The sequence below is a fragment of the Beta vulgaris genome, chromosome 1 (assembly GCF_026745355.1).
Source record: "Beta vulgaris subsp. vulgaris cultivar EL10 chromosome 1, EL10.2, whole genome shotgun sequence".
Classification (NCBI taxonomy): domain Eukaryota; kingdom Viridiplantae; phylum Streptophyta; class Magnoliopsida; order Caryophyllales; family Amaranthaceae; genus Beta; species Beta vulgaris.
In genome coordinates this window covers 1,768,004-1,839,295 of record NC_079202.1, presented here as the reverse complement: position 1 = coordinate 1,839,295, position 71,292 = coordinate 1,768,004, and the positions used below count along the sequence as shown (strand labels likewise).

Genomic DNA, 71,292 nt, shown 5'->3' with positions numbered 1-71,292 from the left:
GTTCGTGATTGCTCAAACGGCGCTTCTAGATACTGTATTTGAAGCAGTTGTTCGAATTTCTTATTATATGCGATTAAAACAAGTTCTTGGTAATGGCAAAAAAGGTTTTGAATGTGCGGTTCGAGGGATTTGAATTAGCCCCACTCGATTGTATCTCTCCAGAGATGAAAGAAAAGATAGGCGGACTTTTGGGACAAATGGATAAGTAAGTAATCTGGATTTGGGGGAGTGAAAAATATGGGTAATTTTGGGTGATTAGGATGAAAAATGTATTAGAGGATATGATTGTGTTTATGATATAAGATTTGAGTTTGTGTTAGTTTGAGCAAGTTAAATTTGCTTGAGTTTAGAGATGATTATGATTTATAAAGTATATAAATGCACTGCAGTAAACAACATATGCTTCTAATTTTGATTTTAAATGGGTCATTTTGAAAGGCGATGATGCAATATGCAATTATGTGCGAGATAGTAAGCAATCATGTAGAGAAAACCATTCTTGTAACATGCACTGCTCGATAGTGGGAAATTAAGAAGGAATTATAATACTATCAGATTCTCCTCTTGTTTATAGGTTAACTAGTTTCTGGACCCGTGCAAAATGCACGGGAAAGGATTTGCTTAACAAGACAAAATTTCCAATGAAACAAATAATATAAAACAAAATTTCTAAAGAAACAATAAGTAAAAGTTATAATAACAAAAATTACAAAAATGTGTATGAAGTTATACATTTTGGAACACTTTCTTATAAACAACATTTGTAGTTGTTTTGCATATATTATTTTCTTTATCACAAATAAGAATATTTAAGTCCTTTTTTGTTCGTGACTCGGGAAATAGCGACATATAGCTGACCATGACTGAAAACAGGCCTTGGTAAATACAACCCGACGTGCCACAATGATTGTCCTTGACTTTTGTTTATAGTCATGGCAAAACACACAGTTAAAGGAAATTGCCGTCTTTGAAATTTGATAGGAAATTTTGTTGAGTCAGACGGTATTAGTGTCATTCGTGGGATGAATACCTTGTCACCAACATTGCTCCCTGAAATGACGGTGGCTTCATTCACTCGATTGCCTAAATGCTTGACTACCAGCCTCGTGCCATTACACAATCCAGATGTCTGATCAATATTAAGAAGCAAGATACAGGCGCACCAACTTTTAACTTAATACTATGTTTGGCAGGCCCGAACACTTTATTGTGTTTAAGAATTCAGTAGAATATTTCATGAGCCCCTAAGTTCCCTTCATCTTTACTAATTGCATCACAACTCAAGTAAATTTTCTCATCACCTGGAATTGTGGACAACACATGATCATTTACCTTCTCAACTATTTCATTAGTTGGAGCTAGAATTGCTCTTTCTTGGAAGTATTTGGCTTCACAAAGGTGATCAGTGAGTGAAGGGTATGTGCTGTCGACAATGATGATATGGGTCATCTCCACCGTCTATAAGAATATCTCAGTGATTTCAATATCATTCTCCATCATTGGGCCCTCCAGCTCTGCCATCACCAACGCTCAGTATCCATTCTGAGAATCCCTTATTCATTAGCTGACGAAGAAGAACATGATTGAAGTCTCATATTGCGTGTAAGCTTCAAAACCTTACATGAATCCCATAGAAACGAAGAGTTTAAGGTCGCAAATACTATCTTGCCTTGTACCCTTGGGTATAACAGCAAATATGTCTTAAATCACCACCAAAACAAAACTTTACCTCCAAATGGTCGATGCAAATTATCTCGATCAACAGCTTGCATAATGTCCTTTAAACTCCTATCAAGTGCTTCAAAGCAATATTTGTGCATCATTGGTGCTTCATCCCAGATAATTAGCTTTGTTCTCATGAGCAATGCAGCTAAGTCAGAACCAGGCCTAATACTCACACGTAGAGTTTTCACAAACATTCAGTGGAAGGCCGAACCTTGAATGAGCGGTTCGACCTTTTGGAAGAAGTAGGGACGCAATTCCTCTTGATGCCACAGGCAAAACAATTTCACCCATCTTCCTAATTGCAGCACACAATGTCCTCCAAATGTATGTTTTACCTGTGCCTCCATATCCGTATACAAAAAAGACACCTCCTGATTAGCCATTACAGAGTCATTATTTCGTTGAAAACCATTAGTTGTTCTTCGTTAGACATGGAAACATTTCATATTCCTGAATTAATGAGGGTATGTCATATGAAAGCTCATCCGCTATTAGCTTATTTTTTACCTTCAAACACGACTAATTCATCTGGAAAAGGCATCTAACTGAATTTTCGACGGCTACTACCATTACTTTGTAGTTTAGCTTCAATATTTGCCAGTGCAAAAGCTTGAATTTGTTCATCTGTTAGAGTTAAATCCGCAACACAATAGAGAAGATTTAATGTTAGTTGCCTTGATTGATGTCATCTTGAGCCTTTTTCGTTGCACAATCATTAAACATGCAAGTAAGTGATAAAAATGTAATTACGCAAAGTAGTGTAGCTTGTACCATTGTTTTTATGAATACAACGTTGTTTATATAGAATGTCATCAGATAGTAGGTGTCATGTCTTTTCCCATATGTCTTCTAGTTTAGATAAGCTACCAGACATAAGTAACATGCAAAATAGATTCCTTAGATAATGCCCCGTTTCTCTAAAGCTTGCCTCTGTTATGGCGTCTATGTATTTCTTGTCGTCATCAACCAGCCCCCTTGCATAGCAAGCTTCTTTGAAGGTTGGATACACTAAACCATCATCGATTCTTATATCCTCGTAACACGTCAGACCTTTGACAAAATTAAGGAGCGTTCTTAGATAGTATTTCTCACCAGAACCTGGAGTGACATGGTAGACCCTGCCAAGTGAGAACCCTTTCGACCTAGGTGCCCATTCTCGCGTAGGTTGTTTCCAAACAAATTTCGTGTGAAACTCTACATAAGTCAACTGTCTTGCTTCTTCATACTTTTGGTTGCATTCCATCCAGGATAAAAACTTTGTGCTATCAACATTAGGTCTTCAAGTACATCTCCTACATCCATCTGGTCAGTGTAGACGACAGTTTGCTCCCCAGGTAGATGGAAACTCAATCTCTCAACAGCAGGGATTCGATGGTGAATAGGAAATCCATATATCCTCCACACTGCCTCACAAGAAGATATGTAACGACAGTCGTAATACATTTTAATCTCATTAATTATAATATGTTAACACATAAAAATATGATTTGATTTGAAGGGTAAGAATAGTGTAGGATTAATTTGACTAAAGGTGTGAAGAACATATAAATTGTTATAGACGTGTAGAGTGGAGATATTATATAGAGTGTAATAGGCTAAAGTTTCCTTAGTAGTTTTATATCTTATCATATATATAGATACCATATATTTAACACATGTGATCTAAATTACCGTAAAATATCAAGTCAGAAAAGATAATTACAAATATCATATAATAGGAATATTTCAACTTATTTCCGAATAAACCAAAGAATAATTTCCTAGTATTATTACGCTTGTCAATATCTCTCAAATATGGAAAAAAAATTTAGTAATGACCATATAGTAATAACTCCTAGAGATATTGTATCTTATGTATCTCACTATTACTATAGTTACGGCTTTTTCTTAAATTTGAGGTGCATTGGACAACTTTTCTAAACGTGTATAGTAATCTAATTACGAAACCTAATTTATACAAATAAAACATGTATTTAATTGAAGTTATAATTTTGCACATGATTTGAAAAAAGCCCAAAACGCATAAGTATACATAATAGCTTACCATTGCTTTAGCTTGCTTGCAAGCTTTGTCCTAGGATTGATCATGATTTGTGTGCTTTCAAGGGCTTGTAAATAAATGCCTATGAATATAGTAAAAAACAAACGGTATCTATAAGCATCAAAGAAAAAAATTGTAAACCTATGTTACCCAAATCATTGAATTTATATGCTTACCATCGTCATTTTTCAAAACCACTCCTCTTGCTAAAATAACCATCGATTCTTGTAGAATATCACAACTAAAGTGTTCTACATGGTCAAAATAATTGTCGACTACACATAGTTTCATAGCAGTGTAACTGATATCCGTAGAATTAACAAATCAATATGCTTTAATGGCCAAAAAAAACAACTATGATTACATGAAATATAAATCACAACAATATAGAACTACCTCTTGTCAATTATTATGATATATTGTTTGTTGCATTGTCAATCTATTTTTGCTTGAACACGTCCCATATAGATGAGTACTCCAACAACAGCTAATATGTAGACATTTAAAGAATTCCACAGTCAAACATGTGTCTATTTCATATGTATTATAATAGTTAAATTAATACTTAAAAACGTGGAAAATGATAACAATGTTGTTGCAACAAATGAAAAAAAATGTAAGATTTTAGATTTATTTAAGGGGAAAATATACAATATACATATACCTTTCTCCATATTGTCAACATCAACTTGCCCCTTCAAAGAATTTAGCAATGTGAAATCCTCTTTTCGCGCTCTATTGGTATGAGGATGCATTTCACAAAAACTTGTGACAACTTAAGACAAAAAAAACTATCACAATAGGAACCAATTCCATGTATCCCAGCTTTTGATGAACAAACGTCTCCAATAGTATCCCATATAGGCGAATCCAAACATATATCTTGCGTGAATTCAGTTGACACTTTATGACATGAGAGACGACCCGAACGGAACAGGGTTAAAACCATTGCATCCACATCAAGGAAATTAGAATGTGCCAATTTCGGGTGCCACCCTTCTTCACACGTTTGTGGTTCTAATTTAAGAGCTGAATCTTCAATTGAGGCGGATTGTGCTTTACAGAGAACTTGATGACTTTCATCTTCAATTATGGACGTATCACATATATGGTTGTTAGATTTGTGTTGTTTTTTGATTTTTTTAAAGGTAATTTCGTAAATATGCACGAATAAGCTATAAAAAAACTGTTTTATGGTGTGACATGGCGAACCTAAAGACGCCATTTTTACTCTCTTCTAAATTTTTTCACTCTCAATACGCTAAGTTACTCATCCAAATGCCAAATTACCAATCGTATTTATACTAATTATGGCCATGTATAATTAAGTTCTTTATCGAATTTAGTTATTTATGTAATTTACTCACAATAAGAAAAAATTGTTTCCTTAATATTAGCGTGGCTGGTTTATTTGGGAGCCTAAATAATTATTTCCTTAATTATATCGATTACATATTAATTACAACGCTTGATTGACGTCAATGTATACTACTAAGTGGCATTATTTTTTTGAATTAAACGTGCAATTTGATTGTGAATCTTACTGATTTCCTAATTTAGTTCAATCACAAATCAATTATATGCTCAATTATATGCGTGATTAAGGGTAAGTTTAATATAATTGACCGGTTGGAATTATTCTTTGATTGCATTGCCACGTGGACCATCTCATTGAGCTTCGAATCAATCCAAACAATGGAACATGCCACATGGGCAAGAAAGTTCTAACTGAACACCACGTGGCCTGAAAGATTCTTTTTTAGATATATATATAGATAAGTTATTCTCTTGTCTCAAAAGTCAGCATAATTGGGAATTCCTTAAACTTGTCTCCTCCATTAAGAAATAAATACAATACTTGCATTTGAAATATGGATTTACAATAATTTATTATGAGACCTAGATCACTATTCTATTTTAATGGGTGATTTCTTACTATTTGCAATAATCACTTTCTACCTCACCTAAAATATGTTTAATGTTACAGCTTTTGGCAAAATTTTAATAGGTGATTTCTTACTATTTGCAATGATCACATCCACCAAATATGACCCAATAAATATATAATAGCCTAAACGTAACAAAAAAAATTCAAATGAAAGCTTCAATTTTACTATAATGATATTACGAGTGTACCACTCCAAAAAGTTCAAGGTAATGTATACTACTTCCAAAAGTTCATGTTTGATGCCACACTTGAACATAATTAAATATCCCCAATACCTGTTGTAAATCATACATGGTCCAACCAAATTCTCCTCAATCAATATTATTTTTATGTTTAATTAATCCCCAAACCCCCTCCCCCCCCCCCCTGGAGGTCATGAAAGGGTTGTATTACGTAGCACACCAATTGTATCAGAAAATTTCCACTTGTGGATAGCTTATTTTCAATAAGTTCCAAGATATTACAATCTACAGCAAAAAAAATTTGGCACACGCCTTGAACTGTCGACCTCGTTAAAGAACTGAACACAATGTAGAAGTGAACATGCAAGACAAATTTGGTTCTTAAAAGTACAATAAAAACTTTAACGAAACAGCACTAGGAATATCAATGTTCTTTTGCCGCAGCACTCTACATATTCCAAAGGGTGCATACAATTATTCTCCAGCAAAAGAAAGAAAAATGCACCATTAACGAACAAGGTAATAAAGCTTATAACAATGGAGCTTTACATCCTCAAAGAAACAGATGAACTCTAGTTTTCCTGTTTTGGAGGACCCTTCCACTTGAAATTGTCTGCATATGCCTTAGGCTGCAATGAGGGAACAGTGCACAACCACGTTTCATTATCCATTCAGGAAGAGGAAAATTTGATAGGAACAACTTAAGATTCTATATCTGATGGTTTGTTACAAAAATCACATATACACGGAAGTAAAAAAAAACAAGAAAACAAACTGCTTTTAATTATACATACTGCGGGAATCAATTTGTGCACGGCGGCAGGTTAAATCCAGAAAGGTAAAGTCAGGTAACTGCACTATGCTTAATGTAAGTTCTATTGAAGTTACCAAATGGGTATGAAGCCAGTGTATCCAGATCAAGGGTAAGAAATTGGATCTCTCTGAGACCAAAGAAAGCCATAGCATGCCATTCTATCTATCAATCTATACTAATATATTAAAAGGCGTGCATAAACCAGGAACGGTGCCACGTGGCGCTCTCCCTAAGGAGTTTTAGTTCATGTAATCCATGTACAATAAAAAAAATTAGAAATTGCATAGTATAGGTTTTGATCCCGTGACCTCAAGTTCATGTACTAAAGTTTTAACCACTAGACCAAGTTGTATTTAGTGTTATCATATCAAAGTACAATATTAATAAATGAAATTTTTTCTTACCCGGGGCATAGCCCGAGCCTAATAACTAGTTATTCATGCTGAAAGTTGGGAACTAAACTTCCCCGAGAGAAGAGGCAAACTTAGCTCACCTGATTGTCCCCATGCCCCCTCCAAATATTAGTGGTGCTATCTAGTTTCGACAAGTATTCCTAGATCAAAACTAATACTGTCATCCCAAATAAACCACTATAGAGTAGACCTTCCGTGATAGGAAATGATTGATAGATGTGATGCTCCAAGATCAGAATACAAATTGTAGCATACTAGTAAGTTGTGATTCAGAAAAAGAACTTGCAGAGAGTATTCTAGTAGAAGTCAAAAAGAGATCTGAAGGGGAGAAATTTCTATCTATCTGAAAGAGGAAGTTCAATATCAAAACTCCAGGTAGAGAAATTGATTGATCAGGGAATAAACTTCGTGAAGAAAAAGAATGGACCACAGTCCACAATACTACTTCAATATCAGAAACAAATAAAAAATTCCAGTCCTTCAGAGGGAGAGAAGGGTATCTTCAAACCAAACAAAAAATTGATGAAACCAAAAATCTCACCTTTAAAAGTGGTGTGTGGCGCTTCTTTACCTGCACAGAAATTTCACAAGCCAGTCTTAACCAGAGGCAGCCAAAGATTTAAGAGAGAAGCGAAATAGAGACAGGGGGCGGGGTGCAGAATAAAAAAGTTACAAACAAAAACCACTCCTCCAAGGCCACTTACATTGCATCAGAAAATAGACAGAATACGCACAACATAATACTATCTCAGCCAGACAAGACGTGAAAGGAACTCACAAGATCTTTAACTTACCAATGGAATAAACGTGCTACTTTTCCGTAAGTGATGAAGAAAAGGACAAAGTCCCCATGGCAGCAAATGTTTTCAAGAAATTTGAACACTAAATGAATTGAGAATTTTATATATACATATTACAAATTGCACTGAAAGTGCCTCAAGAGAGAAGACATGGATACAGCACATTTGTTCTCAATAAATAGCACATGTTATCAGAGAAAGCTTTAGTCAGGAGTCAGGACTCAGGTGAAGGCATTTACCTATGAACACTTATCCTGAGGCAAGCAAATATAAGTCCAGGAACAAAGACAAATTTTCATATATCAATAAATATAACATACCGCATATTGCCATCCATGTCTCGTGGCAAAGGTTTTTGCATCGTCTTCACTATCAAAAGTCAGTGCTGCTTCACCGACATTGGCATATGGATCTCCAGTGGATGTCCACCCCATCAGTGGATTCTCCCACCTAAGAAATATCAAGGACAAAAACATTATCAAACCACACAGCACACACAATCACCCATCCTGTAGTTCCTCAGAAGTCATCAAATTCAACATAGAGAAAACATCTGATATCCAGCATTAAAAGTCAAAACCTCTCAATGTCACGGGCTCACGGCTAACAACTGTTCACTTCAAGAAGAGAAACAAGTGAACACAATTACAGTATAATAGACCACATAATGGTTAGACCAGCTTCGTGCGTTATTTGGACACCATATCCCGCAGACTCATCTTCAAAATCTTTTCCACAGAAAATAAGATCAGTGGAGGGGTAAAACACCATGCACCCTCCCCTTTCCCCAGACATTAAAAAGATACTATTGATTAAAGAATAACACAACATAAACTTCGAGGACCAATGAGAAAAAAAAAATGAAAATGAGTTCAAGATTCAGAATGCAGCCAACCATACTGAATATCATTGAAAGAAAAGCCCAATACAACAGCAATAGCATGTGGGTTGCATTGATTGTTATCACACCTGTTTAATGGACAGGATAGCCCAATGAGCGTAAGGGTCGGATCAAGATTATAGGGTTTTAGTGGACTGCTTTTTGATGGATACAGCCTTTTTCGACTGGTTCAATACAGGGTCAAATTTGTTAACCAATAATTTTGTATACGACAATTCACGTAAGGTTGAGTTTTTACATGTGCGCATATCTCTTATCTCCTTAATCCTTACTCCTCTATCAGTTCCTAGGTTTTCCATAGGCAATTAACCCGCATGGCCTAGGCCACTTTGGCCATTTACAAGATCACCTACTAATGACCCAACCAGCTATGGACCTTCATCGATCCGCCCAATCTGCCCAATAACCAGGTCAAATTGTTATACACATGAACTTTTAGACCATTTAAGTTTGGCAAGGAATCATCTTAGTAATCAACTTCCTATTCAAAATAACTCCCCATGCTCAGCCATCGCTATACATCAACGTTAATTACATTAATTTTCATGCCCTAACTCTACATTATTCCGACACCTTCATTTACCTCAAAAACCGGGTGTGGTGTCGTGTCCGACACGACACTTCACTTAGATACTTCATTTTAAACTAAAAACTTGTCTTTTTTCTACGAAATAGCCGAGTCGGACACTTGGACATACGTATCCGAGTAGACGCTCAATCCGTGTCTGAGTAACATAGCCCTAATTTCCCTTAGGTACATGCGAACTAGTACACGATACACTAGACTTGTGGACTAGCTTTGACAAAAAACGAAGAAGCAAATTACATTTAATCCGATTATTAGACCACATAGCATTCTGGATAGCACTAGCATTATTCAGAACTAAATTTAGAATCACACATTGTCTAAAATTAACATAGGATCTAATGACCTACTTTTGGGTGGAAACGAAGTTGATCTTCCACTTTCCAACTTTCCCAGCACCTTGCTGTGTTGCACTACGAGCAGGTGAGTAAATTACAACCTGAGCTCATAAGAAACAGTCAGTAGGAAGGCTTAACATAGCTCACAAGACAAATACTCAATTTGAGACATGAAGATAAGAAAGTCCATAAACTTCATTATCTTATTGGTTACAACTTACAACAAGCACACCACAAAAACGAGAACATAGCCAAGAATTAGTAACAAAATTTAGAAACTAAAAATTCTAAAACCCCCAAATAATCACATGCACTTCGATTACAATAGACTCGCTATAACATGTTGCTTCCTAATCAAAAAATCAAAGTGACAAAATACATTTATATAAACTGGCAAAATATATTCAAATAAGTTTGCATGTGTTATGTCATCAAGTTAACATCAAATCTTTAGTAATTATTGTCATCACTATCGTTTGGTAAACTGAAAAAGAACATAGTGCTTAACAAGGTAATGAGGTCATCGTCATATGTAGTCTAGATATTGAGCTTCTATAAATACATTTTAAAAGCACATATTCATCTTCAATCCTCTCCAAACTGCTAGCCAAACCTCGCCACCAAACTCTGAATTGAGGAGAGTCATCAAGGTCTATTACTAAGTATCACATTACAGTTTAATAGGATGCCAAATATCATGAGAGCTAAATGACTTGATTACCAGTGTATTTGTTGAAAAAAAGAACTATTTGTATAGCTATCCAACAGCAGATGCTATACTGGTGAGGATAAAAAAAAAATAAAGAGACAACAAAGTTGGTTTCATCAAATAATAGGCTAGATTAGAATAGATTACAATATACTAAGTAGAAACTGAAGAGGACACATGTCACCCTCTTCTTCAAAATTTTCCCGCCTAAATCATATGTAAAAAATTATAGAAAATAGAATCTTTTAATTTATACTATCTTCTTTATTGGGAAAATTTAGATAATACTCTTAAATTGATTGATAAACTAATTTTGTTAAAAAATTATAACAATTTAAGAAGATGTAAATCAAATATTGAAGTTCAATCCTTAAAAAAACACATTCTAATAGGAAAAACTACCTTATGAACTGCACTTTTTGCAAGAAACTACCTAATAAAAAATGTGGCACAAAACTACCTTATATAATACTTTTGAGGCAAAAAGGTACCATTGGCGGATTAGGTGGGTTGACTTTTTCCCGACATTGACTTTTTACTTTTCTCATTTTTCCTCCTTTTCTTCTCTTTTTAACCTGATTTTTGTCAGCCAAAGGGTTTTAGTTACCCCTCCTTAATGGAAGTCCGCATTCACAAAGCTCGTTATCGGTGTTGCCGAGAAATATAACTCAGCAAATATTTGAAGAATTAGTCCTTTTACATAGCTTAACTAATGTTTCACTTAAATCTTTTCAATGATTGTGCTCTCTTGGTGTGTCTCAGCTTGCATCTTCCCAGTGAAATTGAGAGTTGGACCTATAGCCGGCAAAACAAACACGTACTCGTGACCCGACGAGAACACACGACATGAGACCCGCTTTCACCCGAAATAGAACCGGAACCCGAATAACCCGACCCGAAAGTAGATAGACCTGAATATGACCCGAACCAGAAGTGACCCAACCTGAAATTGACCCGATAACGATGACCCGAACCAGACCCGAAAAGTTGTCATGTTAGTTACTTTTAAACAAATTTAAGAAAAAACTTATCATGAAATACTATATCTGATTTAGCGAGTGTCCATTAATTATTTAACTTACTCTTATTACTCTTCTATGTGTTTTATTTATTTGCGACATTGGAAACCCGATTTAACATAACTCGTTTAACCCGACTCGATGTGACCCGAAATCTCATGGACCCGAACGTAAACCGAGCACAAAGTTGACCTGATTCCAACCCGCTATGACCCGACCGTACCCATTTGCCACCTCTAGCTGGACCCATGTCACCAACAACTGGTTGTGTCACTTGTGTGCTTAGCAAAATATGGCATGAATTTCCAGCTCCAGAAATTCAATTCACTTGAATGAACAAGCAAGAGTCTTTACTTCGCTGGGAGACAAGTATATATTTTTTTAATATTCAGAGCATAATAGCAACTTCAACTCTAAATTTTCATTGTTAATCAAATGCTCCACAACTACAGCATTTGAATAAAAATTGTAGTGATAATTCACCGCAAAAGAAAAAAGAAAAGAAACAGAAAACTTTTGATAAGAGGGAAGATTTGAATAACATTCAAGACCGAGCTCAAATTAGAGATGAGAATCTGACAATCCTCCTCCATTGCGGTGAGTTGACAGAAACAAGCAGGAGGGTTGGCAAGAAGGTTGCAAACATCAAAACGGGTTATTTGGCTGGAAAAGGTGAGAAGTCGAGTCAAAACGATAAGAGAATGAATGTGAAAAAATGTGCAAAAGTGAAAAGCCAACATCGGAAAACAAAGTCAACCCACTAAAATTCGTCCAACAGTACCTTTTTCTCAAAAATAGCTAGTTTTTTGCAAATTTCCCTTAAGAACATATGCAGAGCTAGCTCATACCAAAATATAGTTGCATATGTGTATGACAAGAACAATCCTAACACGGACTTCATTATGGTTTTGTGAACTGAAGTCCGTCTTTGATAAATTGCAAATTATTATGCAACGTCCAATTTGCTGTCTTGCTTAATTTATAGAAAAACAGCAGCTAGTGACCTGCAACAAGCAGCTCTAATTGAGTTGCTCCAATCCCAAATGTACCAAATGTATGGACATATGGTCGAACAAGGATGGAGACCAACACATTTCCATATATTACAATCAGGATACATTGATAGCAGATTCGACGAAACCAACTAAGCCATACATATTATCAGAGGATGTAATCAACAGGTGACTTATCTGCAATGACAAGCAACTTCTACATACAGCACCACCACAGAAAAACTACCACCATCGCTTCTGCATTTGAACCTCAGCAGCAAATATCTAACCTAGAAAATGACTTTTTCAGCTCGAGTTTGCCATTTTTCTTCAAAGTATTATATTTGATTCTGTATATGACTGTAGGCAATCTAACCCTAAGCCACCCTATTACATTTCAATTCATTTACAAATCCAAATAAAACATAAAACAAATAAAATTGACAATTAATGGCAAGTATCTATAAAAATGAAGGGTAAAACAATTCCTCAATCATCTACATTAGCTCACGAACGAATGAAACGTGCCGCAGATTTTCATTAGCGCCTCTCCTCACAAATGAATGAAATTACAACAAATATATCTAGCATTGCAAACTCAGAAGCCAAAAATCATACACAAAAACCGCTAAAATTTCCACTCCATCTCCAAGAATTTGAACATCGTTTCTCTAAATCGCAATCATAGGTATACAGAATCACGTATTTCAACCAGCCAGCAATTTATAATTTTAGAGAAAAAAAGGCAATTTCTCATCATAAAATTCATCAGCTAACAACAAGACAAAATAAAAAGCTCAAATTCGAGAAAATTGACGAAATAAGAAAGGAAGAATAACGAGGAAAACACATACGCGTCGACGAAGGTGTTCTTCAGGGATTCCGGAGACGGCGCCGATCTCGCCAGGACGAACTTCGACCAAAGCATCGGCTTGAGAGGAGAAGGACTTTGTCGAAAGGATTGCAGATCGGTGAAGTTGAGATAGTCTCAGACCTGCTCTTTGTAGAGAGGTCGCCATTTTTGTTCTTGTTTTTGCAACTTTGTTTTCTCTCTTTCTCTACTTTTTACAGGGATGTGCCTGCAATTGCAAAATGTTACACAGCCGAATCAATGGAGGGGGCCAGGGGGTAATTTTTGAGAGTCCGATATTATGCGATGGTTAGCCCGTTCTGGTGTGGGTTAATTAGCTCGTGTCGTTTTTGATTGGGCTAGTTTTCCTATGAGATGCACTTAGTGCTATGAAGTAGTCAATTATTGGGATTCGGGAAGTATATTTAGGTTGAGTGTTGCATTTCGGATACGGGTATCCTTTTGGGAAAGACATGAGCCGTTTTATTTGTTATTTGATGTATTTGGACTTCTACTTTTCCATTAATTAAGAATTAGGTAATACTTTGTGTTTGATTAGTGAGTATCGATATCCAACTCATTTCTCTCTCTTGGTTGTGTTCCTCCAAAAAGAGCTAGAGGAATATTAACCAACTTCAAATCCTTTTGTCACGGAAAGCTCCCAGCCTCAAAAGGAAAAGCGCAACAAGATAGAAACCACAAGGGGGCTCAACCACTGCCTGATCAGCCTCAGCGTTCATACCCGATGACCTTCGAGCTCCCCGTTTTCATTCCTTGTCTAAGAAAATCACTCAGGCGTCTCATATAGGCGCCTGAACCTGTGTTCAACCAAGGGACCATGCGCTTATGATAAACGTCCAACCACATGTACAAGCGCCTAACCACGGGAACATGCGCCTATCATATGCTCTTATACCTGTGGTTGGGCGCCTACCATAGATGTTTGACCACATGTTCAGGCGCGTATGGTAGACGCTTGGGTGTTTATTCGGCAATTTTAAGTCCGTGTCCGACAAGTCTTACTCTAATCAGATGTCTTCTAATTAACCTAAACAAAATCGGCCGAAATAGGGAGCAAAACAAAAAAATCGTTACACTAAACCCCAAACTCCTAAACTAGGACGCTTTATCCATGGAATCCGACTCGCTGACCGGACAGCGAGACCCCCATGCTAAGTTGTTTGAATAGATTCAAGACATTTCACAAATGTTATTCAAAAAATAATAATTACATTAGCATTTTCTAGCGATATGACGAGGTAGTTGAAAATTTTGAAGTCATTGGAAAATTTGAGTTTGTCGGAAAAACTTAGGATCTTTAGTCCTTCAATGGAGGAAATGGATGAGAGAGAGAGAGAGAGAGAGTGTGTGTGGGAGATGATAAGAGAGAGTGAGAAATGAGAGGGAATGAAAGAGATGAGGAGTAATGGATGGGAAATGGTAGGGGTGAATGCGGCAATGAAGGGGAAAGAGAAAGTAAGACCCTCGTATTTTTATACTAAAATACAGGGAGTTACTAAGAAAAAATTAGGACGGTGTTTAGCAAAACCCTTAATCTTTTAGATCACCATATTTGTTAGAAAATATAGAGAATCAAGGGTGAAAGCTTAGGTCTTATGTTCTCCTTCTTCTCTTTGTTTTCGCCATCTTCTTGGAAGAATGTTACAAAGATAAATGGGAGATGCGTTGGGTTAACTATGTATGGAAGAAGGACGGAAATTTTATGTTAAACATGAACAAAAGCTTGATTATGGAGGTGATTCATAAAGCTGTTTAGGGTTGAAGTAGATTAGGAGAACTTTGGTCAGTCAAATCTCAAAGCTTCAATAATGGCGGCTCCCATCGAAGCATCTGAACGTCAACATGCAGTTTTAATTTAGAATCGGTGGTTAGTTGTTCAATTTTCTTGAACTATTCGTTCTGCCTTAGCATAGTTATTGCTTTAATCACTCCCAAGTTTTGTTGTTTCACTTTCTATGGTTGTTTTTGGATTTTCTTTAGTGTTGGAGGAGATAGGTGATATGCGATAATTTTCTTGCTGTCTAACTATACCATGTATGGTCTTCTTTGAAAACTGAACATTTTGGGCGAGTTTTATGTTTCACAAGATCGTGCATTGATTTCGTTGAATTTGTCTTGCTGGTTAAGGAGCTTCTTCAAAGGGAACGAGCTTCTTTGTTGAGAATTAGGAAGGGTAGCATTGGGTTGTTATATCTAACTTTTCTCAATCATGAAGTTGTCAAAGCAATGAATGTATGTGGTTTTTCTAAGACAAGTAAAGATCTAGAAAGTCATATCAAAAGAAGAGTTAACCCTGGAGTTTGCCAAACTAGGATAGGCGTAACTTTAGGTATGTGTGTGTTGGTGAAGAACAAAGGTGTTAATCTATATTAATATCCTTGCTCTCCGATCTTTTGCAACTTAAATTTGTCTTTGAATGATTTGATCTCCTACTTTAGGGATTTGAAGTTTCAATCTTTAGATCAGGTTATTAGGTAATGAATTAAAAAAATTCAAATCATCAGATGTTCATGTGATAGCTTTAGGAGTCATCACAATTCAAATTTGATGTATGGTTTATTGCTTGGCTTTATAATAGTTTTTAGTTGGTTTTATCGTATCTTTTGGGTTAGTCTAGGCTAATTTGTTATCTATTTACTTTAAGTTGTGCAATATTCCTCCCTTGTACGTTTTCTTTCGGTGTTTGATTTGATTTCAGGACTTAATCGAAGAAATGGGGCATCAAGGACCTCAAAAGAGGAAAAGAATTTAGGGTTTAGGGTTTAGGGTTTAGGGTTTTCTAGCGCAGCCCTACTTAAAAAGTGAAGGGCAACTATTGAAAGGGCTGCTGTCAAAAAGCGCAGCCCTACAGGCCTTTTTTAGCGCAGCCCTTCTTCATTTTTCCACTAGTGAAGAGAAGCCAAAGCTGACCCGAGGGCCTGGTCAATCAACCTGCCCGAGTTAGTATTGACCCAAGGGCTCGGCCGAATTGACCCACTCGGGTGACTTCAAGGAGCAAAGCCCAAAACTTCATGATAAAATGACCAACCCGGGTTGGGTCCAACCCGAGCGCTCAAGTTGGTTCACCTGCCCGGGTCGCTGGGTTTTTTCGAAAAGGAATTCCTTTTAATCCTCTTGTGTACGGGTTTTTAATTGTAATTATGCTTAGCTTATTTTTAGATTATATAAGACAAGTTTCTCTCATTTTAGGTTAAACTAATTTAAATTCTAATTAAGGGAAATTTTCTTTTGGTTTTAGCATTCAAACTTTAGAAGCCTATGAGGGACAATTGATGTTTGAAGCTTTCGACTCCATTTTCAAATTTGTGCAAGATTGAAAGTTGGTAATTTTTCATTTATTTCATTTTCTCTTTTCTCTGATCTTGTTTAGTTTAAACTTTACTTAATTAGACCTTTTTTTATTAGTATTATTATTTTCCCCTTTTTCTATGTCCTCCACGGTTATAGTGATGAAATTATTTCAAGCTTTGATTTGTTTTGTTTTGTTGCCGTGATTTATGAGTAGTTCTCTACTAGGGAAAGGATATAGCCTTTATTTGTTTCTTAGATCCTAAATCTAAGTTACGGAGTTAACATTTGGGTTTTATTTTGTTGATTAAGCTTGTTTGCTTTAGTTTGTTGGGTGATTGATCACCACTTAACTAATTGCATATTTGGAATCCACAGTGAAGAATTGAGAGATGAAGTTAGCGATAGACTAAGCCTGATTGGTAGACTAGGATTTCCATGAAAATAGGCATTTTCTCGTTTAGGAAAGCTTGATTTATCGTGTTATTCTTAATTCGGTTAAACTAGTGTTTTTTTTTTAAATTAACATTAATTTATTGATTTAAAGTCATACGACATCTACAATAGAAGTCAAAACTAAACAAGCAAATACATATCAAAATGAAATAAATACAATTCTAATATGACAAAACCACGATCGTTGAGTAGATCTAACACTTCTGAAAACCTTTATCTTTCACATCATTGTCTGATGTAGCCTTCTGCAATGGGGATCTGTCGATCTTTTGCAGTTTTGAAGTAGAACCAGATTCAATTCAAGTAATTGTAAACGAAGTCTTGACATCTGTTGCAACTCCGTACAAATTTCGATCAACAAATTAACATCTTGAATCACACAAAAACCCAAAAACAAATTCTCTAAACTCTCACATGGAGAGAAATAAAACCCAATATATGGGTAGACATAACCCAATATATGGGTAGAAAAACTCTCCATTAGAGAGAGACTGAAATTTATTGGAAACATAAACATAAAAAAGTAGTAATAAAACGAGAAAAGGGGCTTACCACCGCCCAAAAGGGTGGTGGTAGCCCCTAGGTTGAAAATTAGGGTTTTGTGAGAAAGGAGAAAGAAGAGAGAAAAAGAAGGAGAGAGGAGGCGGTTGAATCCATTCTAAATTGAAGCGGCTAAACTAGTTCTCATGCCATGAGAATAGGTCATGAACGAGTAATTAAGCTCCTCTAATTATCGAGAGAGAGAGAGAGAGAGAGAGAGAGAGAGAGAGAGAGAGAGAGTAATTACAGCTCCTAAGTGCATGATTTCCCCTTGTGATCCCCCTGTATGTTTCTGCTTCACTTTGATGCTGGGTTCTTGATATATTTGTTGGTGAATCTCCCTAATCCCCTAGTTTCTTTATCATTAATTTATCTCCCTTATTTGTCTTCCTAATTTGATTTGTCAATTTTCTAGTCATCTTATACCTTAGATCTAGTTATCAATCTTCCGAAACCCAAAATTAGATTTAGCTTATCCTATGATGAATTAATCCTTACTTAACCCTTTCTTCCTTGTGGATTCGACCCTTTACTTACCATATATTGGGTAGTTTAGGTTATCTTTAACGTGTTTACAACGAGCCCGTAAAAAATGCAGATCGTGGGAGGCTCTCCAATTTAATTTCGTGCAAATTTCAACCTTTAAAAATTTTAGATTTTTGGCTTTTGAGGAGAAACTCATGATACCTTTTGTGTAGGGTACGAAGTCACATAAGAGAGTCACATCCTCGTTAGTTCAATCTGTAGAATCGCGGGAAGATTTCTCATTTCAAAAGCGACCTTGGGATTTATCGTCTTGTGAACCTCTGGTTCTACAAGGACATATTTGGCATCCATCATTAAAGATCGATTTTCTTTAAAATCTCGAATGTCATCACACTTCAATAGTTCTCTTTCTGCTAGACATAAAAGGTCAACTCCACCAAAAGATCGCCCAAGAAGAGTTCCCTATGTGATTATTATCATATCTTCTGCATAAAACTTTGAACTGGTAAGGTAACAAAATGGTTCTTAACTTCTTGTCGGTTTGACTTTTTGTAGTTTGTAAGAGCGAGAACAGTTTAGTGTTCGTTTATTTTTCGTTTCTCTTTTGGATGTTTTATCTATAATTTATAATTCAATTATTAATTAACGCAAATTCTGTTAATTTAAAAAAAAAAAAAACTAGAGTAATTAAGAGCTTTGAAGAACTCTCTAGATTAATCAAGCAAACCATGATTACTCATCAAGCTATCTATTTCAATTGAATTTGAAAAAGGATGATGATAAAAAGTGAAAGCTTCAAGTAGTATTATAGAGAATAGCTTATTGTGAACCTAAATTGACTATATTATACAAAAATTGTCTATATCAAAAAATTTGGGATTCAAGTTTTTGTTGACTTTTATAAAAAAAAAATTATTCTCTTTAGTACTACTTATTTTGTTGTTTATTGTTAACTGGTCCATTCAAGTTTTTTTTTTAATTTCTTAATATTATTGTTGGGCTGAGTGGAGATTGGTGAAGTAAACTCGAAGAAGAAGGCGAGAAGGGGCAAGGGAGTGCTGCAGCATCCAGCAGCCCGTGTGGGCAGTAGTGGGCCCGGGCGAGCAACAGTGGGCCCGGGCGAGCAACAGTGGGCCCGGGCGAGCAACAGTGGGCCCGGGTGGGCAATTCATAATAGTGTTTTATTTAACGTTAATTATAATCATTAAGTTAATTATATTTCGAATATTCTTATCTTATTTGGATTAGAGTATAAATATTTATCTTTGTCTTATTTGTAAAATATTTATTTAATCAATTTTATAAGGTTATTATTGTTACTTTGCTTTTTCATGCGACCAACACGCTTCTTTAATCATTAATATCTTTAGTTTTGTACACGAAAAAAAAAGTTATAAATTGATAGTATCCATCGAGACAAATCTAACAAGATCTCACTTGACTATGTTTTTTTGTATATGATGGCGATAAAGTGGAGACAAAATTAATTAATATACAGTGTCATTTCACCCAATGTTTCATTTAAAACAGATTGGAGGAAGTATTATTATTTTGGGTTTTAAATATCGAAATTTGCTGAAATTTGCCGAAAAAGGAAAAACGAGGTTCAAAATTTATTCCATTATCGGTTGGGAAGTAAACTCCAACAAAAATTATTAAAAGAGACAATCTAATTTTAATATAGAAGTCGACCTAGTCACTAAATAAATTGAACTAGCCACCAAAAAAAATTAACCTAATAACTATTGGGTTAATTCACTTTTTATTATTAGGCTTATCATTGCCTAATCTATACAAATATATTATTATGATTTGATCTTGAGACATCAAATACATATACTAAAGTTCTAACCAGTAGGCTAAGTTGTACCTCCTTCACTTTCACAATATGTGAAATATAGAGGAAGTGGGGAGTTACCAGGAATTTAGAGAGAGAAAGAAAACTGATTTTTTTTTTAAAACGCGAATGTCCTAGCCGGACATTCGAACCATGGGGCGAACGTCCTGGCCGGACGTTCGCGTTTTAAAAAAAATTCAGTTTTCTTCAGCGTGTGCGTGCAGGTGGTGGTGGTTACGGGAAGGGTGACGCGCGATGAAGGAAGTGGTGGTGGTTGTGTGCGACGAAGGAAGTGGAGGTGAGGGTGGTGGAGTGAGGTGGGTGGGTGGTGGTACACATGGTGTTGAATAAGGAGAGAGAAGGGTTATTTCAATGGAGGTGAGGGTGGTGGAGTGAGTTGGGTGGTGGTGGCAGCCAACTGGAGATGAGTGGTGGTGAGTGGTGGTGATTTAAGAATAAAAAAGAAAAAGGTTATAAATGTAATTTAAAATTTTCTTTGGGCGATTTTAAGTAATAGTAGGGCGATGTATAGAAGTTCAGAATAGAGTAGAGTGAAGAAATATTAAAGTTGTGGTCCCCTTTTACTTTTTAGTGGTATATTGTAATAAAAGTGAACTTTTTTTTGCCATTTGGAGGTTGGTTTCACTTGTTGTGATTATTTCAAATAAGGAAAATATTTCACTTATACTGAAATGAAAGAAGTATTTAGTGTTATAAAAAAACTAATATGAACCCGATGCACACTAATTAGTGTGCACCCGATCCATATCACGTGAGTTTATGATAGTGTATGTTAAAATGATATAGTGTATGTTAAAATGATATAGTGTATATTAAAATGATATAGTGTATGTTACAGTGATATAGTGTATGTTAAAATGATATAGTGTATATTAAAATGATATAGTGTATGTTACAGTGATATAGTGTATGTTACAGTGATATAGTGTATGTTAAAGTGATATAGGGTGTGTTAAAATGATATAGTGTGTGTTAAAATGATATAGTGTATGTTACAATGATATAGTGTATGTTAAAGTGATATAATGTATGTTAAAGTGATATATGGTGTGTTAAAGTGATATATGGTATGTTATAATGATATAATGTATGTTAAAATGATATAGTGTATGTTAAAGTGATATAACGGGTCACGTGCCTGGGCCTGGTCCACACTATTTTTAGTGTGACCAGATCCACGCAAGTCGGATTGTTAATATTATTATCATAAGGTATTATATTAATAAATGAAATTTTTTCTTACCCGAAGTATAACCGGACCTAATAACTTGTTTTAATTTAAAACTAGGCAAACTCTTAAAAATCAAACTCAAACTCCAAACTCGATTTCTTCTCCCTTGGATCGGTTAGATGGTCCCCCCAAAAAACCCCAACATTTTCACTCTCTAGTGTTCTCCTCTTCGATTGGTGGTGGTGTTGTTTGCAGTGTTGCGTGCGCCGCTACCGCGACCGTTCTTCTATCTCCTCTTATTTTGTGGTGGTGGTTGCTGTTCTGTCTCCCTCCTTTGTGTCTACTGTTGTTCGTGGTTGACGGTGGTGTCGCCACTGGCCCGCCCTTGTTGGTACTACACGCTCTTCTTCTTCTTCTTCTCTTTTTATTCTCTTCATATTATAATTGAAGCTCTGAATTCTGAAATTTGGTTATTTAACATTGATGCTTTGATTTCTTGAGTTATTGTGAGTATTACAATTATGTTAAATTATGAAATGTTTGCTCAGTATTTTTTTTTTTTTTTTTTAAAGAAAAGGGATTTCATTAATATTTCGCCGAACGGCACTTATAAGTCATTTCTGAAAAACATAAAATTCTAATAGAAATACATATCACCCTAGAAATGTAAACATCGCAGATTTGACTTAACTTTGCCTTAATAAAAATCTTCATCTGAAGCAATGCAATCTGTGAGTTCGCTCTGGTTTGGCATACGATCTGCAGATGCGGAAATTTTGGGATGAACGTACTCCAATAGTCTTCCATAATTTTACAGAAGTTGTGAAACCCTAATTCTTCATGTTGAGTCTCGAACTTCAACAAATGAGAATAATTTCTCATACCTAAAAACAAAAGAACCATACTCACAACTCCAATAGGGGAGAAGGAGATTTCCAAAACAGAAACTAAAAACCCCATAAAAGGGTTTGAGAAAATCTCATAAAGAGATACTAATTTATTGAACAAAACAAGAAAATGAACTAAAAACTGAAAATAAAAGGGAAAAAGGGGCTTACCATGGATGAAAACATCCATGACAGCCCCCTAATTGATGAAGAAGGGGTAAGAGAGGCTAGGGTTTTAGAGAGAGAAAAGAAGAGGGGACTGGGGAGGCTAGGTTTAGATGACTGTACAGCGGTATAAATGTTTGTTTGCTCAGTATATGTTCATGTATTTCGAATATATACCAGTTAATTCTAAAACAATGTGAAAGCATAAATGGCTCATAAACGATATGAAATACGAAAAGACCGCTATGTTTCTATGTACCTCTGTTATGCTTCTGCTATGTATTCTGAAAAATATAAAAAGTTATGAAATATGCTTAATTTAAGTGAAACAAGGTCCTTGGCAGTATTCTTGGGCACCGTAAGTATCACCCTTTTCTATGGGGTGCCGCAAGTGTCACCTTTGTTGTGGCCACCCTTCTATGTGTCACTTTTGTCGTGATCGCTTTTTTGGCACCACAAGTGTCACCTATGTTGTGATCGCCCTTCTGTATGATGATGTGGGCACCGAAAGTGTCACTTATGTTGTGGCTGCTTTTCTGTATGTTCTGGGAAGACGTCTATTTCTGTTATACTTGCCAAATTACCAATATAATTAAGTAAAATGAAAAGGCAATGGTGAAGCTTATGATATAATATGATATGATTATGACTATGTTGTATCTAAGATTACGTCTTATGATTAAAATTACGATCACGATTATGCAATGTAACTAAGATACACGAAAGAAACGAAACGAAACATGATAGAGTTAAGTAAGAGAGTATTTTGTTGTGTCGGGTCATGCACATACCTTCTGGCGGCATAAGTAGCACTGATACGGGGACGGATACGAGTACGGGGACGAAAAACGGCAAAATCAAAATTTTCGAAAACGGGTACGGCTGAGATTCGGTAAAAAAAAATGTTAATACATTTAATAAAATATATTCAGTTTTTCCTACATAAATCTTCATTTATTTTTGTACACAAATATTAAAAAACATACATATAAAACATATATAAACTTTCCTTTTTAGAATATATAAAAATATACTACAACGAAAAAAGCATATAGGATTATGATTAATTTGATTTAGCAAAAAAAAAAAAAAAGAAAGAAAAGAAGCAGTAGAAAAAGGACAAACTAACAAAGTGCAAAGACTACAACTTTTTAAAAAAAAACTTTGACAGTTGTACTACACCTGTACACCAATAACACCACCCTCTCTTCTCCCTTTCACGTGACATCTTCATTAGTTTAACCTTTCTCCTTCCCCTTCACCAGTCACCACACTAAAAATAAAAAAGTAAACCAGAACGGAGAGGATAACAACGGAGGGAAGAGCGAAGAAGAGTCGTCAGAGATACGCCGGAGCACAACGGAGGGAAGAGCGAGAGTTTCGAAGGAGTGCTGAGTCTTCTGAGTTCTCAATTTCGCAGCCCAAAAAGGTACCCAACCCAGTACCTAGATGAAGACCACTGTACCCATTTATTTGCCCCGTACCCACGTGCCTGGAATCGTTTTGGGTACGAATCCCAGGCGAATCTGTCCCATACGGTACGGGAAACGGCACCTGAGAGGCGTACCCGTGCTTCATAGCTGGCGGCAACGCCACCTTCTAGGGGACAATGTTCTCGATGGAACCGCACTATGACATTATATGACACCTTCTAATGGGGGACAATATCCTCGATGGCTCTGCCTTTTGTTACTAATGGCTAGGGGTGTTCAAAAATATTCGATCTTAAAATTCGTCGATCCGATCCAAAATTTTGGATATCCGATCTGATTTTAAGATTTCAGATATTTCGGATCGGATATCCGGAAAAAAATTCGGATTTTCAAATCTGATACGGATCGGAAATTTTCAAAAATGTCAATGACTCGATATGAAAATCTGGTGATCCAACCAAAAAAGTTCGGATAACCGAAAATTTTGGACCGGATTTGGATCGCATTTCCTTCGATCTGAAATTTTCGGATCGGATTCGATCTGATATCCGACATTGAACAGCCCTACTAATGGCATTATATGACACCTTCTGATACAGGATCCTCGGTGGCTTTTGCCTTCTGTCAGGATCTATTGGCATTATATGTCACCTTGTGATGGGGGATGAATATCCTTGGTGGCTTTGCCTTCCGTTATACACAATAACCATTGAAAGAACGCTAATAATGAAGTAAATAAAAGATGATGATGCTTTATGATATCCTCTATGAGTCAAACTATATGTTATATAAATGTCTGATGATATGAAAGTATGTCTTCTGCTTTGATATGAAAGAACTATAATGATGTTACGACTCTGCAATGATTTCTGAAAGAACTTAAAGGTCATGAAACATGATGAATAAAGTGAATGTTGCTATGTTATGGTGATGTGGTTATGAACGATGTGAACGTATCAATTACGTGCGAGTCGTAGATACCAAAGCATGTTTTAAAAATATTTTATGAGTTTTAATACTCAACATTGTGCTAATGTGTTTGTCAATATTTTGTTTTGTCACCTATGGCTTGTCACTTGGTGGGTAGCATTGTTGCAATAGTTTCAGGTTGAGATTCTGGAGTATCGTTCCCAAGATAGAAGCAGTTATGTGCTAAGAGTTCAGTTATGATTCTTTTACGTTTCTTTTGAGGCGAGAGCGTCCCACATTGTAATAATTAGTCTTAATAATTTAAGTTTTATTTTTGTTCTTTGGTGAGCGATAATGCTCTTGATTCTCTTTGGTTGTTGCTCCGTGGAAACGTTGTGTTCTGAATTTGGAACTTTTTGTAATTGTAACAGGTTTCTAAACATTTTCCTATTTTGGTTGTCCAATTCATAAAGGAAAATCTGTCGAAATTTGAAAATGTTATTCAATTATTATGGTGTTTCTCTAATAAGGAGAATCAGAGTAAAGTCAATGAATGATAAAGTTAAATGTCAGCCTTGTATTTTCCCTAAGTGGAAAGTACGACAGTGACACGCTAACTAAGCTAAGTTTTTCGCCTCTAATCTTAATTACCTAATAAGGATGTATGAAAGTCGGGGTGTTATACGACTATCAAGCCCGGGCGGGTGCCTAAGCATTTGCTTATTCTGCTCATCGAGGCAAAAAGTTGGTTGATGTCTTCCCGGGCGATTGGGCCTTCGACTTGGGTGGGCGACTAGGCTCCTGCGGGAGTTTCTTCGAGCTTGTCTGGGAGGCCCAGTTCGCAAGTTTTTTTTTTCGCGATTTAATTTTAAATCGTGGCCCTTGGATTTGCTTTTAGTCCTATGAGTATAAATATCCTATTTTCTGGTTTTAGAAGGTTGTAGGCTAGCACACAAACTCATTGTTCAAACTTTGAATCTCATCTTTTCTAGTGTTTTAGGAGAAAGAGAGAATTTGTAAGAGTGTTGTAGGTTCGTCATTGATTCCATAGTGCAAGTTTGTGGGTTTTTCTCCCGGAGTTCGGGTTTCCTACGCTAATCTTGGTGTGTTTTACTTGGTTGTTGTTTCAATTTCTTTTTTTTGTTGATTACTATTAATTGCACAAACTAGTTAGTACTTATTTATAAATCACAGCAATTATTCTCTATAGTACTTATTACATTGTTTGTTATAAAAAAAATTCTTTATATTTGGGCAAAGCTTGCTTGTCTGGGAAAATTTTTATGGTGACCACTTTGATAGTTTGATAGTAGTAGTACTTAATATCGTTATAGATGCTCAACTACAACAAATAACCAGTGGTTAACAAACCAAAATCTGAGAGTACAACCAAATTCGATTTTGACCGAGTCCCATTTTTCGCACCTGAAAGTGGTGTTTTTACTGACCCCTAAATCAACACTAATGGATTTAATATACTTATTCATTTCATGTGCTCGTAGTGGGTAGTGCCGTAGTCGCGTAGTAGGTAATGGATAGCGGGTATTTTTAATCGACAATAGCCCAATCTGCCATAAAAATGTAATGCCAGCCTCATCAGCACCTAATATGCGGAGATACTTTTACATAGTGCAGAGTGAGATTGACTAAAGTTAAGTGTTCCTAATTAAAGTATTAAGAGGTACTACTAATTGCACAAACAAAGGAGTAGACAGTAGAGATCTAATCTTTAGAGCACGCACATGTTGGTTTGACCGCCAGTGAGCTACCATAAGGGGTAACCGAGTAACATTGCATCTGCAATTCTGCATATTTGGAAGTTTTAAGTGCAGAAATCATCATTGGCAACTCAGAAAAAGGATAGTATTGCTTGTACCAATAAAAACAGAAACAAGAAAAACAAAGAGATAAAGAGTGTTCCTAGTTCCTACTGGGTAGTTAAGAAACAAATGTTTGCAAAAGTTAGCTGCTGCTTGTCATAGAATCCATCCTTACCAGTTCACAAATCACAGAGAGAGTGCTGGTAAATATAAATGGCAGAAGGAGTTCTTTGTAACTTGGCTTCAAAAGCCTTGGAAAACTTGGCAAAAACAACCCTGCGCGAGGCTGCGTCCTGGTGGGGTGCGCGAGATGATCTGAAGAAGCTTGAGAATAGCATCAGGATGATCCAAGCTCGAGTTTGTGACGCTGAAAAGTATCAGGAAGAGGAGGGAAGCGGTGTCATCAAAGAGTGGCTTTGCAGGCTGAGGTTGGTGCTTTACCAAGCTGATGACTTGTTTGATCACATCCTCACTGTTGATAGCCGCAATCGACGGAGAAAACAAAACAAGGAGGTATGCTTCTTTTCCTGGAGGTCAAGCCCTTTTTCTTTAAACTGGATAATGGCTCGAGAAATCAAGTGTATCAGACAACAACTAGAGGCTATTGAATCTGATACGGTTGGTTTAAACTTGCCTTCCTATCAACATAGAGTAGAACCACGACGTGAAATAGCCTGGTTGATGAAGAACAGTGAAACAGCCTCATTGGTGCAAGCAGAAGATGTCATTGGCAGGGAAAATGATAAAGAGGTCATAATTGAGATGCTCTTTAGTCCCAAATATGATGGGGAAAGGGTTACTATCATTCCAATTGTGGGGTTTGGGGGTCTAGGAAAAACTACTCTAGCTCAACTTGTTTTTAATGATGAGAGGGTTCAAAACCATTTTGATCTCACTAAATGGGCTCATGTACCTGACAAAAATGACCGCGCTGCTGTAATGGGCAAGATATTCAACTCCTTCACAGGTGATGAGTATCATGATAAGCCACTGGAAGAACTTCAAAGTGGCATTAAAGTGTCGATAGAAACAAATAAGTATTTGCTTGTGCTAGATGACATCTGGGATGACAGAGGTGATCGATGGATTGACCTTGTGAACTTGCTGAAATGTGGTAAACCTGGTAGTAAAGTAATTGTAACTACGCGCTCTAATGCTGTTGCAAAAGGTATTGGCACGCTTGAGGAAGCCTACATATTGGAAACTCTAACTGATGATCAGTCGTGGAATCTTTTTGAAAGATTGGCACTTAAACCACGACAAGCAGAGAACAGTATTTTCAATACTTTGGGTGATATTGGGAAAGAAATTGTCGAATTGTGTGGAAACGTGCCACTTTCTATCAAGGTTGTTGCGGGTTTCCTCCGTTCTAGAGACACTCCCGATGAGTGGTTGTATGTCAGAGATTCTCAACGCTCAAAGGCACAATTTACAAAAGGTGACGATATCATGCCTATACTGAAGTTAAGCTATGATGACCTAACACCAGAATTAAAGCAATGCTTTGCTTATTGTTCATTGTTCCCAAAAGGCCATGAATTTAGCCGGACTGAACTGGTTCATCTATGGATGGCTCAAGGATATTTTGAAACATCAAGCAGAGATATTGGGGACTGTTACTTTCTAGAGTTGTTGAGGAGGAATTTATTTCAAGATCCTCAAGAAGATCTTGAAGGGAACGTTGAAAGGTGCAGAATGCACGACTTAGTTCATGACTTGGCTCAACACGTAGCTGGTCAAGACAGCATGGTGTTGATTGAGTCGTCTTCATTGCTACTACGGTCGTTGTTGTTTATTGCAAGTTTTGAACTGGAAGGCTTGGTGTCAAGATTCCAGTCCTTACGGGTCTTAAGCTTGAAGGATATGCGGATCGAGAGGGTCCCAGAGTCTATTTGGAGGTTGAGACATTTGAGATACCTTGATCTTTCTTACAGTGGCATTAAATGTCTTCCCCAAGCCATTACACGTCTTGAGAACCTGCAAACACTTAATCTTTATGCCTGCTTCTTACTTGAGGAGTTGCCAAGAGATTTTACCAAATTGCCTAACCTGAGCCACTTAACAATTGCTAAGAGTGGTTTGACTGCTTTGCCATCAGGATTTGGTAAAATGACATCTCTGCTAGAGTTAGATGAATTTATAGTTGGGGAAAGCAATGGTGTAGACTCAGTTCCAGCCTTGAATCTTACGGGAAACCTCCATATTAAATTTTGCAAGTGGCACAATGATGTTGTTTCAGAAGCAAAGAGGGCAGATTTAAAGGACAGTCATAAACTGAACAATCTTACTTTAACATGGACGGTCGAGGTAGAAGAAGCTAGTCCTGATGGAAGGAATAAAATGTTAATGTACTTGCAACTACCTCCAAATCTTAGATATCTTCAACTTCATTATTACAATGGAGATGAGATGCAATGTAGGTGGTTCGATGGGTTATCTAAGCTTGTTTTCGTTACTATTTCATCGTGCCATAGTTGCACAGTTCTTCCTCACTTGAGTCAGCTGCCTCATCTCAAATATGTTCATCTTGGAATGCTTGATGCCTTGGAGTACGTAGAAGATGAGGACGACATCAGAGTAGGTGCAAATTGTGGTCATTCTAGCCACTATTTCCCAGCCTTAGAGGTATTAGAATTGAGTGGATTACCACGACTAAAGGAGTGGACAAGACCATCAAGAAGCGGTGGTGAGCGACAACAACTGCGACAAAAGTTGTTGTTTCCTCGTCTTTCACAGATGGAAGTAGTTGATTGTAAAGAGCTAGTGTCGATACCTCTAGCACCAAAGCTGGAGTCATTGTCGGTTTGTCGCTGCAATGGAAAGCTGTTTAAATCCAATCTGGAGTCACTAGATGATCAAGAAGCATCATCAACTCTTTTCACGTCATTAAAGCAGCTAAAAATTATTTCAATTGACAACGGACTAGTTTCTTTGTCAATCAGCAGTAGATTGTGTAAACTAGAAATCTTAGGAATAGGCTATTGCAGCCAACTGAGAAGTTTGATGATTGAATCTCTGAGTTCCATTCAGTATATTGAAATAACACACTGCAGTAGCTGGACTAGCATACTAAAAGGAAATTTTCCTTTTCTTGAGACACTGACGATCAGACACTGTAATGAAGATGATTTTGAGGAGGAAGAAGAAAGGAACACTACCAGTACAAGGTATTGGCAAGGCTTAACGAGCCTTCGAAGCTTGGAATTAGATAACATTAGCAAGTTGAAGAAGCTTCCTCCAGGAATTGCATGCCTAACAGAGCTTCAGATGCTTACTGTTGGATTTTTGGAGAATTTGACAACTCTCCCAGAAGAGATCGGCAAACTCTCCTTGCTTTCGGAGCTTCGGATATTCTACTGTCCAAAATTAGTGTTACTTCCACTGTCATTACAAGGCCTTTCCTCTTTAAAGATACTTTATATTGAAGGTTGTCCAGAACTGAAAGAAAGATATAGAAAGCCCGATGGTCAAGATTACCACCTCCTTCAGCATATTCCTGATCTTCAAGTGTGAGTACATTTTATTTGTATAGTATAAAACCTATTGATTCACATTGTGTAATGTTCATTTTGTTACTCCTCATTTCTCTGATTTATTTTACTACTTGCTTAATGCTTTTCAGGGGATGTTATGAATAGTCTGGTTGATGCAAGTGCAAATAAGAGGGAGGTTTCTTCGAAAGAAGCATTTGCAGGAGTGCTTCTGATGTGAGTCAAGTCCTGTTTCTACTACTACTACTACATTGTGGCAGATGTATCATTATGGAGTACTACATATGTCATATCCTTAGTATTGTTTTATAGGGAGTAGTATCGTTTTACCTATGTAACTAATTTTATTTTTAGTAAGCAGCAGGTGATAGCTTAGTGGTATTGGCATCACTTTCGATTTCAGAGATCATTGAACCGAGTCTCATCCTTTGTAAGGAGAATTTGAATTTCCAATTTCCCCACTTCCTTGCAAAATCTTACTTTTATAAAAAAAAAACTAACTTTACTCTTAGTTTATTAAATTGGCTGCTAAATTTAGTTTAAAATTTTGGGCCTTTAAATGCATTCCAATTTCCATGGTGTGAAGATTAATTTGTGCTTCATATGGACTTGATTCTTGTGGCTTACTCAATCGTTGATCTTTCTTCTAGGCCTAAAGATATGCACACCTGTTTATTGTATCTTTGTATGTTGTGTGACCCTTACAATATCTCTCACTCTCTCAGTCCATAGCTGTCCATAGGTTTTGCTGAATTGCCTCATTTGTGTTTAGTGTCTTTTTTTTTTCCTTTCTTATACTACTATGCTGCAGAATAAGTAGTAATATTCAACTATTTATTATATTTTAAGGGTTTTTCTAACTTATGTATGTAATGCATAGGTTTAAATATTTGTTATTTTTAGTTTTATTTAAACAGTTGATAAATATGATATAGCTAATTATAGAAATTATTCTCATAATTGACATCTAATTGATATATAATTCATATAATTACCGGTCAACATCAAGTTGTTTCTTCAACCTTCGGACACTGGGAAATTAATCATGTCTACCGCGAAAGAAATATAAAAACTCAATGGATAGCGTAGGACATTTGGTAAACTATTCTACGTATATTTATAATGATAATAGCCCGAGAGGTGGTAATCGAGCGAGTCGATTGCAAGGCGAGCAGAGCTTTGCTCGACTTGACTCGAAAACTCGCAAACCCAGATCGACTCGACTCGAAAACTCGTCAAACTCTTGCTCGATTCAAAAACTCGTCAAACTCTTGCTCGACTCGTGCTTGTTAAATTTTTTGCAGCTCGACTCGACTACTCGAAAATTATTTATTTTTAATTTGTTATTTCTTTTTAATTCATGTTATTAGTTTATCATTATGACCATAGACCATGAGGTAAATTTTGATTCGGCTTAGTAACTTGGACCTCACTTCACAATTTTTTTAAAAAACTTTATATTTAATAAAATAAAATCATAGAAAAAATATATATAAGAAAAAACTAGCGAGCTGCTCACGGGGATAACGAGTCAAGAAGCACCCTGCTTGACTCGTGCTCTAAGGTTTCGAACCGAGCTAACTCGAGTCGAGCTTTAACCGAGTGTTGACCATTCGCGCGAGCTGCTCAATGCGATTAGCATTCATACCTCCAACTGTCCTCTCGATTTTTCGAAGTGATTAATTTTTTATTTTTAAGGAGAGCAAGACCTCCTAATTGTAATTTTCTCATTAAAGAAAAAACAAGTGATTATTATTATTATTAAGGGGAGAAAGAAAGAAAAAACAAATGGAAGTGAGAAGGGTGGTTAAGGTGCTTGAAAATCGGACAAAATGATTGCAAAAAGACCATTACTTTGAAAATTCCAACTCCCATCGACCCATCTTCTGCTTTTGGTCTCCGCAATCTCCTGCAGACCCACCACTCTTTCTTTCTCTCTATCTCTCTCCTCATCTCTATCTTCCTCGGATATTTTATTTTTGTACAAAAACCTCTTACCACCACCATTTTACCCAACAACCATTAACAAGAAAAAGAAATCTTGCATTTTCTTTTTGGGTTTTGTAATTGTAAAGCCTCTCAATTCAATACAATCAATAATAATAATAATAATAATGGCTACAACAATTACAAGCACAAACCCAAAATGCAAGGCATGTGATAAAACTGTTTATCTTGTTGATAAGCTCACCGCCGACAATAAGGTCTTCCACAAAGCTTGTTTCCGTTGCCACCATTGCAAAGGCACTCTTAAGGTCCTTTTTATTTTCCCCAACTTTCTCTTTTTATTCATCATGTTTTCTCATGTTTATCTTAGAGATCAACCAATATTTCAACAACAAGTTTGATCCTTTATTGAATTGCATCTACAGTATATTAAAACCAATTATTTAGTGAAAATCACATTTATGGTATATTGAATCTGGTATACTTCCTTCGTTTTGAAATAAGTGGAATACTTTTCTCAAAAAGCTCTCACGATATAAGAAAGAAGGGTTTTATTTGTTTTAGAGAAAGTATTAAAACCAATTATTTGGTGAAAATCACATTTATGGTATATTGAATCTGGTATACTTCCTTCGTTTTGAAATAAGTGGAACACTTTTCTCAAAAAGCTTTCACGATAGAAGAAAGAAGGGTTTTATTTGTTTTAGAGGAAGTATTAAAACCAATTATTTGGTGAAAATCACATTTAATACTTTTCTCGAAAAGCTCTCACGTAGAAGAGAGAAGGGTGTTATTTGTTTTAGAACGGAGGAAGTATTTAAACCAGACATTCAATATGCAGTAAATTTGGTTATATATAATTAGAGTTGTTGAATTGTAAGTTTGATGCCTGTTGTTGTGTAAAGGTTGCAGGGTCAATCAAAGATGATGTAACAGTTTATAATTCTGGTAGATCTGAAGTCAGAAAGATTTTAACTAATGAAATGAAATTTGAATTTGCAGCTTAGCAACTACAACTCCTTTGAAGGTGTTTTGTACTGCAGGCCGCACTTCGACCAGCTCTATAAGCAAACTGGCAGCTTAGACAAAAGCTTTGATGGTATATCGATCTAACTCCTTTGTTTTACAATATCATTAGTGGTCGTTTAGTTGAATGTAGGAAGTATGACTTCCTTGGAAATTTCGATACCCGTGAAGTTTTAAATCTTGGGAAGGATTAAAAACTTAGTTGATGAGTATGGGAAGTTTAAATTCTCAGGGGATGTAAAAAGTTCTAGGTTTTTATGTCAATTGTCAATGACAATGTTATACTCTAAATGCCCCACGGATTGCGAATTGAAAAAAGCGAATTATGGTCGGTTTTGGGTTCATTTTTGGCCCATTTTGGGCCAATTGGCAAATTCAATAGGTGAATTAGATAGCGAATTAGGTAACATTGGTCAATGAAAATACTCGAGAGTTTTTCACTTCCCATGTTTTTTCAAAACAAGCACTTGGCTTCAATTTCGGTTGAATTATCAGCCCTTGAACTTTGGTTTCAGGTACACCTAAAACAAAACCAGAAAGACATGTTGATAGTGAGGTATATATCAAAGGCTTTTGACTATAAATTGCACAATATAATGCTCATATGTTGAATTTTTAGGACTTATGATAAGATATTGGTTTTTTTTGGTTGGGAATCAGAAACCTCCAAGCAAAATCTCTTCCATGTTTGGTGGAACCAGAGATAAATGTGCAGGATGCTCCAAGACGGCTTATCCAACTGAAAAGGTAATGCTTATTGTTCTAGTATATTATTGGTTGATTCCAGGTCTCCACAATTGTATATAGTTCGATTAGGAATCAAATTAAACCATCTTCCATCTTGACAGAGAATCTATGATCTTTCCCCTGATCATCGAGATTGAACTTTGACTGTTAATTACTTTCGGTATAAGTAGTTTGATAAAGGTTACAAGAAATTGTTATCATTATGTCATCTTATTCTGAGATATTAGCGGTCCAAATTAATATCTCAAAACTGTTTGTGTCTTACATATGAAACGGAGAGTGCAAATACCAGTGATAGAGAAGTGTAAAAGGGAACTAGTTACGAATGTCTGTCTTAGGATGATTTGATATAGCAAGATTATATGTTCTTTTGCTGTGAAGATATCATGGAAATATGAAACAGAAGTGGAGTTAAACTGAAGAGCTCTGAAATGAATGGAAGAGCTCCACATGATTTTACCCTCATCACTCTGTATCGTTGAATTGACTAAAGAAATATAGAATATGAAATGATATGTGTATGGTATATATGTACAGTTGTACACTACACATGTAGTGTATAACAAAAAAATGAGAGTTCCGGCGAGTGGCAAAATCTATGAATGGTTCAAAGCCAAGTGCACTCAGTGAATATAATGCTCTTTTTGAAGGTAACGGTGAATGGCAGTGCGTACCATAAGAGCTGCTTCAAGTGCTATCAAGGAGGATGCACAATCAGCCCTTCTAATTACATCGGCCACGAGGGAAGGCTGTACTGCAAGCACCACCATGCTCAGCTCATTAAGGAGAAGGGTAACCTCAGCCAGCTTGAGGGTGACCTGGAGAACTCATCAAAAGTCACAGAAGTTGTTGCAGAGTCATAACAGCAGTCAGCAGTACTCTGTGTTCCCTTCATGTATCTTTCAGATACGAGGCATCGATTTTTACGCAGTCTACATTGGCTTTTTGCAGCAATAAGAGAGATCGAAACCTTCAAATTTACAGTTCTTTATGGTTGTAGGGTTTTATGGATTTGTTGAGCTGTGTTTTGATGTTGTGGCATGCAATACAATGGTAAAATGGCAATGTGCAATTCAAGTCAAGTTTCCATATCAACTCAATCTTTCTTGCATTACAAATTTCTATTTTTTTTTTGAGGGGACAAAAATTGATATAATTGCGTCTCTTAGTTTTGGGAGAAACCACTTTTTCTTTCGGACTTCTCATTTTTTTCAACTAACTTTGGAGCAAAAATTAGTCAAGTCCAGCAGAAAAAAAGACTAGTTTAGCAAAGATAACAGTTGAATTCAGTCAAGCTTGTTTCCTTCACTTGAATTTTACTAAAGCGAAATTATTTTTGCTAATTAAATTACTCTCAAGTGCCTGGCCCATTAAGACCCGAACGGGGTCCGGATCACTTCTTCTTACCAAAGGAAAAAAAATTATTTTTTGTTGATCCTCTGTTATTTTCTCTTATAATTTTAATGAATTACACCAAAAAATACTATATATTTTTTCCATTGAAACTTATTTTTGTAGATTAAAACCTTGAAGTGAATAATCCTTAATTAAAAGTTAGTTGACGAGAACAAAGCCTAAGTCTATATAATTTTACTCTTTATCGAAGCTCAAATAGGTACAGAAGAATAAGGATTCACATCTCATTTTCCTAACACTGACTAATCTCAGGCAATGTAATAAAAAGAAATACTTATTGGTTGAAGTTATTATGTTACCGAGGAAGTAAAAGAATCAACCCTATTAAATCTACTTTTGAAATTGTGCCACATCTCTGGAGATCATAAAAACTTGTGAAGTGTACTTAATAATTCGGAATAAATGTATTAGTTTATGTTTGAATTCTGAAGATCAGGTCTTTTTTCCAAGCTTTAGACAATAAAAAGGAACCAGCAGAAGGATGCCAGCAATGCAGATGGGTGCAACAGCTGCACGATACCGACATAACAGCTAGTTCTAACTACAACACTTGATTTGAAAACTAAGCTTCAACTACCACTCTACCAGTGCAGGCATTCACTTAAAGCTGCTTGCATCAAAAAAGAAAGTAATGGCCCTCCACAACTAAAGATTACGAAGCAAGGATAAATTTTAGCCAACTATTTATGGGTCTATGAGACTATGACTATGAGTGGCATTTATGCAACTTCGGCTGGTATAAGACCTAACAGCAGATTATTATATTTTCTCCATTGTCTTAAATGAAACATAGGGTATTGATGTGGGGATTTAGTTGAGAAAACGGAAAGAGAAAGAAAAAGGGTGATCTTGTGTGACGAGAAGAGAGAAATAAACACCAAATGAAGTTAATGTTTCTTTTGTTTTGAAACAGCCTAAAATGATGCGTGTTTCATTTATTTTAGAACAGGGGAAATATAGGATAATAGTGTATACTACCTCTATATTTTTTTGTTGCACTATTTGCCTTTTTACATCTGTCGAGAAGCTCTCTGAAACATTAACATCTCTTACTAGGTGTAAGTAAAAATGATAAAAATATAATATTTGAAATCCTCGCATTGAGACGAATCTAACAAGATCCACTTGACTATATATTTTTCTTCTATAATAGTGCGAGATAACTTAACAAAGTTGGTTAATGATTAGTGTCAAAAAGACAATTGGTGCAACTAAAGAAATACGGAGGTAGTATACTGTATCATTACTATTTATTTTTCTTTTTTTTAAAAGTAAATTAGGTAACCCTTCTCGTCAAAGTAATACAATAATTCCATAATAATACTCTTGGATTGTATGAGACCACCAGAGAATTCTCAGAATTACCTCCCTAAACTCTTAGGAATGACATTATTGTTGAAACTTTGCAAACTAAGAAAAGGACATCCCAGGTACCCACAATCTTTGCTACCATAAAAATAATAGATTGAAGCTGGAGTGCGTGTTAAAACATTCCAAGTCAACCGCTTAAGATTACAGCAATCTGTTCTGTAAAAGCTGTCACAGATACATATTATTGGAAAATAAATTATTACAAGTTGCGGTTTAAGGATCATTTGTGCAACATGTAACCATAATTTATGATGAGAAAGAATGGTGAGGATCAAGTAGAACTAGGAAATAGTTTTTCCTTGTATGTCCTACAGGAATATGTTACAAGTTACAAGTTACAAGTTTACAACTTACAAGAGACAGAAGAAAAAATATGTTACACAGACAGTATCACAAGCTGCAGACCCTAATTAACTGGACTAGTCTGAATTCTGTACATAAATAGATCCAGCGAATAATGGATCAGCCACTACAAAGTTCAGCGGTCTCCAAAAGACGGCCATCTTGGGCAATATGCTTCAGGTCCACGATAAAATTATTACGAAGATATCCAAACCCGAATGTCCCATCAACATATTCCCAAATCCTTCCCTCCACATGCCGAGGATTGGCAGAAGACCCTGCCAATTCCGGTATCACTAGGTCGTAACTTGAGTTAATGTACATGATACGTGAAGGTGAATAGTCGTTAATTTCCTCTTCTACTTCAGCTACAGGTCGAAGATGCATGCGGGTATAGTATATGTAGTCTTCTTCATGAGATAGTGGGGAATCGACAAATGTAGCATTTGAAGTCCAAAATACAGGTGCGTAACCAGAGAAAGGTTTCAATGAGTCCCCAACTCTTCGACAAGCAACACCTCCAATGTCATCGTATGCCACTAGATAAAAATCAAGGCTCATATCATCACATATACCCTGCAGCATCAAGGATAACGTCAGCTAAGCAGCACTTTGAGGCACCATAAAGCTTTAGATAGGTGCAAAGAAAGCAAAAAAGCACAAAGCCATCTTCATTTTGTTACAAGACAAAAAAAAAACAGCTGGTCATAATTTTATGTTAAAATTTTTTGAGGAGCAATTGGAGGAAATAAATATGCATCAAAATTCACAACATAATTCAGAGAAACAGGACATCACAATCAAGATATTTATGGGTAGTTAGTAGGTACATACGGGTAACATGTGAGGAAAGGATGGGGAGAAAATCCCCACATGAACTAGCATTGAGGCTTGAACTTTGGGAGCTTCAAGTAGAGCTCCCACCACTAGACCAGGCCATACTTGGTTGGTATATGTATAATCAATACTAGAAGCCAAGAACTACACAAAAAGCTTATAGATAATGCTTCTAAATGCTATTTTCTTACAATTCATCATCCCATATTGACACAGAAGCGCAGATATACTGATATATCATATAATTGTTGGTTCTTCTCTGTTGATATCCTTTTTCACGCCTTCTATAATTGTATCTTTAGTGACTCATACCTGAGAAAACTCTGGCACTCTGCTATAAACTTGGCAAAACAAAAAAGAAAAAACTTTCAATAATTCGAAAATCCAAATCCCAATTTGTTTTTTATATTTGGGAATGCAAAATAGCATTCCAAGCTTATAGGCTGCCTTCAAATGGATAGAAAATACTTTCGAGAAAAAGAATATCTCAAATATTCCCTCCTTGAGTTCTTAAAAGATATTTTATATGGGAAACTAATTTTCCAATAAGGGTGGAAAATAATTTCCTAAATGAATGAAAATATAATGTATTTTCGTTCCAAATACTACCTTACTTTTACTCCCTTATTTGCCATTTGGTGAATTTTGATCCTCCAGCTCTCTAACCTTTGTCCCTGCCTTATCTCATCTTTCTCCCCTCACATTCTCCGAATCACTCTTCTTCATCTCCCTCTCTAGTCTCTCCTTTCCTTCTCCCCCCAAAAGGTGAGGACAAATGCACACAGGTTTCAAAACATTTGTCCTGCCCACCATGGTCGAAGCAACCTTCTTATGAAACAGATTTACACATGCATGCAAGCAAAATTTTGGCAACACAATGTAAAGAGGTTAGAAAAAGCATACAGTTCCCTTCAAAAAAAAAATGCATACATTATCATTTGATCAACATTGAAAAAAATAGAAAAAAAGTTTTTTTTCCGATCAAATTGCAGAGGCATTGCAAATATGACTAGTGAGGATAAGAGGGAAGCTGGCTGTTGTGGGGTAAAAACATTGAGAATGATTAATAGAGAGGCTGCTCCGTATGATGTTCTGAAAATTCATTAAAGAACAAAAGGCAATTTTTCCAAAAACATCTATTGCTTGCAGCACTTGTAAATCATAATGAATTTCCCAATCTTTCAACCCCTCTCTCTAGTTTGCCTCTAGTCTCTTATATCATATATGCCTGAAAACAGAACATGCAATAACCATCAACCAAAAGATTCCCTGTCCAACCAAAAGAATCCTTAGCATGTTATTAGGGGCACTTGTTCAAAACCAGCTTTCTATATATCACATTCTATGAATTAATGCATTACATAAATATTATTTAACAAACTAGAACCTTCTCATTTTTTTTCCCTTCTACATCACAACTTTAAAGCCATCATTTAAACCTCCATTAATAAGCATATTGTCCCTAAATAACCAATAAGAGTGATAACCATCACCCTTTTACGCTTCACTAGCAAAATACTTCCTCCATAGTTTAGTTGTTTGCTACTAACTGATATATGGAGTAGGGGCATTTCAAGAATAGCTCTATGATATAGGTGTCTTGCTGAACAAGTTAGAGGGTTAATTAGGGAACAAGTACTTTATATATACAGCTTATGTAAGACGAAAAGGGATGTTGAAAATTAATTACTCCCTCCGTTCTCTTTTGATAGGGAGGAACCAATGCAAACTTAAATTGGGCTAAGATTCCATAAGAGAGAAATGAATAAAAGTAGAGATCTCATCCCTTTACACACCCACTTATCCACTTGCATATTTGCACGGACTCCAAACTATATCTCTCCCCCTCTCTCTGTGTTTTTGGTGAACCCGTCTCTGTCTTATAAATCCTCGAACCTTCCTCTGACCAGAGTTCATCACCTATACTAAAACCCATCACTCAACCTTATTAAAACTCTCATATAAAATATTGACGTTGAAGCCCACGGTGGTTTGAATTGGCCAAAAGATTCCAGATTTGAGACCACCATGAAACACCACCTTACATGGTGCAGTTTGTCAATAAAGACACAGGAAAAGAATAAATACAAATTGTAGCGGAGGAGGTGGTGTGGGCGGTGGATGTGCGGTTGTGGCAGGTTGCTAGGTTGTTGGACAACGGAAGTAACTTTGGTAGATTATCTATAGTAATATACTTTCATAAACTTTGAGCTTAAAAATAATTGAGATTATGCAAAGATATTATGGAGTTGAGGAGAGAGGAAGGATATATGTGAAGAATCTCAATGGTGAAGGTGGAGCTTTCATGGTGACTTGGTGAGAATTGAAGAGAGGGAGCCAATATTTACAAAAGAGAGATAATTGGAGTGTTGGGAGGTGAATATAATCAATGTTAGGGACCCACAGTTGCAAAAGAAGAAGGTAATAGTGGAATAACAAAATTATAGGCGGGCATTTTGGTAAAAATCCACATGCCTAAAATGGAAAAGATTCAAAATAAGAAAAACATTTCGAAATTTCCCTATGGGGAATACACAAAGAACAAAAGAGAACGGGGGAGTAGTAAATTGGGTGAGCTTTTAAGTGTTCATTTGGGAGAGAATCAAGCCTCTCGAAAGCTTGAATATCATTTACATTTGCAATTTTTACTCATAGTAATCATCCAGTGTTCATTTTCTTGTCTTAATTTCTCCATTTTAGCACTATAATCTGTCCTTAGCACTATTCACATACCAAGCTTTTATTAATACATAAAACAAATATTATTATGTAAAATGTTTATTGGATTTGTCTCAATTTAGTTATTAAATATCAACTTATTACTAACTCCGAATTTTTTAGTTATTCATCTTCTCCCAATTGCTTTTGGGAAGAAACTGAGGCATAAGGGTAAGGGTTAATGGTGGACTATTGGAGTCACATGAGGTTGTCGTGAGCAGAAAAGCAAAGTGGGACAAGCAGAAAAAAATAACTTAAAAACTAAAGTAGAACAACTAAAAGAAACAAAAGAAGTAGCAATTAAATGAATGTCAAATTAGGTCACTTTAAAACTTAATCGTTGTGATTTATTGGGCCAAAGGCATACAAGGGTCAAGTTAGTTGTTCCAAAAGATATATACAGATGAAAGTCCCTCTGTTTGCCAGATTAGAAATAAAGAAAAGTGGGTAGAGGTAGAGCATATAAAAAACCCAAAAAGTACTATATATAAGCTAGGTTCGAACAACTCCCCTACATATATAATGAGCAAAAATCGGGAGCTTTTTTTTCAATTTGGTGATTGATTCTTACTCCCCCAATTCACATATATTGTTCTTAAAGGGAACATGGGAACAAACCAAGGCATTAGGCATCACTAAAAGCACTCTCTCTATTACTTTTTGGAAGTTCTATCCTACTTTTCGAAACTTCTGTCCTACTTTGTTTATCCAAATAAGATAATATTCTCTCTAAGAACAACTTTTAGAAACATACCAATGGGGAGACTATGAACAACAAATAGAAACAGAAGGAATACTTAACAACAATGCGCGGATCTCATAACTTGACATTGCTTAATGTATCCTCCTTCTGCAGAAAGGTAATTTACCACATACATAAACTAACTGGGCCAACCAGCCAAGGGCCCAAGGGAAGCATACTTCAAAGGTGAGGAAGGGAGAAAACAGTAAAGATCGAGAATAAGAAGCATATTTATCTTGGCAAGTAACACCTGAACCAACAATGCAGCAAGATATAAGGTAAACTAATATTCACCAAGCATATTTCTTCAATATCAGGCATCATAACAGGAAATATGCAGTAGAAATCAAACTTCATTGCATATTTACATGGCTAAAAAGTTCAGCATTACAACAGAATGAATGAGAAGCAAATGCAAATTGAGAAACTACAGTCATATTAAACAATCACGATGCTCCTAACCTGCAAATGTAAAATTCGACAAAATGTACTATCACTAAAATTTACCTCTCATATTAATCAGAAAGCCTAAATATTAACATCTCATACTAATCAATAAGCTGGACTATAAATCTAAAAACAGTAGAATTAGTAAAGTAATTAGTGATAAACCAAAAGTTCAAACATAATAATCACACACATAAATACAGAATTAGACAACCATACATTACCAAAAATGCAAAAAAATCACAAAAGCTAAAAAGAACAGACCTTCCATAGACCCTGCAAAGGGCGAGAAGGAGAAGGGGAGCAATTGACAATCTTAACAAGATGTTCAGGCTCCCACTTCCTTCTAGCTTGCCTCTCTTTCTCTCGCCTCCTCTGTCGCCTCCACGCGCGATCCCCACTAGCCCCAGGACTCCTCCGGTTAGCGAAATACTGATACATTTCCGACATCATCCTATCCGGTGGCGACCCAATCTCAACCTCTGAGCTACCACCTCCAACACCAACATTATCATACTCTTTCTTCCCACTAACATTGGCAGCATTAGGAGAACCCCCTGAAGTAGTCCCACAATTCCAATTACTTTCCTCTAACACCACATGACCTTTCCCCATAAAACTCACATTCACTTGAATCAATTCGACACCCGAATTCGGCTTCTTGTCCTTGTCGAACTTGAGGTAATTCAAGACTTGCCCATCACCGGATAAACTCATCCACAGAAACGGCGACTTGATCACGTCGTAAGACCCATCTTTCGAAGGCGAAATTCTAGAAGCTGTCACACAAGAAACACCCCACTCGAAGAACACAAGTGGTGCGTCGCCGGAGATTCCACCACCGTCGCCGGAGATTCCGCCGCTCCGACGCCAAAATCCGATGAGATCCTCGTACTCCGAGAGAGTATTGTAGAGGAGTTTGAAGGAAATTTTACCGTCACCCCATTTTTTGATGTGGGTTTTTTTGCCCCATCTTCGGTCGCACATGGCGTACCAAAGAACGCCGTTTCGGCACAGAGAAACGAAACTTTTCGAGGTGCAGGAGAAGGCGGAGATGTCTGAAGGTGTTAGGAATGAAAGGATACACATTTGTACGTCTTCTGGGAAATCTGAGAACGTGAATGTCGAATTTTCACTGCAATTCATCGCCATTTTTATGTTTTTTTTTTGAAGAAAGTTTGATTTTTTTGATCTGGGATTTTGTTGAGAGTTTGGAAATTTTAGAAGATGAGAAATGATAATTTTGGGATTTTAGAAGGAAAAGAAATGGGTGGGTTTGGAATTAGGTGGGTAATTTGAGGAGAGAGAAAGAGAGAGGAATAAGGAAATGGATGCTGATGCTGATGCTTTGAGGAAGATCCTGTCTGTCGTTCTTTTCTTCCTTAGATCTGTGGATGTGATTTTACTGTGTAGGGGTAGAATTGTCATTGTATAAGTGAGTGATGAAAGAGTGCACGAAAGTGTAGGTTTTTTCAGTTTGAGCCTTTGAGGTTGGTTGCACACGTTGTTCTGTGGTGGCAGCTTTCAAGGATGAACACGAAGCAGTTGAAATTTCAGTTTGAGGTTAAACACGTTGACTGACTTTTTATTATTTTTGCTATGGTACCGGAATTGTTACGTGCTTCTTAAGGATGACGGTTAGGTTCGACTCGAACATTTTGTGGCATGAAACTTAACTTCTGTTATATGGTGAAGTATAGTACTATATGAGTGAAAACAGGGTATTTATAGTGAAATTTACGGTTATTATTTGTATATATATTATCATATATAATATTAAAGCAAGAAAAAATCGTCCTATGTGGCGAGCCATTATAGATTCTGCCCTCTCATTGCACCAAGGTTTAGAAAGCAATTTATATACATGCCATGTGTCAATGCTAATAAAGTCTATTAATTGAGATCCGGTGATATTAGGCAATAAAAATGGCCTGATTTTGCAAATCCAAAATAAATCATGTGATTGAATTCCAGTAAATTCATACATCAATCAAGCCTATATATTTTGAAAAAACACGGTCAATCTAGGAAAGTAAATCGATTACGTCTATAAGTGAATCCCTAATCTAAGCTCATCAAAACAACCACGCAAAAGCTGCTAACAAATAAAATGCAATCACACTATTATTTCCTCTTATACTAGGGAGATCAAATTCAATCACGTTATAATTGCCTCTTATCTCTATTATATAAGGGAAGGGGGGAGCAATGGTGTCCTCTTTTGAAACGCCTATTTTGCCCCCCTTCTCTTTCTAAATCACAAAAGGAATGTCAAAATCAAAATACCGAAAATAAATTTACAACACTCACTCATAAATCACTTAAAAGAAGAAACTTTACAAATCACCCATACAATTGAAAAAATCACGCAAATCCCTCAAATAATCAGGAAACTTTATTAAAAACTTAAAATTAATATACAAACTAAAACTAATAACCTAGAACGTCAATACATACAAAAACATTTACAAAAATTTACTTGCAAATCACTATTCTCAAGAACCATTCACAATTAATGGTGGGTCATGATAAAAAAAAATAGAGGTGTATTTGTAGTGAAATCAGAATTTAGAAATTAGACAAGGAAAAAAATTATTTACTTTTTTTATAGTGTTTCCTATATATAATGAAACTTTTACATATATTTCGACGTATTTTTTTCTATTATATAATAGCGATAAATTATCAAGGTAAAAAGGTTTATACTTCCTCCGTTTTCTAAAGATCTTCCCTCTTTCCGTTTAAGGGTGTTTCCAAAAGATCTTCCCTCTTTTGCTTTATTCCTTATTTGGCAAAAGAAATTTCCCTATTTACCCTCTATGTCACTATCATATGGTCCACCATTACATTATTAATTCAATCTTACTCCCTTTTTCTCTCCTACTTTAACCCATTTTTATTTGTTTATTTATCTTAACCCCTTTCTCTCTCCTACTTTATTCACACCATGTCCCACACAACTTGATTTTCCTTGGTATCTGTAGGAACAGTAAGTGGGAAGATCTTTAGGAAACGGAGGGAGTATAAAATATCATTCAAGAATTAAAGTACAACATATCTCTGCGACTCTACTATATAAGGGAAGGGGGGAGTTATGGTGTCCCCAAATGAAGAGACTATCTTACCCCCTTCCCATTCTTTACAAATCAAAGGGGCTTCAAACAAAAATATCAAAAATATAATTATAATAATCACTCACAAGTCAACTAAAATCATAAAATTGCATAATTTACGTTATGCAAATCACTAAAATAAGGAAACTTTACAAATACTTAAAAATTCACTTACAAACTATAACCTATGAAAAAATTGACTTGAAATCAAAGTGTCTACTTTCTTTACAATTTATGAAGTACTGTACTTAATTCAAAAATCAACTAAAAAAAGTATAATATAAGAAATCATAAATAAATTCAAAAAAATGTCTATTTTATTCATAGAATTTAACTTTGAAAAGTAAAAAAAAACAAAAAGAATGGTGAGAGACTTAAGTGACAGAAACTAAACCAATCAAATTTTGCAACTAAAAACAATTATAATTCGTATGTATAATGTTCAAAATTTGACTCTTATGTCGAAGAAAATTGAGTTTTTGTTCGAAAGAAATTCAAGCACGCATCGCGTGCAAAAAATTCTAGTGTAATAATAAAGGAAGAAAAACTCATCGTAGGTGGCTTTCCATAAAGCTTATTCTCCTTTCATTACTCCTAGATTTCACCAAGCATTATAAGACCATGCCACATGGCATTGTTATTCTTCTTCTCACCCACACCAAGAATTATTGATATGGTGATGTCAATTATATCAAATAGTTTAATCAAGCTTATAACATTTCAAGAAAAACATCAATTTGAATAACTGGTTATGTTAGGAACTTGAAATTGAACCAATTACTTTAATCAAACGTGTAACAACTAACATGTAAGGAAAAAAAATGATTCACACAAACCAGTTATGTTATTTCTAAATAATTGAATCAATTACATCAATCAAGCATCTAATATCTAAGGAAACTAATCAAATTTTATAAAAACTGGTTATTCTTATTAATATCGAAATCAATCAATTATTTAAAAATATGTTTAAAGCAAAAGCGTTACTTTCAAAAATCATTGCCTAATTTAAGCAAAAATCAATCGACGGTTTTATAGTACAAATATCTTTACTATCACCCCAATCTTGCATGTTATCCTGTATAATTTTTGAAGCTTCTTTATTCTCTATCCTAATACATTATTACTATGGAAATAGATTTTGAGTTCAAAGCCAACAACAAAAAGAAAGCATGAGTAAGAGAGTTTATTTGGGATTCGAAGTTGGGAAATTCTAATTTTTGATGATAAAGCTATGGTTTGAACCATGTTTTTTTCAGGATATCTCAGAGCTCATAGAGTATATAATGAATTCACAACAGATATATACATCAATTCTGCTATTTTGGGATGTTGTTGAAGATGTCTCTTCTTCAAGGAAATATTTTAGGATTTATTTGGATATAGACATCAACCACTGCCTCCAATCTTTTTCTATTGCAATAATATAATTGAGTTTTCACGTTGTCAATGCACAACTTTAACTATTCAAATAATTGCTTTTTAGTAAAAACTATAAAAATTTGGTACTATGAAGTATATATCGAGAGGAATCTAACAAGACTCCATATGACTATATTTTTCTTTACGTAAAAATCACAATAAATAGTGAAAGGATGATAGATGAATGTAAAAAGTTCATTATTGCAATATAAAAAGAACACATGAAGTATTATATATGATTCACATCTTTCTTTATGATTACTATATGTGATGATGTGCTTTCTTTCCCTTTATAATGTAATATATATTTTAATGATTATTTTACTCCACCATAAAACTTTTAAATTAGTTGTTGGCAACCACAACAAAAGGAGAAACAAAGAGGTAGAAATTAAGAGATAAATTAGATTGGTAGTGTGGCTAATTCACTAATGCATCAAGTAGTCACGTGGCAAATGATAGATTATGAGTTTATGACATATTAAAAGAAATTATTTTTTTTATATTGTTGCTCTTCACATAATTACATAATTTTCTTTTGTTTATTGTTAGTACAAAATTAGTTTGCAATTTGGGGGACAAACAGGTGGTTTATACAGAGAGAAAATGAAATTGAATTAGGAAGGAATAATGATATTGTTACATAATAGGCATGTGTCTACGATATAATTTAATAGGTTCATATGTTATTGCCTTTTAATTTTAAGGGCAAAATTAATGATCTCAATAATCGGTTAGTATAATAGCATGATTGAAAACAATGGCTAAAGTTTCTATTGTAAGTTGTAACATTTAACCAACATAAAAATATTTACCAAATAATAAAAACAAATTAAATATTTATAAACCCAAGTTTTAAAAAACAATCAACAATGACACTGTTGTGATCAGATTATGAATAATATGGTTTAATAAGTTCAGATAAGTTTTGTATAATGCAAAAACAAGCAAAGACAAAGTTTGACATACTCACAAAATAAATTCTAAAAGTTAAAATATGGTCTAATAAGGATTAACAAGGTGTAATAAGTTCAGATTAGTTGTTAGATAAGTTTATTTAAGTTCAAATAAAATTACATAAGCAAAATAAGTTGAAAAATATATATAAGACCAAGAATGACAATTTAGAAATTATATAACTTAAAAAAATCTTATGTACATAAAAGATTTTATTACTTTTTCTATAGGGTGTTAGCATAAAAGTTATTTTGCTAATTATGGGCAAAAGTATTACAATTATATAATCAAGAAAATATTTTCTCTTAATCTTCTACAAAAAAAATATAGTTAAATGTGAATGTAACCATGCGTATTCTAAAATGGGAATGTAAATATGCATTACTTTTGTGCGTAAAAGTATAGTTAAACGTAATATAATACATGATAAAAACAGAACTTTGTTCTTTTTTAATCTTTAGCCTTTGGTGGGAGTGAGTATTAACTATTGAAAAAAAACGGGGTCAAACTCTAATCCAATGATCTAAATGATATCTATAACTTTGCAAAAGATATCATCAAACACGAAAAACAACCATTATATGTAACTAGATGTACTAAACAGTTTAACCTATGTAGCGCTTCTCTCTTCTCTCCCCTCTCTCCTCTCTACTTTCAAAAATTCTAGCCTCCATTGTTGATTTTTAAAGGGGCTTCCATCGGTTTTTACCGTTGGAAAGCCCCCACCTTTGTTTTTTATTTGTTTTTAGGTTTCCAATAACGATTTCTCCCTCGAAAGAAAGGGTTTTCGATCTCCTTCGTAAGAAAAGGTTTTTCGATCTCCTTCGAAAGACAAGGTTTTTCGACCTCCTTCGAAAAACAGGGTTTTTCTCCTCTTTTAGAGGGGGAATTCCTACAGGTTACAATCCGGGATACTAGATCTAATGGATTGCCGTGAAGAATTATGCGTGATCACAAAGGTTATCAATTTTTCGAATACGGTCAGATGAATCCGACGGAAATCATCCTCAGACTACAAGAGATCGTTAGATTGTCTCTCCAACAAGGCTGTATTTTCCAGCGATATAAGCGGGAGATGTTCCACATTGCAAGATTTGTTTGACGATCGTAGTTCTTATGAAGGAAATTTTTGTTTGATTCAACTTATGTATTTGTTTGATTCGATTGCTTATGTAGATGTCGTATGACTTTTTATTAATGAATTAATTTTACTATTCAAAAAAAAAAAATGTAACTAGATGTACCTTAAATAGTATTAAAGCTCAAACATATTGAGAAAATTAAAATTATTATAGCTAAGTTAGGCAGTGGTCAATGGGTGGCTAGATATGGTGCAAGAAGGCAAGAGATTGGGTGAACGGGATAGCCATAAGTGGGAGTGGAAGTTGGTGTATTGCCGAATATCAGTCTTGGTGCGAATTGTGATTTTATTGGGCCTCTAAAAGAAGTACTTAGTAGACAGATTAAAGATTTTTTCAATTAACTCTTTTTTTTTTTTTAAGATGGATCCACCATGAGTTAACTACTTCAACAATTGAACACACGGGTCATAAATCAGTTTTAAAATAATTTATATACATGAGTATTAAATTTTACATCACAAGTTGGAGGCTCACCACCACGATTCTTGAAGAACTTCTTAAAATCGTCAATTTACAAAATAAACAACTTCCCGTGCAGTTTGCACGGGTCGAAAAACTAGTACCTTTTTAATTGTAATTGCATGATCACCTAATATTTTTATTGTTTGCTAAATAAGACATACAAATTAGTTGGACAACCAATCTAGGTACCTATTAATCTTGTGATTTAATTAAGTGATCACCAAAATAAGATCTTATGTATTAAGAAACAACTTTTAATATGTTTGTATTTTTGTGCAATTAGTTAATCTATGTACATGTATTTGAATATTTCATTGAATAGGTAAGGAAGTTTACCTCAAACTCAATATCTCTTACGTACTTTTTGTTTTATTGTTTTTTTTTTCAAAAAATTTATCAATGACTCTCTCCGAACCAAAATATTACTATATATTGGGTGGTTTAAAACATGATAATAACATGCCTACAATTATACAATTTCTATCTTTCAAAATTCCCTTTCTTAGTGAAAAGCATAATATAAGTATTACCAATAATTATATCATAGGATTATACTCATTAGACTTCATAAACATAATATAACTATGAAAAATTCCCTTTTTTGAATTTAAAATCCTTATAAACAAGCAAATCACTCATAAATGATGAAACTTGAAAAACTAAGAAAGGTTTATTAAGGTATGCATAAAAATTTGAAAATAAAAAGCAAAAAATTTCTTCTAAATATGAAAATGTGGGGCAATAACAGTGCTTCCGCCACTGGCGCCTAAATTGTGGAAAAAGACAAGAATGACGAGAACTGAGAGAACAAGAGAGTGTGAAGATTGAGTATGCTGTTTTACTCTATCTCTCGCACTATTTTGAGAAGGGTAGGAATTAGGATAACAATTAAGATTATTCTAAGTTATTTTATGTTGAGATTATCTCTATTATATAAGTTATATATGAGAGACATCAAAAAATAGAAAAAAGAAATAAAAGAAAGGTAAACTACCTGCTTTATTTAAACAAAAAAACTAAGATAATTGTATCTTTATCTCTATTATTTGCGAAAAAAATTCAAAAATTATTAAAAGAGACGCATGGTCTAATTTTAATATGAAAGTAGACCTAGTAACTAAATGGATTAAACTAGCCGAAAGAAATTAACCTAGTCATTATTGGACTACTTCTCTTTTTAATATTGAGATTATCATTGTCTAATTTTAATTTAAAAGTAAGCCGTCTCTTACAAGAAAAACTCAAAAGATTTATGGGGTTGTTTGGCAATCGGCTGTTGGCTGTTGGCTTTTGGCTCGTTTAGTTGGCTTGTTTGACTGGCTGGAAGCATTGGTTGTATGTATTGGCTTTTTAAGTTGGCTGTTTAAGCCAGCTGTTTGCAAAAGTGTTTGGCAAAATTAATTGTGGCTGTTGGCTGTTTATTAGAGAGCTTGTGGGCCAACAAGCCAAAAGCCAATCCAAAAAGCTGCTCCAGGCAGCTTTTTCATTTTGGCTTAAAAGCTAGCTTTTCAGCCAACCAAAAAGCCAATAACCAAACACTTTTTTTTGGCTGTTTGACCAAATTGAAAACCCAAAAGCCAATGAAAAAGTCATTTACCAAACATGGCCATAACGTTATAAGTTATTATTATTTTCCTTTTTTTTAAAAAAAAAATAGTTTTTTCACTAGGTATCCCTGAGGTTTCACGAAATGCACCAGGTACCCTCGTTGTTTCAAAAATGCACCAAATGCCCTTGTGATTTACATAAAATGCACCAAATACCCTTAATGACTAACGATATTAAGTTTCCGTTAGCTTTTAGGGTTAATTAACCCCTTTAATCCTAATTAAATCCTAATTATTTCTAATTAACTAACTAAACCCTAACTTCTAACTTTACCCTAACACTAACCCCCTTAACTTCAAACCTTTACCTAACCTTAACCCCCTAACTTCAAACCCTAATCCCACCACCACCACCACCCAACCACCACCACCTCCCCTCCCCTTTCCCCACTCCCGCTGCAGTCCACCACCCCCACCCCCACAACAGTCCACCACCCCATCGCACAGCAGTCCACCACCCCCATCGCACCCCACCCCACCCACACAACTCCCCTCCCCCGTAGATTCCCCCATCCCACCCCCGCAGCAGCCCCCACTCCCGTCCCCCACCCTCGTCGATTTCCCACCCCCCACCCTATTGATTTCCGTCAAATCCCCCCACCCCTGTTGATTACCGTCGAATTCCCCCACCCCTATTGATTCCCGTCAAATTTCCCTCTCCCTCGTCAATTTTCGTCGAATTCCCCCCCCCCCTGTTCCCCACCCCTGTCGATTTTCTTCGAATCCCCCACCCGCGTCGATTTCAACCAACCGACCCCACCACTGCGGGGGGAATGAGGGTTTTGTTGTGTCGTGTGTGTTTTTGACAGATGAGGGGGAATTCGACGGGGGTAGGGGAGGTGGGGGCTGCTGCGGGGGGTGGGGGAGGAGGGGGTACTGGGGGAGGAAGGCCGCTACGGGGGGTGGGGAAGGAGGGCTGGGTGTTGGGGTGGGAGAGGAGGGCTGGTGTGGTGGGGGGAGGGTTAGGGGGGTTAATCTTAAGAGTAGGGTTTAGGGTTAGAGTTAAGGGTTAGGTTTAGGTTAGAGTTAAGGATTATGGATTAATAATGGCAAAATGGTAAATAAAGATAACAAAAACTTAACGCCGTTAGTCATTAGGGATATTTGGTGTATTTTATGCAAATCACAAGGACATCTGGTGCATTTATGAAACAACGAGGGTACCTGGTGTATTTCGTGAAATCTCAGGGGTACCTGGTGAAAAAGCTGGAAAAAAAAACCATTCCACATCAGTTTTGGACTTATATACAAATACCTAACACAATGAATTTAAATATAGCCGGGCATTTGGTCTAGTGGTATGATTCTCGCTTTGGGTGCGAGAGGTCCCGAGTTCGATTCTCGGAATGCCCCTTCAAAGACCTTTTTTTACTTTTATTTTTTTTGCCCTTTTAGCAGTCTAATATAGTCGCCCTACTTGAATTTCATCTTCCTGAAATTCTCAGTGAAAAGACTCAAGCATCAACCATGGTATTCGGGCAACTAATTATCGGGCCTCCAGGATCCGGTAAAAGTACTTATTGCAATGGCATGTCTCAATTTCTTCCCCTTATTGGACGGTATACCCATCTTTCTCTTTCAACAATCTTTCAACTTTCTTTTGTCTGTTGTCTTATTTTCTGTATTCTGCAAAAAAATCATTACTTCTTTGATGGGGTACAAGATGATTCTAAATTCTTTTTTTTTTTTTTTTTGTATAAAGACGAGATTTTTTAGGCTTGTTGTGTTGTTGTAACGATGGTTTAAATCTATATACTTTTCAGTAATGGTGTCTTATGACCCCTTTTGGGACTAATGCTTTGTAGTTGTTGTGAGTTGTGACTGCTGCTTTCAGTTGGACTTTTCAGCTTACTGTTTGGAATCAACTTGTGTAGTTGTATTATTTACTTGTTATGGTATGTACACTATAGTTCATCAGTATTATGTTAAAGCAATTCTTAAATCTATATACTTCTCAGTATTGGTTTCTTATGACGATTCATGTTAGCCGACCCCAAAATCATTTTGGGATAGTTGTTGTGACTGCTGCTTTTAGTTGGACTTTTAGCTTAGTGTTTGAAATCAACTTGTGTGGTTGTGTTATTACTTGTTATGGTATTTAGTATTTACACTATTGTTTATTGATATTATGTCAAAAGAATTTTCCAATCTATTCAAACGACAAGTTTCGTCTGTTGCTGGTGTGTTGGGTGCCATGTAATGGCACATGAACCTAGAAGGTTATGGTTACATGTCGTTTGTTTAGTTTTTTGAAACTTATTATGGGTAACAAGAGGAAATGAGTGTTATTAGATGGAGGTTGACACCTGCAAGCATCCTAAACTATGATGTCTTTTGTCAGAATATCTTTTCTCGGATAAGGATAGATGTGCTATGATGGTATCCACATTCCATACCTTGATATGGTATGGGGGAGGAGGGAGGAATCTGAACTTGCGTCAATGAGATTTTAACGCTCCATCTTGGGGTGATTATGTCGCAGAAGCTCCACTGCAACTCTCATTTGAATGTATGAGGGGTTACTTTAGTTGTTTTGTAAACTGTGACAACTTTACGGAGTTTTCCTTCTTGGCTATTTGTGATTTCTGCTTCCGCTCACTTCATCTGCGCCATCACTGCATCAATTTAGAGTTTTAACAGATTATGAGGCCTGATACCAAACTTTCCTACATTATCTCTACACCTGTCTGTGTGATCGCATGGCAAACTTTCACTCATATAATGATCCATAATAATCTGATATTGCTCAATTTGTTTTAAGTTTGGCTCCTAACAGCTCTAATAGGGGCCCCTCCTCATAGTCATATTTTAGCCTCATATGCGATTTCTTTTGTTTTTCCTGATTTTTGCTTCTTTTCCTTGGAGTTTCGTGCATGGTATATATTCTTCATTACGAGGTTTCAACAGAAGTGGTGTTGGCTATTTCAATCCTTGTTTTTAGCTGCCTCTACAATTGACATTTTACTGTCTCCAAATGCAGGAAGGTTGCTGTAATCAATTTGGATCCTGCAAATGATGCATTGCCGTATCCTCTTTCGTAGCCAACCACACAATATGCCATTTTTGCTATTTCTGTGGAAGTAATTTTTTTTTTTTTAATTATCAATGGTTTCTTTAACTTGAGGTAAAGTTATGAATGTGCTGTAAATATCGAGGATTTGGTCAAGCTTAGTGATGTGATGAATGAGCATTCACTTGGGCCTAATGGAGGTCAGCTCTCCTTTTTAATTCGAAAATATTTTGGTTTGATTTATCACGTTCATGTCGAAAATTTGTATTGAAGAATAATAATGTTCTAGGCTTCTTGTTGCATGGATCTTATAGTTTATTTATGGATTAGAATTATGAAGGGCTGGAGGTAGAGTGATTCACTGTGTGCTTTTCTTTTCATGTTGCCTGTTGATCCATTGAGTCATTTGCCTTGTTTGGTGCTAGCGTCTTAGAGAGAGTGGATTGGAAACAGATTAGGTGATCGGTCTTTTGATCCACTAATTGATTCCTTTGATAAACAAAGAACTAGGATAGTGAATTGGCCCCATTCGGCACGTATCCTACGCTTTTAAAGAAAGGTTTGAGATTATGCTACAAAGAGAAATGGACGACCTGGAATCTTGCCAAAGTGTTTAAGAACTACAACAATCAAAGATAAGCATATCCCTGAACTAAAATAATTTCACAAATTTCACAAATCTATTCTAGGAACCATTCACAATTTTTCACAATCTCATTTAAGAAAGCAAAACAAAATTAGTGCAAATATAACCTCCATATTTGAAAGCAAGTTGCGGTACTTTGTCCCTAAAATCTGAAGAAATTTTAGAAACCACAAAGTATCAACTAGAATGTAATAGCTTTTATTGTACTTCATGGTGATTCTTTCTGAGCTTTCTTCTGGATACCTGTCATAGCAGTTTTCTTCTTTTTAGTAATGACAAATATAGAATGTTTATGTTATGTGAACCCTATAATTGCTTTGTTTGGTTATTGAAGGATGAACAGAACCATCTTTTTGCATAGTAGAGGCTAGACTATGCAGTATGCACACCTAATACCATTGGACCGACTCTTAGCTGAAGAGCCAGTTCACTTGGTTGTTTATGATGCAAGTTTTCATAGTTCTTGTATATGTTCATCTTATTGACTGATGTTGGGAGCTTGCACACCTAGAATATCCGTTCTAGCCAGCTACAAGGTGGAGAGAGGGGCTGGCCTCTTGACCTTCCGCTCTGGTGCTCTCTAGGTACAATGAATTTAGAAGGCATGAAGGCGCTTGGCTTGTATATGCCTCTTATGAAGCATGAATTGCTATACTAAAATGTGCCTCTTAGACATCAATAGCATAAATAAGAAACTGTCCAGTCTGAAGGAAAGAAATGAGCTGAGGAGTGTTAGAAAATGGAATTTTTTCAAACTAAATCTTATCTAAACTACAAGATCCATATTTGGGTAAAGCTCTTAGTTGATCCCAAAAATGTCTTGAAGGTAAATAACCTTAAACCAAACCTCCAACTTGATATTTCCCCTAATTCACGAATCACATTTATGCTCATTGTAAATTTGTAATGAAGCTGTAGTAATGGAAACTCAAACCAGAAGATTGAAGAAAGAATTATACACAAAGAGGGTATTGTATTGATTGTATGATTATTAACAAGTTGTATGGTTTTTGAGTGGCCAACTCATTCCCAAGGATTACAATAAGATAATACTCCTTGTGAACGCCTCTAACTTCCTGGAATAAGTGAATTTGATGCTTGGCTTTTGGTGGGCAGCTTCACTCATATCAGAGGCCCCCAAAATATCATTTGGTTTGAGAAATATTTTTCGGAAATAGTTGGTTGGTGATTCTTGTTGCTTCTTCACCACCGATGGGTATTGCGAGTAATCTTTTTCCTGGTAAGACAATAGCCAATTTTCCTCTCTCGTGGTCTCTTAATCCCCTAAACGTTTTGTGCCTTTCTCCCTTGCCGTTGAGCTGCAGGAGATTATTTGATGTTGATCATTTTCTTCTTCTGGTTGATATCTGGTTTCACTCAGTGGAAGTGATTTGGCCCTCTATGCTTCATCTTTCTCTCTCTAGGGAAGCTTGGGGATCTTCTTCTACCTTTTTTTTTTTTTGTTTAAAGCATAGCACTCCATTATTATTGGACTTAAAGATTTTTGTTTATCTGTATCAATGTTACTTGTGTTTTCGGGCTCTGTACTGAGATTTTGCAGCACTGAAGCATGTATCTAGCATTTAGATAAGTTCAAGAAGTATAGCTAATGTGCTTATGTGCATCAAGCTTACAGCTCTACATTACACCTTGCTCCTCGGTTTTGCAAACCCCTTGCACCTCAGAGCATCTCAGGCTTTTCAAAACTAAGGTTGGGACTGAAGGTCATAATCTGGGGAACTCGAATAATTCATATACACTTTGGCTGCTGCCTGTGCCCCTATCTTTCAAAACTAAGGTTGAGTGGAAAGATCAAGTATTGACAGCTAAGGTTGGACGTCTTGTTGCTAAGCTGACGAAGATTTACAGCTGGGTTTTATCTTGTGAGAGGGAGAGGGGGGGGGGGGATCCACTGTAAGATGTTATAATCTGAATTTGTGGACTTTTCTTGTGTATCTAGTATTCTTCCATCTGATAGATGCTCCCACCTCCCTGTTTTGATTTTGTTTGCTGAATCTTAGCAGCCATTATGGACGTGGCTCATCAATTTCGCATTTTTGAATGTGTTGTCTTCTGTTTAGAGTTCTTTATACATATATGAAGTGCTTTCTTGCCCTTTTTACTATAGAAAAAGTTGTCTTCATTGACAGTTTTAATGAATGTGTAGGTCTTGTCTATTGTATGGATTACTTAGAGAAGAACATTGATTGGCTGGAGTCCAAATTGAAGCCACTTCTTAAAGGTAGGATATCTTATCTGGGTGATCTATTCTTATATGTGCTTCATTAAGTTTTGGCACATATCTATCTGTCATAATGATATTAGCATTTTGTTTGGCCTTAGAATGCAAATTGTTATTTTGCAGATCATTATCTACTATTCGATTTTCCTGGCCAAGTTGAGCTGTTTTTTCTGCATTCAAGTGTGAAAGAAGTTATAATGAAATTAATAAAGAAGTTGAATCTTAGGGTATGCTCCTTTACAGTGCCTTTTCTAAGATCATATTAGTTTTCTCTCTCTCTCTCTCTCTACTATTTACTGTAATAAAACTAACAAAATCGTATTTTCTATGACTCTAATGCAGCTGACTGCTGTTCATCTGGTTGATGCTCATCTCTGCAGTGATGCTGGGAAGTATATTAGCGCACTGCTACTATCATTGTCAACCATGCTTCATATGGAGCTTCCTCATGTAAATGTGTTCTCAAAGATCGATCTAATTGAAAGTTATGGAAAATTAGGTATTTCCTAGGACTCTACTCTTATAAGTAATTCTTGAAATTAAGGCCTCCCTTGTTTCTTACTAGATTTTCCCTTATCGCAGCTTTTAACCTGGACTATTACACTGATGTTCAAGATTTGTCATACTTGCAACAATCGCTTGATCAAGATCCTCGTGCTGCCAAGTACAGGTGCACTTTAGCCGTTCAGTGTGAAATGTCATTGTCATATTGCTACTTTTGGTTCCTTTTTGTTGTTCTTTTAAGAAGCACAAAGTTTGCAAATTTCCTTGACTTCTTGTTTGTTTTCGAAGTTCTCAAACATAAGAGCTCTCATCATCTAGAGCGGAGCAAGTCAAATTAGCTAAGATGACCATCTATTTGCCCAAAAAGCATGGGCTAATCTTTTAAATGCAAACACATTTGGGAGACCCTTATGCATTCTCCAAACAACAGAAAAAACAACAGTAACCTATAGTAAATTCTGCAGTAGATGAGTGTAGGCCGTAGGGAGGTCTAGCAACCTTATTGCCAGAATTTGCTTTCCTTCTGGTAAACTTTGCTTTGGATCAGTTGATCTGAATTGCTGATTGATTTTAATCGGGATCAACTATCAAGCTGAAAATTTAACTCCAATCTGATCTTAATTTCTTAAATCTAGTGTAAAATGTGGACTTAACAGGTTTAGGTCAAGGGGAAAGCTAGCGATGTTGGTCTTTAGATTAGGTTTAGGTCAAGGGGAAAGCTAGAGAAGATGATCTTTAGATGTTAAGAAATTTGTTTTATAGCCACTTGCTAATTATTAGTGCTTTTATGCCACATATCCATAAGACAATTGTAGACATTAGAATTTCGGGGAGCTCATTGTTTTGATATACCCGCATCTTTCAGTAATGGTGATATTTCGGAAATCATTTTTTTACTTGTAGTTTGTATCATCTCTTACGCTGTGTTTGGTTAGAGAAAGAGGAAGGAAAAGAAAGGAAGGGGAGGGAAAGGAAGGGGAAGGAAGAGTGATGAATGTTCCTTCTAAATCTTTCCATTGTTCGAGAGTTTTGTTTCTCAAAAAATGTGAAGGAATTTATCCCTCCATTTCCCTCCCCTTCCTTTTTCCTTCCCTCATTTGGTATCAAATGGAGGAAAATCCCACCCTCCATTTTCCTCCATTCCTTCAATCTAAACAAGCTATTACACTAATGGTCAAAGTAGAAGGCAAGTTATAAAGTGAAACTGTGAAAGTATAAGGTTTTTTTTTTTTTTTAAATCTAGTAATAATTATCATAATCGCTATAAATTTATAAATGGAAGATAACAGAACTCACATAGAGAAAAACCTTTGGCATAATAACGGTAAGAAAGGAAAGACAAAAAGGAAAGTAATGAAGGAAAAAAGAAAACAGCATGAAGTTGGTTCTTGTTTTACGAGACTAATTCTTAACTTCTTTTATTCTCAAGTTTCTGAAGTTCATATGTGCAAATTTGATCCAGGAAGCTTACAAAGGAGCTATGTGAGGTCATAGAAAATTTTAGTCTTGTCAATTTCACAACTTTGGACATACAGGCATGATATCGTTTCTGTATTCTTCTTGGTTTATATGCTGCCTTTTGCATTGTATTAGATGTATATTATTACGGCTGCTAATTATTTTTCAGGATAAAGAAAGTGTTGGAAACCTTGTGAAATTGATCGATAAGACAAACGGGTATATCTTTGCTGGCATAGATGAAAGTGCAGTGGAGTTCAGCAAAGTTGCAGTTCGCCAAGTTGATTGGGATTATTACAGATATCCTTTTCTTTTGGTGTTCTTATATTTGTTTAATTGTAGTTTCCATGCTTCAAAGATAATTTGACAGCAGTGAAGATGGAAAAAATGTCGGGATTAGGTTACACCTTTTTTGATCGAGGTGTGAGTTGGTACCTCTTCAAGGTATAACTTGCTCTTACCATAGAAGACCCAAACCAACAATATATGCCATTTCAGTTCTAGCTGGCTTGTCATCCGAAACTTGCAATCTTAGATCTGAAGTTTGAGCTGTCACTCACCGACTTAGCTGCTAGAATACTATGTTGCTCGGACTCTTCATTTCACCTCAAGTGCCCGTGTCGGATCCTCGACACTCAGACATGGGTGGGACACTTCGACACTTTGTTTTGGGCTAAAAAATAGAAAAAATTCCAAAAGATAGCCGAGTCGGACACTTGGACACGTACCCGTGTCGGACATCGGTACCTGAGTCTGAGCAACATAGCTAGAATGAGGTGAATAATTAAAGAATACTTCCTGGCTTCAGGTTAGCTTCTTGGTATGAACTTTGCTACACCTTTATGACACCGATTAGACTCGGAAAGGAGCTGTTGATCAACTTTTGATATGCTTCAATTCTTTTTTTTTTTTTTTGACGAGGAAAGCATGTTTCATTCAATATCAGCCAATACAAGAGTCCTAACTTCCATGGGAACTTCTTCCATCCAAACCCGCATCTCTGAGAAACTCTTACTTAAATGTGCAAGCTTATGAGCAACTCTATTCTCACCCCTCTTTACATGCTTACAAGAGAAAAATAGACATCTACTCGAAAGTTCTAAAATATCTGCTACTAAGAAACCAAAGCTAGAGCTTTCAATCAAGCCTCTATTCAAATGAGAGATGAGTTTAAGGCTATCACTTTCGAGGATTATGCTTCAATTCTTTAAGAGCCTATAGACAATGAAATACCTACTGTTGAGGAAAACATTGGTGACTAAATGTATGTGGTTGTGCTCATTGTCATCATCATCATAACCATCGTCATTGTCATCATCGCCATAATCATCGTTGTCATTGTCATCATCATTATTGTTTTGAATAATTAGTTAAGGGATTTCATTCTCTCCTTCGTTCTTTTACTTCTATTTATCCCAAATACATTCGATGTCTCCAACATATCTACAAGTTCTCAAATGATTTTACATGCTGGAGTGGATTATAGTTTGTTTTGCTTAACAAAGTATTCTACAGTGGCAGCAGTACAAGAAAAGTACATGAAGGATGATGATTTTGAACCTGATATCAACTCCAATGCATAGGCAGCTTGCATTTTCATGAATGGGAAATTGGAGCCTCGTTGCTATACGAATGACATCGTAGAGAAAAAATATTTGGCAAGGCTAGGGCATGTAATGTACCATTTGTATATGTTAGAATTTGCACATTTTGCACTTACCTCTTGTGTTCTGCTGGAGAATTTCAGAACACTAAAGTTAGCTAAGTATTTGCGATGTTAAGTGAAGGTATCAGCAAGGAATTACAAGGCGCCCCCGAGTCGGCGGTTTTCCGGGAATAGAAGATCAATTTTAATATGTAAGTGTCTACAAGAACCTAGTTATCATGCAGCACATCAAATTTTACTGTATGTCTGCTTGAGGTAACCGTTGATTGGGTTGGATCTTGTGCTCATTATAGATGATGCTCTTGCATTTTTTCGTTCGTGAATGTATTAGGGTGTGGCTAATCTTTTTAGCAAATGTTTTCGAGTATACAGTGAGCATGGTACACTGAAAGTTACTTTTTTGCTCATTGCTCATTTTGATGAGCAAAATAACTAAAAACGAGAGTTTCAAATGAACAAAAATTAGTCTTGTGTGTACCATACATATGGTACACTCGGGTGTATAATTAATGAACTTCAAAAATAGTACTTCAAGTGGCAATAACTCTTCTTTAACAAAGTATATATTTTGGTTTGGCTTTGGGGGACGTCAAAGGGTAAATATCCCATATTTTAGTTCCTACTACGGGATTTCCTCAAATTCCATTTCTTCTCTTTCCCTTTTCTAGATTATTGAAAAATGGAAATTCCTAGTTAGAAGTTGAGAGAAATCAAGTCATCTACTCTGACATGTTTGAATTTTCTAGAGTTTTAATAGAACTCTACACGATAGAGTTTGAACTCCTATAGCCTGGATTACAATCATTCATTCTATTCAAAATAGTCCCCTTAACAAAGTTTGGCATTATTGCTTGTGAGTTTAAAGATAAGACTACTATTCAACTCGAACACACCTCCAAAGGGCTCATGAAGTTATGATTACCTTTTACTATCATCTACTTCCTTTGTTATTTTAGTAACTAAATAGAAATACGGAATATGAAGGAGTTTAGAGAAAAAGTTAGGACTACATGGTTAAAGGGATATTAACGTGAGTAAATTGAAAGTGGGTGACAATTTTTTTTTTTTTTTTTAGAAAGGAAAGAAACAACTAGGGTGGATCTCAAGAATTGGGCCACCTTAAAGCATCCTTGCGGATGATTACAGTAAAAGGGAAAATATGAACATCAAATCAATAAGTAATGTTAGTCGTCGTGTGACCGCGATGAGCCATCCAATCCGCTGCAGCATTAGCCTCCCGAAACGCATGATGAATTTGGACATTTTCAAAGTGCTTCAAATCTTCACATGCATAAAAAATAATAGCATTAATAGTCCAAGGAATCTTCCAAATATTTCTAATAAAGTTGATAACAACCAGATTGTCACCCTCAATAATAAGTTTTCTAATTCCTAAAGAAATAGCCCCTCTAATACCTTCTCTTAAACCCCTAGCTTCAGCAACAAGAATAGAGGACGACGAATCTAAAGCACCAGCACCACATAATAAGACTTTCCCTTTTGAATCACGAATAACAAACCCAAAAGAGGCTTGACCATTTGAGAGTTTAGAACCATCGAAATTAACTTTATAATATTAGAAGGAGGAGGACACCAACTAACTTGATCCCGAATCTTAGACTTACCAGAAGAAACACCACTCTTCTGAATAGATTGTAGCGAGAATTGAGTATCAATTTCATCAACTGTGGTTTCATAAATCCTAACCTTAAGCACATAAGCTCTAATCATCGCACTAACTTTAACTCATTTTGAGTTATAATTCACTTATTGTGACATTTCTAAATAAGGATAATAGGTTACTTAAAAAGAAAAGAAGGAAGTATTATTTATTTATTTATCTATCTATCTAATAGTGTTAAGAGTTTCAACACGTGTTGCGTATATAGGATTTGCTAATCTTCGAGACTTTTTTGTGCATTATTCTTTCGATGTTAATTGTTAGCAGCTCATATGGGTCCAGAAGGATGATCTTCATTTAAGAAGTAGACAGATTTCATTGGTGAAGGATTGAGAAATGAAGTCAATGATAGATCCAAGTCAAGTAATTGTCCATGCCATGATATTAGGTCATAATTAGTTAAAGGGTTATGCTATATACAATTTTTAGGGTTGTATATAAAATATAAATACATTGTTTAGAGTGAAAATTAGTTGTAAATTCATAACAAAAATTTGCATTAATTTATGTAATAAATGATCAGTTAATATTTGTTTTTTTTTTTTTCATTTCAAACTTCTTATATGTAACCCTTAGAGCTGCATTTAACTTTTTCCTTAGTTAAATTAACCTATTTGATTAGCTCGAAAGAGTAATTATAAAAGTATAGTGCTTCTGAATGGTTTTTTTTTTCTTTTTTTTTCTGGCCCTCATCAATTTAAACCCAAAAAAGTCTCCCCTTGTTTTGGGTTTGAGTTTTGATTTATCTTCATAATTTTTTTTTGAGCTATCTTCATTATTTTTTGTATTTCACAATCTTAAGTAATAATATCATTAAATGATTTTTAGTAGATATTTTTAAGAAGTTGATATGTAAAAAATATGCATTGTAATTAAATCATCCAAAAATATATTTTTACATACAGAAATTAGTTTTTAACTTCATGTCGAAGTTCGTTCATGAATAATGTCAAAGTGAAAAGTTAAAAAAAAGAAAAGATGGTGTATAATTACAAAGTCTAAAGCTTAACCAAGTGGGGTTGGCGTGAGTAGTTAAGGGTCTCTCGCTCCTTAACCAAGGTCTCGGATTCGAGACTTGGGTATGGAAAAAATCTCAGCTGAAAGGGATACTGTCCTTTGAGGTACCCATACAAACTCTTGCAAAAGATTAGTCCACTCGCCAAAGACGGTGGAAAACTCTTCGTAGTGAGGGGAAAAAATCCAAAGCTTAGATTAGATTTATCAATTCATTTACATTTCAGCAGACGTGCGCAACTGCGCCCTCAGATTTGGAATATACAACACGTAGATAAGAAAGACCAATAATGAAGTAATTGGAAAATAAAAACTTGGACGTAAAACAGAGTCCTCTTCTACCCTGGTTCATCTTCCATCCTCATTTTTGCATAGTAATATACAGATATTACCTAAACAATATAGTTTCCTATACCCTATACAAAACAAACAAACAAACAAACAAACAAAAAATTCTAACAAAAATCTAATCTGCACAACAAAATGTACACCCTAAGGCCTAAAGCAACCATGATAATGAGTATGGAATGAGTCAAAATAATCTTCCAATTCACCATTTGATGTTAATATCTTCCATTAGAAGGTCAGGACTTTGTTCGGAAAAATTGAAGATTATAACACACGTTTTCGGACTTTTCGGGGCTCGAGCTGCGAACGCCACGGGATGCCTCCCGTTTTAATAACGTTTTTGTTTCTGAAACCCCAATTGTTTCCGTGCTAGTAAATAGGTTAAGATCTTCCATCAGATGTCTTAAAGGACTTTGTTCCTTCACTTGTCACAAGTTTCTTGTCACTCAATCTCCTAATTGCATAATCTTTCTTCTTAAAAGAAACCCTTGATTTGGAATAAGATTTTGAATTTTTTGCAATGGAAGGAATAACATACCACCCAATTGAAGTGCACATAATTGCAAAAGATCTCCCAAATAATACCACAAACACCAAGGTTAAAATAACAATCATGGGCAAGTAAAAATTTGGTTTTTTCCATTGATAAAACCCTACTTTTCTACTAAATCCCATTTTTTTGTTCTTTGAATTATTATTAGCCTCATTTTCACAAGCCTTAATATCCTCTTTGATGTTCATAGATGATGAGGAATTTAGCTTACTTAGAAGTGCAGGTTTTTGAATATTATTATCAGCATTCTTTGGTAGTTGCTTGGGTGGTGCATGAACATGATGATGATCATGAGCTTTAGCTTTAACCTTGACTACAATGGGTTTGAAATCATGATCACCATTGTAGGCGAAACGAACGAGGGAAATCTCATCAGGGTGAACTTGAGAGTAGATTTGCTGTCTTTTTTCTTCAATCTCTACAAGAAGAGCTGAGAATTTGTCTAGGCCTCGACTCGAATACGGGTTCTTGTTGCTGCTCTTTGATCTTGTTTTTTGTGGTGAAGAATCTGCGCTTCGAGTTCGTCTATCAAAGTTACCTTCTTCTTCAGGAAAACTATTTGTACCACAAATGAAACCACTCACCATTTTTTCTAGGAAAAAAGTTTAGGTGTTTGATGCAATGATATAAAAACAGAGTGATATATAAGGAAAGTAAAAACTTAAGTAGACCCTTTTAATCCGGAGTCAGCCTAAAACATTCTTGCGGATGATAAGAGAGAAATCAAGAGAGTGATATATATCTGGTTAATGGTTGATGGTTGTTTGATTTACTTTTGTTGATAAAAATGATATGGTTGGTTGTTTGACAAAGGGAAAAAAGGAGGAAGGTGTTTTTGGTACTCAAACAAGATGAAGATGGGATTTAAATGTAGTGATATAGGGTGGGAAATGGGGATAGAGTTGGAATAGTCAAATGAAATGTACTTTGAAATTGGATGGAATAGAAACTTCTTCAGCTGTATAATTATTATATTGTTTCTGGATGTGTATATATGCATTGACTTGCTTGAGGTGCAAGACTACAAAATTTGATTAGCATGCATGTGATGATGATGTATAGTAAGCATTTTTTTTTTGAGAGGTAGTAAGCATTGTTTGTAATATCTTTATAATTCAATTGGTTTTCACTATCTTTTTTATGTCGACTTTTTTTAAATAATTGTCTTTCAAAAGTTTTGTCAAAATTTGCCACTTTTTATGTTGAGAAGTTTTGGAGTTGCTACCACTAAATTATTGTTAAGAGTAAAGCTCACATGTGAGTTAGAAATAATTGTCCCACATTGAAGAATTAGAGAGAGAATGACTAACATATAGATTGGTGGGTTACTCCACCTATCACCAATTAGTTTTAGGATGGAACCTTGCCAACCTTGTATGTGGTCTCTCTCCTCCAACATGGGCCTGCGTGTGGGCCCAATGAAGTTTTTCATGGTATCAGAGCGGACGATCTTGGCCCGTTATGAAATGCAAGATGGAAGGTGTTGAAGATCTGTTTGGAGCAAAATAAGCCCAACAGAATTGTAATGGCCCTAAGAAGGAGCCCAGTTGACCTCATGTCCGAAGTTCGGAGAGAGCCCAACGATGATGTTGTGACCTATCCAAATTGCAAGATTAAAAGGTGGCTCACATGTGAGGGGGAGTGTAAAGCCCACATGTGAGTTAGAAATAATTGTCCCACATTGAAGAATTAGAGTTAGAATGACTAACATATAGATTGATGGGTTACTCCACCTATCACCAATTGGTTTTAGGATGGAACGCTATAGCTATATTCTTGAGTTTTGACACTTTTTTTTTCATTATTGTTGTCACTTTCCTTAGGATTTATTCTCTAGCATATTATCATTTTTTGGGCCCCTACTGGGAACCCTTTTGATAAGACAAATGACCTTACTGTACCAGCACCTCGTTCAGGTCAGTCAGTACAATTACACAGGTCAACGCTTGAGAGTAAGGGATATAAATGAATCCCTACTCCCAAGCACAAGTAAGTAGTGAGGTCCGAACTTGTGACCTTCAAGTCACAAAGTGAGTTCCCCACCACCTCCACCAAGCAAGCTTGGTACTAGCGAATCATCATATACTCCATTCTTTTTGCATAATAGTAGGATTTTACGTTCCCATAATCTGATCCTAGAGTCCCTATCAATTTAAACTAATTCCCGATCCTACCAAAGCCTACATTTTTTCGAGAACCGTGCTATTTAGTACTCCCTCTGTTTTTTTTTATCTTTCTCACTTAGAATCTTGACACTATTCATGCATAGAGAGAATCTTCTCAAATGTTCTCAATTTATAAGAAAAAACATAGTCATGTGGGGTCTTGTTTGATTCGTCTCAATTAGTACTTTATTAAAATTCAATCGTTATAATTTTTACTAATATATAATGAAAGATATTTAAGTTTTTAAAACGGGCATTGGCAAACGTGCAAAGTCAAAGTAGGAATGATAAAAAAAAACAGAGGGAGTATGTAATTAGAGATCAAAATAGCAATTTATAATCATAAAGCTGTACAATTATGTCTCCAATACTTTGATGGGTTTATAATCATAAAGTCTCCAGGTTCTTGGTCTTTTGGAGAAAGAGGGAATGACTGCAGGATTACGCTGTTTTAAATTTCAACATCTAAATCTATAAGAGAAGGATTATGGTGCTGTTTTTTATGGTTGAAGTCATTGGACCTGATCAAAAGACCTTTTTAATTACATTTTTATTTGAGATGACCCAATCAAAAGTCAATATCTTCGAAACAGCAGTGTGAGGGGTGACGTGACGTTACCCAGCTTGGTCAAGCTGATAATTGTTTATTGTGATGCGGTGCCATAATTAAATTTCTGAATTCAATTTTCTTGTCCATATTTGGTTTTAGTGGTTACATACTTACATTCTCATATATCTTACATACTTGCATAGTTGCATTCTTCTAGATAAACCACAGCCGGATGGATATACATAAAAACGTCATCCTGGATCGGGAAAACAAATTTAAATATAACTAGTTTTAAGTTTGATGTATGGGTTTAAAATTTACAAATAAGTTAAACAAACACTAGGTATGGGTTTTGTTCATTCCAAACCCATACCTCATACCTAAAACTAGTGAACCAAACATCCCCTAAAGCTCTTATGATGTCAGGATAGATTCATAAATATTTTTTATATTTATTTAGAGTAAGTCTCTAAAGTGACTTTCTCACATTAAGATTAACATTAGACGTGACGTAATTATTCACACGTGTTTGATTATGGTTTAACGGAAATTTTTATCATACACTCGAGTATATCATGCTCATGGTACACCGTATATCCAAAACTATTTTTATGCTCATTACTCATTTGAAACTTCTAAATGAGGGCCTGTTCTCCCCAGCTTATTTTCAGTTCAGTTCAGTTCTTATCAGTTCAGTTCAGTTCAGTTCAGCTCTTGGCAATACTTTTACTCTCACATACTCCCTCTGTATTTTTTTATCTTTCCTACTTTGACTTTGCACGTTTGCCAATACACTTATTCTACATTAAATATCTTTCATTATATATTAGTAAAAATTATAATAATTGAATATTAATAAAGTACTCATTGAGAGGAATCAAACAAGACCCCACATGACTATATTTTTTCTTATATATTGAGAAAAATCTAAAAGATTCTCTCTAATTGTGAATAGTGTCAAGATTCTAAGTGAGAAAGATAAAAAAAATACAGAGGGAGTATCACTATTAATTTTAGTTCAGTTCAGTTCAAATCAGTTCAATTCAGTTCAGATCAGTTCAGTTCAGTTCAGATCAGTTCAGTTCAATTCAGATCAGTTCAGTTCAGTTCAGTTCAGCTGTTTTATGCCGAAGAGAACAGACCCTGAGTATAATTACATAATAGGAAGAGTTTCCAATGAGCAAATCTGCAAAAAATAGTCTTGGGTGTACCATGAGTGTATGATGAATGCACTCATGGTTTAGCAATGTAATTTAAATAAACTATAAACAAGTTAACTAATTGCAAAAACTTGTGCAACTATTTTTACTGAATAAATTATAATTAAATTATATTAACTAATAAACCATAATTATCAACCCAAAACCATAACATCAATTAAACCACCATAATTATAACCCAAACACAATCCCTTTTTTAATCCAAAACAATAACTATTAATCCGAAAACTATAACAAATAACAAGCAAATCATGACTACATAGTACACACCCAAGACCATATTTTATCTCGAAAACTATAGCTGATAACATAAAAACTATAATTAATAACGTGTAAACAATTACTTATAACAAAATCATAACTATTAACCTTAGAAATATAACTATTTCAACCATAAATCATAACTATAACTAATAAAAACTACTCCCTCCGTCCCTAAATAGAGCTTCCATTTCTCCATTTATGTCTGTCTAAAATAGATTTGCCATTTCCTAATGTGTTATTGGTCCACCAATTAAATATTATTTAGCTATCATTTTTTTATTATATTACCTACTTCCCCATATTCTCTCATTAATAAACAATTCATGAATAGTGTACCAACGTTAATTTTTAATTATGATGTACAACTAAGGTCTCACACTCTCACTTATGATTTCTCCTTAATACTTGTGACCAAAAGAAATAGGAACTATATTTAGGAACAAATAGGGGTGAAAGTTCAGTGTACAGTTTGGATTAGGGCCTAATCCAATCCGATCAGAACAAAATTTGGATTTCAATTTTCCAATCCGATTAGAATTTGAATCCGATCCAATCCAATCTAATCAGAATTTTCATACTTTAGATTGGATCCGATCCGAAAATCCGATTTTTTAAAACTCTAGTTTTTTTATGAAATAAATTAAGCACAACAGCAGCATAATAGATTTAGGAAATGAGGAATTAAGTATTGTTGGGGTTTTAGGGAAAGGGTTTAAGTGATAGGCCTATTGGGCTATGGGCTAGGCTTTTAAAAAAAATCCAGTTTAGTACTTAAGCCCAATCCAGAAACATAATGCAAGGCATATTGCTATTCGATTATATTGGATTTTTGGATCCAATTTCCCTCAATCCAATCCGATCCGAAAATCCATTTGTTCAAAAAATCTCAATCCGAATCCAGTTCGAATCCGATCTGAATTACTAATTCGCATTGGATTGGGTTGGATTTTGGATTTTATCCGAATAACTTTCACCACTAGGAACAAAGGGAGTAAAAATAATGTGTAAATAAATACTGATAACTAAAAACCATAGCTATTAACCTTACAAATATAAATATTTACCCAGAACCATAACTATTTACCTGGAAACATTAATTAATTACCAGAAAATCATAACTACTTATCCAAAACATATATTATGGTGAAAACCACAACTCGTAATAATAGATATATTAGAGTATAGTCCCATTAATAGAGGGAAACAATGAGATTTGAGGATTCAGAATATACTTATTTGACTTTGATGCAACAATATCGTTGTTTAAGCGGAGAAACCAAACTAAGCATGCATTATTAAACTTTTAGCATCGGGATTGAAGAAGACGCGAAAAAAATACGTTAGTTGAAAGTTTCAAATATTCGAAAAAGACTGCATTCAAATATGATTTGTCCTACTTTAGCTCAATTCCATATAAAATTAGCAACAATTGAGCTCAAACTCTAACAAATTAAATATCGATGATTTTGGTATTTTAGCTCAAGGGAAAAGTGAGAATAAAAAAGTAGGCTTTAGGTTGTAAATCTGATTATATACAAGAACAAAAGAGAGAGAATTGGGAGTTGGATTGAAAAGAGGGAAATGACAATGCGGAGAAGAGAGAAACAAGAGGGGTAGAGGAGAGACAAGTGATAGTTGGTATAGGAGAAGGGAATCGGAGAGAAAAATAAGAGTTGGCAAAGGAGAGAGAAAATATAAATTGAGTGAGAAATGTGATGATCTTACTAGCTAGCATAACTAATAGGTCCAAGCTCTTAACTAATCCCGTTGCTATTTCCAGCCAAAATATGTGGTTGATGCACGCACATGATGTTAGCATGACATCAGTTGGTCTCACTGTAACACTAACATGTGATCGCTTTTCCAAGAATTTGTGATATATTTATAAGTGTTTGTTTAGAGATAATATTTGTTGGTATTATATTTATTTTAGGATATATTGTGCTAATTCTTAGTTCACAATTATTAGAATAGGCTGTCTAAATATATGAAACTCAAGCCTACATTCTCCTAAAAAGCCCATTTCATCACAATCTAATCCAACACTATTCCGAGACATTACGCACCGGCCTAAACGTCCCTTGGTTGGAATTATTCGAATTACAGCACACAAGGTGAAGGGCGACATACAAGCATGTTGTGCCGGAAATTCTAAGTGGAGCAAATGATGTTTTGTTCGGGTGGGGGCAATGTGAGTTTGTTCCTAGAATAATGAGAAGGTTCTTTGGCTTAGGTGATGATTGTTTTGTGGGGTTGGATTGGACTTCAATGGGCTTCCTTGGTTGGAGAGGAAGTGGTTTATCTTCCTTGGTTGGAGAGGACGTGGTTTATCTTCCTTGGATTGAGAGAAAGTGGTTTATCTTCCTTGGTTCGAGAGGAAGTGGTTATCTTCCTTGGTTGATGAGGAAGAGATATGCATTTAGTTGTGGTTGTCTCTTAGATGAACTGAACTCGGAGTTAGGAGGGTGTGTAGGTTGATGTAGAGATGGTGCAATGATTTGGAGGTTGCTTAGTGATAATCAAAGTTGGTGTAGGCTTTGTTGTCTTTGTATCGGAGTTGGTGCAAACTTCGATAACTTTTCCTTGACGTAGAGGAGTGTGTTATCATGGGGATATTTTGTCTAGGTGGGAGCATAGTTGTAATGCTCGAGTGTGCATCTAGGTGGGAGCATGGCCATGATACGTTTGAAGAGATGTTGGATCGGGAATGGTTGAAACCTTGTTCTTGCTTTCTTTGGTGAAAAGGAAGCGGGATTGGCTATGGCCAATGTATATGGAGAGATGATGGTGATGGTAATGGGTAGTTATAGGTAGGATGTTCTCTAGCTTAACTAATCTCGAGTTGGAATATTGTTGGGTTGAGTGAAAAATGGTGAAGGAAGTGCTGCAGCAACAAACAGCCCAGGCGGGCAGCAGGTGGCCTGGCATGCGGTTGTTGGTCCGAGCGGACACTTCTTCGTTTGGGCGTGCATTTTTTAAGCAAAAGGAGACAGGAGCTCCCAGGAAGTTTTGTCCGGGCGGGAGATTTTCGAACCCGGGCGGGCAAACCCAAACTTGCACATGTTTTTGCATATAAGTTTTAGGCTATGTTCAGTTCACCTTATTTTTGCTTATTTCAGATCTAATCAGATCAGATCAGAAAAAATAAGTTCAGATCAGATCAGTTCAGATCATGCTTATATTTAAAAATCATTATATCTTTCATTACATATTAGTAAAAATTATAATAATTGAATATTAATAAAGTACTCATTGAGACGAATCAAACAAGACCCTACATGACTATATTTTTTCTTATATATTGAGAAAAATCTAAAAGATAAGATCTTGTAATCAGAAAAAATAAGTTCAGATCAGATCAGAAAAAATAAGTTTAGATCAGATCAGATAAGTTTAGATCAGAAAATTTCAGGTGAACTAAACATAGCCTTAATCATGGCATTTGGATTGCTTTTATGTCTTGTAGTATAATACCCTATTTTCTGGTTCTAGAAGAGTGTAGCACACAATATCAAAGTTCAAACTTGATACTCATCTTTTATAGGATTTTAGGAGAAAGAGAGAGTGTTTGTGGGAGATTTGTTTGTTCACTATTGTTCTCCATTGATTCCATAGTGCAAGTTTGTGGGTTTTTTCTCCAACAACTCGGGTTTCCCACGTAAATTGGTGTACTGTTTCTAGTTTTCTCTCTATTTGCTTTACTTGGTTGTTATTTCAATTTCATGCTTGTTCTTGATTATTGTTGATTGAACAAGCTAGTTAACACTTGTTTCTAAATCACAACACGTTCTCTTTTTCATATCGAGCTTGAGTTGTTGCTTTATTTTTAAAT

The 71,292-nt window shown here is 35.6% G+C and overlaps 6 protein-coding genes and 1 non-coding gene across 8 annotated transcripts; 4 read left to right on the top strand and 3 right to left on the bottom strand.

The window, feature by feature from the left end:
• Positions 1 to 6,196: 6,196 nt before the first annotated feature.
• LOC104901946 (NADH dehydrogenase [ubiquinone] iron-sulfur protein 4, mitochondrial) lies at positions 6,197 to 13,587 on the bottom strand. The gene is made up of 5 exons (XM_010689579.4): positions 13,323 to 13,587; positions 9,761 to 9,849; positions 8,244 to 8,373; positions 7,665 to 7,694; positions 6,197 to 6,525 (listed from the first exon to the last, which is right to left on the bottom strand). Exons 1-5 carry the CDS (start codon positions 13,485 to 13,487, stop codon positions 6,469 to 6,471), a joined length of 471 nt encoding a protein of 156 aa, XP_010687881.2. The 5' UTR covers positions 13,488 to 13,587; the 3' UTR covers positions 6,197 to 6,468.
• Positions 13,588 to 25,855: 12,268 nt separating this feature from the next.
• On the top strand, positions 25,856 to 30,280 carry LOC104901955 (disease resistance protein RGA2). Its single transcript, XM_048647751.2, has 2 exons — positions 25,856 to 29,861; positions 29,975 to 30,280. The coding sequence occupies exons 1-2, from the start codon at positions 26,566 to 26,568 to the stop codon at positions 29,988 to 29,990; spliced, it is 3,312 nt and encodes a 1,103-aa protein (XP_048503708.1). The 5' UTR covers positions 25,856 to 26,565; the 3' UTR covers positions 29,991 to 30,280.
• Positions 30,281 to 31,722: 1,442 nt separating this feature from the next.
• LOC104901963 (LIM domain-containing protein WLIM1) lies at positions 31,723 to 34,658 on the top strand. The gene is made up of 5 exons (XM_010689601.4): positions 31,723 to 32,098; positions 32,793 to 32,889; positions 33,332 to 33,372; positions 33,477 to 33,563; positions 34,214 to 34,658. The coding sequence occupies exons 1-5, from the start codon at positions 31,958 to 31,960 to the stop codon at positions 34,424 to 34,426; spliced, it is 579 nt and encodes a 192-aa protein (XP_010687903.1). The 5' UTR covers positions 31,723 to 31,957; the 3' UTR covers positions 34,427 to 34,658.
• A 2,036-nt stretch (positions 34,659 to 36,694) lies between these two features.
• On the bottom strand, positions 36,695 to 42,920 carry LOC104901972 (F-box protein At3g12350). The gene is made up of 2 exons (XM_010689613.4): positions 41,701 to 42,920; positions 36,695 to 37,268 (listed from the first exon to the last, which is right to left on the bottom strand). Exons 1-2 carry the CDS (start codon positions 42,586 to 42,588, stop codon positions 36,813 to 36,815), a joined length of 1,344 nt encoding a protein of 447 aa, XP_010687915.2. The 5' UTR covers positions 42,589 to 42,920; the 3' UTR covers positions 36,695 to 36,812.
• Positions 42,921 to 51,420: 8,500 nt separating this feature from the next.
• Positions 51,421 to 51,492, top strand: TRNAP-UGG (transfer RNA proline (anticodon UGG)). Its single transcript has one exon. It is a non-coding gene; the product is annotated as a tRNA-Pro (tRNA).
• Positions 51,493 to 51,541: 49 nt separating this feature from the next.
• On the top strand, positions 51,542 to 63,749 carry LOC104901983 (GPN-loop GTPase QQT1). Of its 2 annotated transcripts, XR_008968598.1 has the most exons (11): positions 51,542 to 51,698; positions 53,120 to 53,164; positions 53,270 to 53,349; positions 55,963 to 56,037; positions 56,161 to 56,264; positions 56,380 to 56,536; positions 56,620 to 56,707; positions 58,004 to 58,076; positions 58,169 to 58,300; positions 59,514 to 59,856; positions 63,610 to 63,749. XR_008968598.1 is itself a non-coding variant. In XM_057393309.1 (10 exons), exons 1-10 carry the CDS (start codon positions 51,607 to 51,609, stop codon positions 59,580 to 59,582), a joined length of 915 nt encoding a protein of 304 aa, XP_057249292.1. In that variant the 5' UTR covers positions 51,542 to 51,606; the 3' UTR covers positions 59,583 to 60,020. The 2 variants fall into 2 exon arrangements, 1 of the variants encoding a protein (XP_057249292.1); XM_057393309.1 differs by lacking the exon at positions 63,610 to 63,749 and having other exon boundaries at positions 59,514 to 60,020.
• Positions 62,536 to 63,848, bottom strand: LOC104901991 (hypothetical protein). Its single transcript, XM_010689635.4, has one exon. The coding sequence runs from the start codon at positions 63,846 to 63,848 to the stop codon at positions 63,090 to 63,092; it is 759 nt and encodes a 252-aa protein (XP_010687937.2). The 3' UTR covers positions 62,536 to 63,089.
• Positions 63,849 to 71,292: the final 7,444 nt, after the last annotated feature.

What these genes read in the sequence shown, in the direction of transcription:
- LOC104901946 (XM_010689579.4), bottom strand. Translation starts at nt 13,487, where the DNA reads ATGGCGACCTCTCTACAAAGAGCAGGTCTGAGACTATCTCAACTTCAC. An exon ending in AAGAACACCTTCGTCGACGC is followed by an intron (nt 9,850 to 13,322) that starts GTATGTGTTTTC and finishes TTATGAGCTCAG; the next exon opens with GTTGTAATTTACTCACCTGC. An exon ending in AACTTCGTTTCCACCCAAAA is followed by an intron (nt 8,374 to 9,760) that starts GTAGGTCATTAG and finishes GATATTTCTTAG; the next exon opens with GTGGGAGAATCCACTGATGG.
- LOC104901955 (XM_048647751.2), top strand. Translation starts at nt 26,566, where the DNA reads ATGGCAGAAGGAGTTCTTTGTAACTTGGCTTCAAAAGCCTTGGAAAAC.
- LOC104901963 (XM_010689601.4), top strand. Translation starts at nt 31,958, where the DNA reads ATGGCTACAACAATTACAAGCACAAACCCAAAATGCAAGGCATGTGAT. An exon ending in AAAGACATGTTGATAGTGAG is followed by an intron (nt 33,373 to 33,476) that starts GTATATATCAAA and finishes GTTGGGAATCAG; the next exon opens with AAACCTCCAAGCAAAATCTC. An exon ending in CGGCTTATCCAACTGAAAAG is followed by an intron (nt 33,564 to 34,213) that starts GTAATGCTTATT and finishes CTCTTTTTGAAG; the next exon opens with GTAACGGTGAATGGCAGTGC.
- LOC104901972 (XM_010689613.4), bottom strand. Translation starts at nt 42,588, where the DNA reads ATGGCGATGAATTGCAGTGAAAATTCGACATTCACGTTCTCAGATTTC. An exon ending in CTTTGCAGGGTCTATGGAAG is followed by an intron (nt 37,269 to 41,700) that starts GTCTGTTCTTTT and finishes TTGATGCTGCAG; the next exon opens with GGTATATGTGATGATATGAG.
- LOC104901983 (XM_057393309.1), top strand. Translation starts at nt 51,607, where the DNA reads ATGGTATTCGGGCAACTAATTATCGGGCCTCCAGGATCCGGTAAAAGT. An exon ending in ATTGAAGCCACTTCTTAAAG is followed by an intron (nt 56,038 to 56,160) that starts GTAGGATATCTT and finishes GTTATTTTGCAG; the next exon opens with ATCATTATCTACTATTCGAT. An exon ending in CCTCGTGCTGCCAAGTACAG is followed by an intron (nt 56,708 to 58,003) that starts GTGCACTTTAGC and finishes AATTTGATCCAG; the next exon opens with GAAGCTTACAAAGGAGCTAT.
- LOC104901991 (XM_010689635.4), bottom strand. Translation starts at nt 63,848, where the DNA reads ATGGTGAGTGGTTTCATTTGTGGTACAAATAGTTTTCCTGAAGAAGAA.